This window comes from Periplaneta americana, chromosome 9, assembly GCF_040183065.1.
Source record: "Periplaneta americana isolate PAMFEO1 chromosome 9, P.americana_PAMFEO1_priV1, whole genome shotgun sequence".
Taxonomy (NCBI): domain Eukaryota; kingdom Metazoa; phylum Arthropoda; class Insecta; order Blattodea; family Blattidae; genus Periplaneta; species Periplaneta americana.
In genome coordinates, this window is record NC_091125.1 from 101,489,308 (window position 1) to 101,561,396 (window position 72,089).

The following is a 72,089-nucleotide window of genomic DNA, read 5'->3' on the forward strand; positions in this document are numbered from 1 at the left end:
AAATGGACAGCAATTATTCAAGCTATTCTTGAGTGAATTAATGTCTGTATTTATAAATTAATAAAGAAAATAATGTTTTTTCGTCTACAACTTCGAATTATCCTTATTTAATATTAATATGAATCTACTAGAGATTGTTCCAGCAGACTGAGAAGAATCAGTGCTCCAAATAAACTTAGGTGTGAATCCTGAAAATTGTGGTCATTGTGGAAGTTTCTAAATAGTGACATGAGATTTATGAAATCCCTACGATAGCATTATTTACAGTAATCTTGGTATGTAATTTTTAGTCACGTAAGGATGGATTTAAGGAGCAAATAAATAACTTACTACCATAGCCATGGTTATTGTACCCCATCAAATAATAAATTAGAGAAAATCGCAATGAAGCGAGATAGACGAGGCATATTAAATTCAGAATGGAGTGAAACGGACCGCGAGGAAAACCACGAGGCACAAAGTTCATCTTACACTTGTGTTTCCATGGTAACATGAGTGACATGAGAGTAAAGTTTTCATATCAAAACGGTTACAATTAACATTGCTTCAGTCTTTAGATCTGTACTGAAATGAAAACATCTGTAGTGACTGAAAGGCAATACTATAGCACTTAGGTACATGTTGCAAACTCTAGCTATGGGTAGGAATGCCACCTTTCCTTCAGCAGACGACATATAGATTAGGCCTACTTATAAGAACAAAGAAACATAAGAGTTATAGTTGGAGACTAGCCTTGACGTCCTTCTCTCCTGGAAATGGCAAAGAAATCTTCCCCTTCCAATCATTTACTTAAAGACACACTCTCAAAAGACAAAGGAGCAATAGTGACCAGACACTCAATAAGGAAAAATGCGGTGTTGACAAAACGTATTGAATGAAAGGTCTGTCGGACGACCCAGACAATTATATGATATCAACTCCTGGTCACAATGGTGACGATTGAATGTTTCAGAGCCATAGTGGGCCAAGCGCCATTTATTGAAAACGGAGAAAGTAAGGATTAAAGTTCAGAACAGCATGGATAAAGAAATTGATAGACGAATAGCATCGGCATGGAGAAAGTTTTGAAGCCTGTCCTTCATCCTAATGGACAAGAGCCAGAAATTGCAGAACAAGAGGCAGATCTACAACAGCTGCATTGCACTTGTACTTCTGTATGGGGCGCAATCCTGGTCACTCACCAAGAAACATGCATTAAAATTAGGAAGATGACAAAGAGGAATGGAAAGGAAAATACTCGGAATAAGCCTGAAGGACAGAATCAGAAACGAAGAAGTACGGCGACGGAGCGGCGTAGAGGACGTGGTCACACTCGCTAATAGGATGAAATGGCGCTGGGGAGGACACGTGGTACGAATGCATCCTATCAGATGGGAACACACGGCGACACTGTGGGATCCAAGAATTGGCTGGAGAAACCGTGGACGACCAAGAACCAGATGGGAGGACGAGTTCAAGTTGCAGCTAGGAGGACTGTGGACCAGAATAGGACGCCAAAGAACACGGTGGAAGGACGCAGTCAACCAACTTTGAGCGGGAGCAACAACCAATGCTAGCGAAATTGTGGACAAAGAACTAGGAATGTAAATAGACCATCAGGTCGGCTCTTCTGATGGTCAAGACTTAAGCCACCCCTGCCCAAGCAGGAGGCCTTGCCCCACTGGGGATTTACGGCTTTTATTATTATTATTATTATTATTATTATTATTATTATTATTATTATTATTATTATTAAAGTTAAGTGAATACTATAGTATGAAGATTGACATATCATTTAGTTTGAATGGGTATACTTTATATTACTTGCTATATTTTTATTTTAGTTGGTTATTTAACGAAGCTGTATCAACTACTAGATTATTTAGCGTCGATGAGATAGGTGATAGCGAGATGGTATTTGGCAAGATGAGGCCGAGGATTCGCCATAACTACCTTACATTCACATTACGGTTAGGTAAAACCTCGGAAAAAACCCAACCAGGTAATCAGCCCAAGCGGGGATCGAACCCGCGACCGCACGCAACTTCAGACCGGCAGACAAGCGCCTTAAACGACTGAGTCACGCCGGTGGCTACTTGCTATATATTTCCATTGAATTATGGTGATAACTTCATTTTAACCTTTTGTTTTCTACGGTTTTAGTAAATGGCGCTTGGCCCACTATGGTTCTGAATCCTTCAATTGTTGTCAAACGCTATGACGGATGATCAGGGTTAGTAGATGATTCTGTTTGTGTAACCCATAAGATGACCGATCATCCGTCTAATTATCATGGCACAGTGAATGCAGAAATTTTGGATGATTGATTTGGAAATAAAGTCTTTAAGCGTTTAGAAGAACCCTATGTAATTGTATTAGATAACACTTCCCACCATAGTCGAGTTCTCAATCCTATATCTTCATACTCCTGAAGAAAAGTTTCCATTCTAGGCTATAATACATTCCACAATGTCTAACAGGCAACGTAAACATTGACTGCAGACGAAGGGAGAGGGTAATTGCTATTCACTCAATGGCACATTCCAGACTTATGTTGAAGTTGGGCGGTTTGAAGCATTCTACCTCCGCCAAAGTTCAAGTTAAGCCTACAATGTGATCTCTGTCGTTGGTTGAATAGCAATTATCCCTCTTTCTCTACGTTAGCCAGAAATTTTTACTTATACTTTCCATACAAACACACAGAATTCCAGTTCTTTATCTATTTTCATATTATCTGCTAATTTATGTTTCATGTTTCCATTATTTTGCTATAAACCGTTCGTGACTAAGTATGTGTATTTATTTTTTAATATACACCTGTATTTTCTTATTTTTCTTCTAATAAATTTTAATTCCTAAATGGCATGGTCATTTCCATTTCATATTGAATTTAGCAAAGGACACGGCAACCCTGTAAAATCTGACGTGTGGTACTTGCTAAAGCTGCTTTCAGATAGGGGGATGGATCGAGGACGTTAAGGTTGGCCCCAGTATATTACAGTGCATTTATAATATATTTTTTCTATGTAAGGATGTAATGACACTATTGGTTTACACTTTTATGTATAGGCCTACACATTAAACATAACAATTGATACAATTCCACTCATTATTAATAAGAATGAGCAGTGTTGTGACCGGTGCCTCTCACAGCTCTTTCATCCGCACGTTTTTATAGTTATTTAAGGTATGTTCCGATTTCGTTTTATCAAGGTCACCTTCAGTTTTAGGAACAGGTTATGTGAAATGAAAACGGAAACGGTGCTGTAGCCATAAACTCATAAATAGCTACTGCATCATATGTCATGATGGGTGGTCTAATTGCATATCATGCCAAATTTCAGATATGTTACTACACAGTTACACAATCTGTCTAACAGCTCTGAATAACGACCTTACTTCACTGTTTGTACAGTGATTTTGAATTGGGAGAAACCAAACAATAATTTGCATCGAAATTTCAGATTAGGGGACTCGAATATGTTTTGTCTGTGAGGAAAATGGCAAGGAATTATTGTAATCTGTCTTCTGTAGTGGGTTGGTTCCCATCAAAATTCTGTCACTATTACACAGTTTCTCCTTTCATTCACGTGGCTTGATTCATTTCAAATGAAAACAATTGTCTATCAGGCAGATGTTTTTCACACGTTCGATGACTTTTTTTTCATTTGTTTATTATTCATAATTAAATCACAGTCTAGTATATACAGTCACGAAGCTCAATAAATAGGGAATATGCATCCATAGATAGTTTCTAATCACTAGGATCGCTACTATCGCCTCATCACAGATAATGCGAAATAGTACCGGCACAGACTATTGTTTCTAGTACCCTCAACAACTCAAGCTTCGTGACTGTATATACTAGACTGTGGCTGAACGTAGCTGATGAAGGTTTTGTCCATGCTCCAAGTTCAGTAATTCTGTGTTTAAGTTTACTTTTCGTAAAAAAAAAGATTTGTTCCAAATATATTTTGTGGAAGTTCAATTGGCAAAATCTAGTATACCTTTAATTAATAATTTAGTACTTAAATAGTAGGCTGTAATTTTATTAAATGAAAAGCTGGTATGAGGTAGAGTCGATGATTTCCTTTACTACGGCTACAGTGAACACGTAACAACATGTGGTTATCCATTTTCAAATTAATCTCCTCCAGGTATAAATGCACCTCTATCAGTGCTGATGCATTTATTGGAAATAGTCCAGAAATTTTAATATTTTTGAGTAGCAGAAAGGTTTATGCTGGAGCTCTTATAATTTCGTATGCTCCTAATTGGAACGTTTTCTTCACTTTAACACCGCATCACGGCCGGGAAGGTCTCAGTTGCGTCCCAGTAAACATGTTGACGAAAAATTAATACGTCAGTTGCGTCCGAGGTTTTAAAAATATATACTTCAGTTGCGTCGGGGTTTTTGAAATATATACTTCAGTTGCGTCCACAGCTACTTGCCAATTTAGGGTATGTTAACTTTTTAAAACTTAATATAGTCCAAGGACGCGTTCTGCGACAAGACGAGACAAAACCAAGCACTGTATAGAACGCGTTGGATTTCATCCGGAATCTGTTATTTAGGTTTCAACCAATACGGTTGTAGTTTTATGGTGAAAATGTAACTTATGAATTTTAATACATTTTATGATGAAAATTGGCACTACCAACATTGTATGGTGAAGATGTCACAAACAACATTTTTCACCTACCTGTAACGTTAAATTGGTGACGTTGCAGTCAGTCTTAAGTCTGTAAAATGGGAAGGGAAATGTTGTTTGTGTCAGGTACGCAATTGACGTATGACCCAAAAAATATAGGGACGCAACTGACGTATAAAACTGACCGTGGGCCGCAATCGCCTGTCCCCGTCACGGCCAATAGTTTCTTAACCAGGTACATTTTGGAGCATTTTCAGGATTGCAAAGAATTGATACTTTCATGCTAACAATATGTACGTAGTCTCTACCGATGGAACACACATCATGCGAGCTAATAGTCACTAAATGGCGTGCTAAAGCTTCGGTTTGTATAAGGAGCTGATCGCTCGACGAATATCGCTGGTAATCATTATAATTGTAAATTATATACATCGTAGTATAGCTTCTATAATTCGGCGATCATCATCCGTAACTTGATATTTTTGTATTTTTATTTGTTTTCACGCCATTTCCAAAAATGATATGCAATATGAAAAGTATTTTGAGATTATTTTCATTTGCAATTGTCAAACTCCTATTATTGGATAAACTAGTAGGCTACTCTCCGCAGCATGTAGTCCTACATATAAAAATGTGTTACAGTTTCATGATACAGTGTGCTTTAAATATTACTATAAATTCAAGCACGAAAAGCATTTTTACTTCATTTGACAGCATCTAGTCTTGATAAAAATTCTTTTGTGGAAGTGTTCTGTGCTAGTTAAAGCTCATGTCGTAAAAGGCACTGTGATTCCATACATAGGCCTATTCAATCGGCATTTCTTTTAATTAAAAAAGAGAACTTGTTTGTTTTTCTGCCTTAATCTTGGAGTGTTTTTTAACACAGTCGTCTTCGTATGAAAGGCCAATCGTTATGAAATTGCATAAGAATTAATGGCTTCTTTGATCTTTGAATGTAGTGATGTGGATCACGTTTTAAGGGTTTAAGTACAGCTTACAGCAGTAAAAGTTTTGGAAATATTCAACATTTTTTCCTCCATTACAATAATGAAAATTGGTATGTGTAAAACACTGTCCTTCTGCTATATGAAAAAAATATCTTTACGATTAAAGAAAATATTTATATCTTTTTTACAAATTCAAAATGATGGCAGTTCACTGTGCAGTGATGAAGATAAAGCGTTTCCCTCATAATTCATAAACTTAAATACTTTTTCATGTTCTCTCTCTTTTATTTTATTACTGAAGCTCATGTTTACAATATCATGCTCTTTCAACTACATTCCTTAATAAATAACATTTTTTTGTGTTAGAAGAAAGTAGGTACTGATACTTGAACATTTTTAAATGATTTTTTTTATCAGACAATCTATCAAAAGGTAGAGAAATGATCTTGCATCATATTGTAGACATAACATGCATAAATACAGACAAAAAATTCATCACAGAATGTTGGATAGTTTTTGAGTTGTGTGGAAAATGCTTCATCACTGCACAGTGAAATGAATTTTGAAAAAAAAAAAAAAAAAAAAATTAAATAATTTTTTTAATCATAAAATTATTTTTTTATAAAGCAGAAGAAAAGTGTTTTATATATACCAATTTTCATTATTGTACATGATACAATAGGCCTAATGGAGGAAAAAAATGTTAAATGTTTCCAAAATTTTACTGCTGTAAGCTGTACTTAACCCCTTAAATAAAACGTCATTAATTATAATGGTTACAAACCGTGTTATGATTTATACGCTAATCATCCAGAGATCAGTACCGTAAACATATCCGAAACTTTAGGCTTATCATTATTATTATTATGTCTTCGGCGAACAGCATGTAAATGATGTCAGAACCTGTGCGTACAGTGGACGCAAAATATCTCCGAGCCTGGCCTACGTAACAGAGAAAGCAGGGCGAGATAAGGAGAAAAACAAACAAATGATTCTGTAAAGCGGATTGTTATGCGTGTATGTAAAAACTAAAAACATCGGCTACTCACCGCTATCTATGCTGCTTGTCTATCCCGATGAAATAATTGAGTCAGAGAGTGACAGTGAGCGATGTTTTTAATTTCAGCAATGTGAAGGATTTGCTTTTATACAGTTAATGCCGCCACACCAGTCCCTTCCACCCGCAAGTCCGCTTCCAGAAATCGAAGAACGTTATCGTGATGGTCTTCAGGCTCGGAGATATCCTGTTGCCACTGTATAGTCAATTCTGGAATACAAAGCGCAGCAGCGCCACCGCTTCATGAAATTACCGACTGTACTACAATACAGTTCATATCATTGATGCTAATCCTAAATAAAATAAAATTGTGCATTATTCTTTACTTGTTAAGTAAAATTTCCTTTTGTTATTTTCACTTTCAGTGTACTAAATACAAACTTGTTAGTTATGATTTATAAAGTGGAAAATAGTAATACGAGAACGAGTATTTCACATTTTATTACACTCGCTGTATCCTGAGCTGTTGTTGATAGTCTTTGAGAAGTGTCAATGTAATTAGTACTGATATTTGAGAACGTAATTGAATTTTACATTAATTAAAGTTATGTAGTAGCTACACACTTTTGAACTCGCATATTCAGGTTATATTTGATCCTCTGGGTAACTATCGAGGCGAGAAAGTCTGCGATGTCCGTTGTGATGTACCGATGGCGGACAGTTCTTCAGGATAGAACCCGATCTGGGAGCAGGCGCACAGTTATTGGCGTGGTGCTGTGTTTTACGACGCATGCTTACGTATGTTGTGCAGGTGTTCACTCGATGAAGCACTGAAGATTCCGTGGGATCTACCCCTGAAACATACCAATGATAAATCTGAGGTGAAACGACATTCCAGTTGGAGATTAAAGTGATTCATTTTGAAGGTATGCACAGAATTCAGACAAAGAAAATCACCAACTAGACAAACCAACATACTATTGTATGTCGAAACGGATGTATTAAGGCAGCCGTGGCGAAAATATCATTGTGCGCCGAGCCACTGTGTAACCTGCAACGTGCATAGCACCTATGGAGGGAGGCGGACATCCGAAAGGGAAGTGAAGCAACTGTCTGACTTATTAGTCAAGCACTTAAATATAATTTTATACAGTACAAAGCTACAAACTAATTTTTAGTAAGTGTAACGAAGAAAGAAATGAAAAAAAAAAAAAAAAAAAAAAAAAAATAGGACATATTATCACAACCTATTAATTGTCTTCAGATTGTGTCTGCAACAGTTTCAAAATCAGGAATTATGTCACTTACTGTCGGCCGTAGTTTATCACGAAGGTATTTGTCTGTCAGTCGTGATCTAAATTTGGTTTTTACTATTTTCATTGTTGAAAATAATTTTTCACAAACGTAAGTTGTAGCGAACATGGCTTCAACAGAACAAGCGAAAAAACGAAGCTTCGGATATTTACATATTTTTTGGTAAAGATTTGAAAAGTTCAACATTTGTCAAGTCCTTACATATAGCTTTCATTTAACATCACATTGTAAATATGTGAGTTTAAATTGAAGATCTAACGACATTATTCGCACATCTGCTGAAAAAGGATCGACGTACAGAGATAATAATAATAATAATAATAATAATAATAATAATAATAATAATAATAATAATAATAATAATAATAATAATACTTCAAGTAGTATAATGCTGTTTTATGTTATAAAACCGTTTCCTAGTAATACTTGTGAACAAATCATACATTTCATATTCTCATCATATTGGCAACAAAAAAATGCGTCCTCCCATCTTCCTTGGAACTTTCGTTTTTGTAGAGGTACATGGTTTCGAGGGAGACATTGGACGATACGCCACTTGCAGGTGAGAGACAAATAAGCAAATGGAACGGAGTTTGATTCCAGTGAGTGAGAGGGTGGGGTTGGGGAACGCAGGAAGTAAGAGAAATGCACAGCTATCATTGCGAGCCACAATGTGCTCGTGAGTCACATTGTCGACACGGCTGTATCAAGGGGTTAGGTACAGCTTACAGCAGTAAAAGTTTTGGAAATGTTCAACGTTTTTTTTCCTCCATTACTGTATCTTATACAATAATGAAAATTGGTATGTCGATGGCCCAGAACCAGACTGTTCCAAGTCCATTTTACTATTTTTTTTTTCAGAAGAGGTATTTTAAGCTGCTGACATTCAAAGCTTCATGAAACAATTTGGAATAGCTTCATAGCAACCTTATGGAGAGGAATATTTACAATTTTGTTAGATTCATAAATTATGCAGGTAAGAACTGGAACACAATGAAACACACATTTTTTTCTTATAAAAAGTTGGACTTAGAACAGTCTGGTTCTCAGCCATCGATGTGTAAAACACTGTCTTTCTGCTAAATGAAAAAAAAAAATTACGATTAAAAAATTTATTTATATATATTTTTTTCAACATTCAAAATGGTGGCGTTTACTGTGCAGCGATGAAGCGTTTCCCTCATAACTCATAAACTTGTTAACTTTTTTCATGTTCTCTCTCTTTTATTTTATTGCTGAAACTCATGTTTACAATATCATGCTCTTTCAACTACATTCCTTAATAAATAATATATATATTTTTATTTTGTGTTAAAAGAAAATACTGATATTTGACCATTTTTTAAAATGAATTTATTTTTTATCAGACAATCTATCAAAGGTAGAGATGTGATCTTGGATCGTATTGTAGATATGATATTCATAAATACACACAAAAAATTCCATCACAGAATGTTGGATAGTTTTTGAGTTATGTGAGAAACGCTTCATCACTGCACAGTGAACTGAATTTTGAAAAAAAAAAAAGTAAATAATTTTTTTAATCTTAAAATTATTTTTTTCATATAGCAGAAGGACAGTGTTTTACACACACCAATATTCATTATTGTACAAGATACAGTAATGGAGGAAAAAAATTGGAATATTTCCAAAATTTTACTGCTGTAAGCTGTACTTAACCCCTTAAAGACACGGGTATGAAAATCCAATATGAAAAAATTACGTAGACACAAAAAGTAAAGAAAATTATACGGATGACAAATCAGAAATAATGATAAAGTTATTTTTAAGGGCAAGTTGAGGAAATTCCTATGAACTGCTATACAGGCATTAGGGAATATAATAATTAGGATAAATAAATACAATTTCATATAAGATTTAAGTGTGTCTACTAAACGAAATGGAATAAGCTATGGAAAACAGTAAATCGTCCAATAGCAATCATACAATAAAACTTAATGTACTACTAGATTAAGAGGAAAAATAAAGAACTATTTTTGAGACGCATATAACTAACATTTAACTGGTATGCTGTATATGATAATATCCCTCAAATATTGTTATTATGATTTATTTATCTGTATGTGACTAATGTCAAGCTTGTGTTAACTTTCTTCTTTAATTAAAGACTGAAATTCCAATCAGGATTAATATTTCTTATTTAGGATCCATTTGAAAGTATAAAGTCTATTCAGATACGAGGATATGATTGTACACAAACCATTAAATGTCACTGGAATAAAACTGAGTGAAGAAATCTAAGTTCCTGGATAGACGAACCCACTGCTGCTTTGTCCGTCACAAATTTCACGTAACATTGAAGTTATGTTTCCTTAGTCAGAAGTCATCATTACCTGAGGTGTAACTGAGTTTTCTTTAAGGGAAAATTCAATATTTTTTTCTCAGCCATGAATAATTCTGCCACCTTGAAATCTCATATATTCAACATATGCTATTTCTGAAATATTGTATGCTATTTTCAGATTTAATGAAACTATTGCCGTTACCAATACAAAATGGCACCGGTAACATGTGCCTATTAAAACGATTTGTCCGATAACTCAAACAGATTTTAAGATATTTCAGTGAAATTTTGGGCGCAACTGTGTTTCAAACTTGTGAGCAAACCTACCTAGAACTATTAGTTTAACACTTATAGTTAATTGTTTTTAAATATTTTGACCCAATAAAATTTAAAAAAATCTGATTTAAAATATAAATAAAAAAATAATTCTACTGAAAATATTTCAAAGATTGTAGTAAGTCAACGTATCTTCATTTTACATTCAGAATTAAATATAAAAAAATATTGATATTTGTAGAAATTGTCAAGGAAATAACATTTCAATGCACAAAATGCAGCTGCAATTTTGAATTGTTAATTACCCGTAATGGTGACAGGTTTTGCTAAATCTGAAAATAGTATAGACTTGCAGAAATAGCGTATATAGAGCATATAAAAGTTAAAAATTACAGAGTTATTCATTGCTGAGAGAGAAAAAAAACATATTGAATTTCACCAGTTTTTCAGTACTCAAATCTCCCTTCTCCTCCATAATATTAACGTAATGAATTCTTTTTTTGAATATCTTAATTCATATTTAACACAATAAAAAGGGATTAAGGAGTCATAAAATGAAACTACTTTCTTTCAATTTGCATTTTAACCAAAATTGTTGTTTCGAATGTGCGAGCTTGCTTATGGAATTACATGAAACAAGAGTCCATAGTGAAATATCGTCTATAACATATCAAAGAGCAGAAAATCAATTTCCTAGTGTCGGAAGTTGTCAATCTAGAAAGGAACTACTCTATACTTAACCTCTCTGAAACGATCAAGAATATAGTACCAATAAATCTAAGAGACGGTTTCTGGTTATACTGTTACGTGAGTCTGCATATTGCGAACAACGTCTAAAGCACGTGTATTGGACAGTTTAACAAACTCGCCATACAGCCCAAACTTATCACTTTGGCTATGTGTTCGAACTTTTCAAAAGAGCGTTCTAATAATGCGTATTTTTTTTTACATATGATGAAGAGGCTATGGATGTTATCACGTGCAAAATGTTCAACAAAATACAGAGTGCCGGGTAACGTATATTGCAATAATTGACATATAATTTCGTAACATAAAGCATAATCGATAGAAAATCTCTCCGACATTTGTTCTGTCACATTTTCAAGGTCATTGTTGGGTAACCTGCCGAGCAAGCTCAGAAACGAAATGAGAACAGGTTACGCATCAGTCGTTTCCTTGTTAGTCAAGATGTGGACGCCAGAGTATAAAGTGCAGTGCATGCTGATTTTCATCGATATGACGAATCATCTCATCACCGAAATCAGCTCTTTTGTGGCAATCGTCTGGTTTAAGATGATGGAGTTAGAGTTGTAAACTCGCAAACGGAGGCTCTTGTGAAGAATATCGTGAACTGTTAAATGAGGAACTTGCAATTCCCAGCTAGCCTGTGTAATTAACTTACGTGGGCTTCCAGCGAATGACTGATGCACCTGATCCACAGTCTGTTCGGTAACATGCTTTTAGGATGTGTTCCTGTTTTTATTCCAATCTCTCGTAGAGTTGTATCCCACACGTAAATGGATTTGCGTGTGGGAGGATCCACATTTCTTTCCCTTCGTGCACGTGTAACTGATTAAAATCTGCAAACCAGGGCACGCACTACAGCACTTTAAACTGGGCGCCCACATCTTGACTGACAAGGAAACGACTGATGCATAACCTGTCCTTATTCTGTCTCTGCTCTTAACAATGACTGCAAATGTGACAATAAATCTCCGAGAGATTTTCTATCGATTGTGCTTTATGTTACAAAATTATAATGTATAATTCACCAATTATATTATGTTATTTATGTTTGTCTTTAACCCAGACACTCTGTTATATAGGCTAATTATATAAATAAATAAATCTTCCTCAACCTGGTGAGGTTGCCAAAGAGAAAGAATGTTAAACAGTAACATTTAAAGTGTGACGTTAAAAATGTCTTACAAGAAGTTTGTTTGCAATAAACTGAAATTTACAATATATAATGTTTTACAATAATGAAAATTTACAGTAAAATAAAAAACAGATAAAAAATAAAATAGACTGAGAAAATTCAACTGTAACTTGAAGTACATAAAATCTGCAGAGAACCCTTCGAAGCTATCGTAGAAATTTCCTTAATATTGTTGTTGTTGGGACTCCAAATTTATGACGGAATGAGACGAATTGTTTGTTATGGTCCTTCTAGCGCCCACCATTAATTCTATGACGTCTATATCCCTGAGTTTATAAATGTTTTTGAGGAAGACACAGACATTTATTCTAACATAGAACATTGATATAATATGCATCTATCTAGGTATAGACAACACGCTAATAGATTGCAAGATTGCAACAATATTTTCGATTACACTACAAATAAGTTTATAAGTTTACTACTACTATTAATAATAATACTAATAATCACAATAATAATAGCTATAATATCACTGTTTCAGATCATATATAAGTTTTTATGTAATTTTTCTTTTTTTTTGTGTCTTGTCTGTATATTTTATATAATATCTATGTCTTATGTGTTGAACATGCATTTGTATGTCATGTGTCTATTTCATGTCATTTTTATGTCATATACGTCCTTAAAAGTAAATATGTATGTTTCTACGAAATGCTTAATTTTTTTTTCATGTAACAATTCTGTGTGATATATCCTGGGACTGTATTGCATGTAATATGTCTGTTTTTCATATATTGTGAACGGTATCTATTTCTATGTACTGTATTATATCTATTTCATCTCATATCTACGTATTTGTATATAATATAACTATGATTTTTATTATGTCATACACATGTAATATAATATGTGTATTTTATGACATAATTATGTATATATTTTATGTAAGTATTTGTACAGGGCTATAATATGTATGATTTAATTACAGGCCTAATATACCTTCGGGTAAAATAGGGTTCTGTAAACTTGGAGATAGATAGATAGATAGATAGATAGATAGATAGATAGATAGACAGACAGACAGACAGACAGACAGACAGACAGACAGACAGACAGACAGACAGACAGACAGATAGATAGACAGACAGATAGATACATAAATAAATAAATAAATAAATAAATAAATAAATAAATAAATAAATAAATAAATAAATAAATAAATAAATAAATAAATAAATAAATAAATAAATAAATAAATAAATAAATAAATAAATAAATAAATAAATAAATAAGTTTATACAAACAAAACAGGAAAGTAGCTTGACCGAATTCCATTTGATCACACCTCACATAATTTTGATACTCACGAGTCGCAAAACTAGGCTTTTGATTGCTGTCTGTTCATTGGTCTGTATAATCCTCTTGCGTGAGCTTCGTTTGTGTCTGGCATTTAAAAATATTTACATCCTAGAAAGGAGGCCAACAAGTACAAAATTAATAATATTCAACCTACGGTATTATGTAGCATAATAAAAATATGGAATATAATTTTTATCTTGAGATAAAAAAAAATGTGTATGAGAATTATATTAACCAACTATTTGCATATTTTGTATAACATATTCTTATGTACGATTATTTCACTGCTGATGGGAGTTAATTATGCACGTATGATAACATGATAGTTTAAAACTCAGGCCTAAATCAAACAAATCACCAGAAATATTAATACGTAGGTATATACAAATATACTGTATACAGGGTGTTTAAAATACGGGGCATAATTTCAGGTATGTATTTCCCACATGTAGACAATCAAAATAGTTCATTACAACATGTGTCCGGAAATCCTTCATTTCCGAGTTATGGCCTTCACAACATTGAAATTCACCGGAACGTTTTTCTTTCCGCAGGTCGTTGTCATTACAGAAGATGTTCAAAATGTCCACCTCCTGCTTGAATACAGACCTCACATCGATGTCGCATTGACCGGCGAACACGATCCCAAACTCCAGGAGTACTGCGTATGTCCTCAGAACATGCCACAATTCGATTCCGAAGGGATTCCAAATCAGGCACCGGAGACGAATAAACCAATGATTTTAAATGGCCCCACAAATAGAAATCGAGAGGGTTCAGATCAGGTGAGCGTGGAGGCCAAGCAATTGGGCCACCTCTACCTATCCATCGATCAGGAAACCTTCGATCCAAGTACCGGCGAGCCGTACGACTGAAGTGTGCAGGAGCGCCATCATGCAAGAAGTGAATGTGTTAACGATTGATCAGTGGAGTGTCTTCTAAAACGTGAGGTATGGTGTTTTCCAGGAAGTTTGTGTAAGTCTGTTTACAAGTACATGGGGTCCAACTAATCGATCACCAATGATACCGGCCCACATGTTGAGGGAGAACCGCACCTGGTGATGAGATGGAACAGTTGCACATGGGTTTTCATACGCCCATACATGCTGATTGTGGAAATTTGTTAAGCCATCTCGTGTGAACTGTGCTTCATCAGTAAATAATACTAAGGCAGGAAAGTTCGGATTTACACCACACTGCTGCGAGAACCACTGACAGAACCTAACTCGTGCAGGGTAATCTGCTGGTGACAGGGCCTGTACACGTTGCAAATGATAAGGATATAATTGATACTCTTTCAACAGTCTCCAGACAGTCGTATGAGGAACATTGACTTGCAACGCTACCCTTCGTGTGCTGATAGAAGGAGTCATGTTCACAGCCTCCAGAATCTCCTCATGTACTTCTGGAGTTGTATATCTTGGTCGTCCCCTTCCCAAACCAGGAGAGTTAAATTTTCCATACTCGCACAGACGGTAATGGAGACGTACAAATGTCTTCCGATCTGGACATTGTCGCTGTGGGTACCTCTCCTGGTACAAACGACGTGCCAGCGCAGCATTGCCGTCCGCCTTACCGTACATGAAGTGTATCTCTGCCAGCTCTTGATTTGAATACATGTCGCACAGTCTAACGCCTATACAACACTGGATGTAACCTTCGCCTCGGAATGAACTGTCAGAGTGCCCTCTTAATGTCTCCTGCAACAACCTGCGGAAAGAAAAACGTTCCGGTAAATTTCAATGTTGTGGAGGCCATAACTCGGAAATAAAGCATTTCCGGACACATGTTGTAATGAACTATTTTGATTGTCTACATGTGAGAAATACATACCTGAAATTATGCCCCGTATTTTTTAAACACCCTGTATACAAGGCGGGTCAAAAGTCACTACACATTTCAATAACAGTTGAGAACTTGAAAGCAGTTACTGAAAAATGCTTTCGAAGAAATTGATTTGATTGTGTGAGAAAAAGTGTGTTTAAAAGTGTTGCTTATTGTTCTCTTCTTTAAGTTGCATTTTCTTTTATTCATATTATAGAGTAGTTCAGGTTCTATTTTGTTTTTGATTTTGAGATTATTAGCATGAGCGTCTTAAGGCTGATATATATTTATTACTTTTATACTTTGTTGGCTTCACTTCCGTTCTTGGTTGGTATTCTTCATGTATAGGTTTATATTGTATAGTCCTCCTTTCTTTACTTAAGGGTAACTAATATATTAGAACAAAAACTATTGCAGTTTTTATCAAATGCTATTGCATACGACTCTGCAAGAGATGAAAATGACGTAGTGCACAAGTCGCCGTTAGATGTCTCCTAAGTCTCTGTTCGTCTACAGTGACAGTCAGTCACTGTGAGTTCGTCCTGTATTCGTCGTCCCAGTTTCATACGTGAACCCACTCGGATAAAGTTAAACTATTTTGTTTTAAAAATGATAAAGTGAGATTAATATTTTGAACATTTCATTTTACAAGAAGTAACATCTGGATTACTGTAGGGAGTAACTACATGATCTACATGATATAATATGCTTTAAATTGAAGACGAACTGAAGTATGTTAAATTTTATCTAAAAACCACGGGAAACAAATTGTTTATACTAAACCGAAATGTCTATGTTTATCTTTTGAGACCAATGTTATCTTCCTATATTACGCTGTGTAAGGTATCCTGAGAGAAACTTAATTCGTTGTTGTTCCTGCAATAACTCCTATGTGATATATTTATCGATTATCAGATTTTTGCTCTATCAAATAACTTAAATTGTGATACACCAAATAATAAAATCTCCTATATGTAATTATATTTCATTCTTTCGATAATGTAAGAATTCACAATATCCTATGTAACACTGCCATAGAATGAATAAATGTGTTTTTTCTTCCTACTGAAAAATTTTATATTTTGCACATAGGAGCTATTTCAGGAACAACGACGGTATGCTATATGTAAAGTCAAATTTTAACTACCACTACTATGCCACTATTGTGCTGGCTACACCAGTTCTTCAAATCACAACCTTTAGTATTTGGACAAAGAGAAAACGTTTTACATTATGTCTATTAGATAAAAATTCTATAAACTTCTTTATCTTGTGCATACTGTATATCCACAAAATTATTGTCATTATTATATTATTAGGAGCACAAAGAGAAGTTTTAAGAATCAATACCGGTATTGGTTCACACTACAGAAAGTCAAGTTATTTCCATCGTGAAACAATCAACATTGATTGAATTGTATGCAAACAGCAGCAGATATTTTTCATCCAGACCCACTACTATGAGTTCTAAATCCTTTGTGAAGAAGCCGAAATTATTCCAGCCACATTCGTAACAATCAGCGATCACTTACAATTTCTCTGTGAAATAACATACCTTCTACTAATGTGGACTTGGTGCTCAGTGATAAATTAATGGGCTATAACATTTTCAATATAAAAAAAAACTGAAGTGAAAGAACAACACAAACATGCAGGGGACTAACGCAAAAGCTTGATCTCCATGGTATAAAACTCTCAAAAGATTTTAGAATAGTCAGGACCGTCTATATTTTTCCAATATGATTATAAATATAGCTTAAAATAGAATACGAGAATAATATGGGTCAGTATTAGAATAAAATGTCAATGCAATATTAACCTAGAACTCCGAAAAATGATGAATTTTAAAACATAAATCGTAATACAAATACGCTAATTAATTTTAAACCCTTAAATTGCTTTAATAATATGGGCACAAAAGTCTGCATTCAGAATGGAAATTATTTATGCATGGTTTGTTTGAATATAAGTCTACGAGTATTCACGCCTGTTAAGTTTGAAAATATATTAGAATGTTTTTGAATAATGTTTTACAACTATTAATCACATTAAAATCGATTGCAGTGAAGTGAATAATAATAATGATAATAATAATAATAATAATAATAATAATAATAATAATAATAATAATAATAATAATAATAATAATAATAATAATGGAACTGGCCACCTTAGCTCTCGACTTAGTTGTGTCATGAGTGATGCCTTTTTGATGTCACTTATGAGGTTGAAACCTGTCTTTAATAGTAATAATAATGCCAATTCGAGATTCAAATCTGAAATGAAGTTTCTTAACAGCTGTGCAACATGTCATTTTATTATGATTTTGACTTATATTTTATCCTATAAATTGCTGAAACTTATTTTATGAAGTATATAAAAATATGTGCACAAAGTATAGCTGGTACACCCTAGAAGAAATGATTTTGTCCAATTACGAGCCGTACCTGTGAGAGCGATGCCAGTGACGGAGGACGTGTTACTGTGTCGATGACGGGCGTTGAGCGGAAGAAGTCTTCTGACGCACGGCACGTGGTCCAGCGCTGTGCAGAATCCTGCCCTAAACCGAGCGTTCATCCAGCAGTAAATAACAGGATTGTAGCAAGAATGTGACATCGCGAGCCAATGGAACGCGAACCACAAGTAAGGAATTCCTGGCCAACTTGAGATGCTGTCATCGTTGTCTAACGCCACCTGTTTTAAAGAGAAACAAAGTTTACAAATACACATAGGATTGAAAAAATTAATAACTCTTAAATAACAAAACACGTTATATTTAGAAGCCGAATTTATACAGGGTGAGTCAGAAGGAAAGGTACATAGTGTGAGGGGTGATAATATTGGTGATTCCGAACAAAAAAGTTTATATGAACATATGTCCTGTTCTTAACAATATCTGACATACAGCTGTTTAAAAGTCACGGGCATCAGTCTCATGTCATTCGTCAGCACTCACATGCGGACACAACCAGTTGTTTCAGATAACCATCTTAACGTAGTAAGGTATCTTGATTTCCTTCAAAACGTGTTACCAGAATATTACACTATAGCCTATTGGTCAGGAGTAACAACACTATTTCCTAAACATAATTACAGTACTGTAATTTTGTTAATTCGGCCACAGAAGACGATGATACTATGTTAGTCATACAGAGAATGAAATTCATGACCGTAACAAATGCTGCTTGAAAGCAACATCATATAAGTATCAAAATTTGATTTGTTATAAGGTACACGTACCAAACAACTCCACCTTAACACTTAAGTCGCTGTTGTTCTGGAAATAAGTTACGTACAAAGACAAAAATTACGACAAAGAAACTTTAATCTTATCTTTAGAAAATACCACAATAAAAATGGTGATATTGTATACTGGAGAAGAATTAGAACTCAAATACGAAAACGTTGTACACTGACGTTATTAGGAACAACTTGTCTAATTAACGCCACCTATTTTCTAGTAACCTATACACTTATAATTATTAATGAATTATTTTTCCTAAGTGACACAAATTGAACTAAGCAACTACATTTGAGTTTCTGTTAATATAATAAAGAGTACAAAATCACTAATGAAATATTCTTGATCTGAAGCTGAAACACCAGATGGATGAGGAAAACATGTTTTCCGGTAACTCCTTACTTTCAAAAAAGGAGACAACGAGAGACAGTAGAAAGTTATAAACGCAAAAGCATTAACCTTAGTTAAATATGAATGTTTTCCACAAGTAAAACAAAAAAATTAAGAGTTTGATAAACAGTTTAACCAATATCATCACACTGTACATTCTGGACATTTTTAAGTTGAAAGGTTAGTGTTTTTCCTTATGTTTCCACATTTACCATGTAAATACTTCATAAGATATGAACATAAAAGCAATGAAAGTACTATTAAAAAACTGAGGACTATCGTTAAACAAATGAGTACCGTATTAACATGTCTTAAAATTTTAACGCCATGTGGCGTTAAAGTGCTACTGAGTAATTGATAACATTAAACGCCTGTTTCTCTAACATTTTCAAATTTTATAGATAGAAAATATTTTCTCTGCATAGAAGAATGTTTAAGGACCTTGAAAATATATAGTTTAGTGTATTTATCATTTGCTTAACACACAAAATAAAATATTGTCTCTTATCTTGAGATAAGAACAGCCTTTCACTATCAACACACAACAGCAAAATGGTGGAATATCATGTCACTGGTAAATGTCAGCGGACAGCTAGTAACTCATTTCATCACTACATGGCAAGCGAATGCAGGCTACAGTAGTGCACTACCAAAATCAAGTGTCGTTAACAAGAATTAATAGGGTGGCGTTAAAGATATAGCCTACATGGCGTTATTTGTCTCAGGGGCCTTATTGAATTATTTCAACGTTACAATTGCTTGTTTGTTAAAATATGTATATGATAACGTTATGCAATTAGTGTGTTTTTGGAAAATATAATTTCAATTAATGCTCCGCCATAAATGTTGTAACTAAAACCTTGTGCATCCCTCGTGTTTATCGTACGGCTCGTCCTCCCCCCCACACTTTACCTGCACTTAGTTTACGTTTTCACTGTGCCTAAACGAGACGCTCTACTGTATTATTCAGGCGCTTCTTGACTTTTCGCTAGATATTTCACGTATTCCTGCAACTTCTCTTGATTATGTCATGCCTATTTCCTTCAACCCGTGCATAATCCACATGACGAAGAGCAAGAAGAACATTACTATGACAGACAGCAAGGAGAATATGACGGTGACAAAGAGCAAAAAGAACTTGAATTTGATAAAGAGTAAACATTACGAGAATTAAACAAAGAGCAAATACAACTTGCATGTAACAAAGGGTAAAAGCATGACGGTGACAAAGAGTAAAAAGAACTTGAATTTGATAAAGAGTAAAAATTACAAGAATTAAACAATGAGCAAATACAACTTGCATGTAACAAAGGGTAAAAGCATGACTGTGACAAAGAGAAAAAAGAACTTGAATTTGATAAAGAGTAAAAATTACAAGAATTAAACGAAGAGCAAATACAACTTGCATGTAACAAAGGGTAAAAGCATGACGGTGACAAAGAGCAAAAAGAACTTGAATTTGATAAAGAGTAAACATTACGAGAATTAAACAAAGAGCAAATACAACTTGCATGTAACAAAGGGTAAAAGCATGACGGTGACAAAGAGCAAAAAGAACTTGAATTTGATAAAGTGTAAAAATTACAAGAATTAAACAAAGAGCAAATACAACTTACATGTAACAAAGGGTAAAAGCATGACTGTGACAAAGAGCAAAAAGAACTTGAATTTGATAAAGAGTAAACATTACGAGAATTAAACAAAGAGCAAATACAACTTGCATGTAACAAAGGGTAAAAGCATTACGGTGACAAAGAGCAAAAAGAACTTGAATTTGATAAACAGTAAAAATTACAAGAATTAAACAAAGAGCAAATACAACTTGCATGTAACAACGGATAAAAGCATTACGGTGACAAAGAGCAAAAAGAACTTGAATTTGATAAAGAGTAAAAATTTCAAGAATTAAACGAAGAGCAAATACAACTTGCATGTAACAAAGGGTAAAAGCATGACTGTGACAAAGAGCAAAAGGAACATGACTGTTGGTAATAAAGAGTAAGAAATACATGTTGCTAATAATGTAGAAGAGAAACATGATGGTGGTAAAATTAAGGACCACATGTTGGTGAAAAAGTAAAAAAAGAAAAAGGCTGTCACAAATAGTAAGAACAACATGATAATGACTAAGAGTAAAATTAATATTATGGTGAGTAGGAATAAGAGGAACATGATGGTGATAAAGAGAAAGAGAAACAAGACTGTGACAAACACTAAGAATATGTTAGTGATAAAAAAGAAGAAGAACCTGACTCCGATATAGAGTATCAAATATATAATGTTAGTAAAGAGGAAGAACAAGATGGTGATAGTAAGAACATTATAATGATAAAGATTACAAGAAACATAACATTAACAGAGAAGAAGAGGAATGTGATAATAAAGAATAAGAGGAATATGATGGTGGTAAAAAATAAGAAGAATTTGATAATGATAAAAAGGAAGAATATGAAGATAACAGAAAATAAGAGAAACGTGTTGGTGTTAAAGATGACGAGCATGATACTGATAAAAACGAAGTACATGATAGTGTCAAGAACGAAGAAGAAATGACTATGTTTGATTATGATAATGATACTAATACTAATAATAAAATTATTGTCTGACGAAAAGGAAGAAGTCGATCATTATGTAAATAATTAATTAAATGGCGATCTTACTCGTGTTAATTATGTAAGCATGTAAGCATCATAAGGAAGACAAAACAAAAACTCAACAAACACAAAAACACACAAAACACAACACAAACACAAGAACACAAGAAATACATCACACTAACATACGAAAACAAAAACACACACAAGATCGTATCCTCATTCAGAAAACAGAAATACAACATAGCATACAGAACAGAAAACACACTACAAAGACAACTCAACACACAAACAAATAAATACAACCACACAAGCGTATACAAACTCACATGCAATAGTTGCGACAGTTTCTACTTTGGACAGACAGGCAGATCATTCCAAACTCGATACAAAGAACACATTAAAACAATAACCAGAGGACACAATATATCTACATATGCCGAACACATAACTAATGCCAACCACACATACAATAACATAAACACAGACATGGAAATCCTACACATACAACCCAAAAACCAAAAACTCAACACACTAGAACAATATGAAATATACAGACACACTAAAACACACTCTAATCAAATTCTCAACACACAGATCAATTTCAGAACACACACTATTTGACACAACTCTTCATCACACGAACGCACCCACACAACAGGCAGCGAAGTAGATCTAGTAGGCTCTGAGGATGTGTCAAGTAACACCGAAACAGCTGTAAGCCACACATGCTTACATAATTAACACGAGTAAGATCGCCATTTAATCAATTATTTATATTCAAGTGTTAAAAGTAGTGTACGAAAGATTCAACATGGATCATTTTGTATCGTGTCAGTCTTCATCTCTATTGCGTAGATATATTAGTCACATATCTGACATATCTATGACAGGAGAAAGAAAATACAGTTAAGAGAAGTAAAAGATAAATTTAAACAAAGTTACAATTGGAGCTACTCGTGTTAACCTGTTGTCATCTCCGTGTTTGAACTGGCGGTGTTTGGGTTTCGGATTGTCACGACGTGTCTGTAAACCGAGATATAAATGTGCAAGCTGTCAGTGTTTGGAATTCAAGTAATGTTTAATTTTACTTTCAACACAAGTGTACACCGAGTCTGGAGGTTGCCTCGAGGCATTTTAAGTTCCAGTGGCTTGCGGTGTGACTCCTGCTTCAACAACAACCCCTTGCAAACGAACAGCTGCTGTATTTTTAATGAAAACGTGTTCATGTGAAATGCATGAGTCTAAAACCATAATATGCAAGCTGGAATTTTAGTCCACCGCTGTGGATTAATGGTTAGCACATCTGGCCATGAAACGTGCAGGCCCCGGGTTCAAATCCTGATTTGGGACAAGTCATCTGGATCTGGTTGGGGTTTTTCCGGGGTTGTCCCTCAACCAATTGAAGCCGAATTAATTCATATATCATCATCCATATATTAGCTCGGATTAAGTTCACGGTGCGGCGTGTTGTACTTGTACAAGAGCAAGGCCTTTCGGTTACTCCAGCGGTCATCAGCACAGTGCACCCTCGGGCTAGCGTCTTTTACCCGCTAATAAAACATTGCATTATCACGCGTCCGTGGCCGCTGGGGGGTATTCTTCCTCTCTCTCTCCCTTCTGCACGACGGTACATATTCCGAAACTCTTCTTACCCTTTATCCATTTCAGCGCATGCTGACGACCACTGGGCTACCCAGTCATTCAGAAAACAGGAGTGGTAAGTACAATAAGCCTCAAGCTGCAGTGCAAGCCTTCGGGTCCCTCCTACGTATAAGAGGGAGGGAGGGAGGGAGAGAGAGAGAGAGAGAGAGAGAGAGAGAAAGAGAGAGAGAAGCTGACATGACATGACGCAGTTATACCAAAGTTTCTATAACCTATACGATTAAAAAAAAACTAGGGTACTCAGTGAATTAGAAACGAAAACATTTGAAAGGAATTAAATTGAAGTACTAAGCTACGTTGATTTGTATGACCTACAAAATGAGATGAAATCAGTAATCTCACTACTAACCAAAATAGAAACAATTCTAAAGATTACACGATATAGTATTAAAAAACCGTAAAACAACATCCAGGAAAAGAATATCATATTTCTAAAAGCGTGTTGAGGCGTATGTATCATAATAATTTAATGGAGGATTTTCATTATTGTAATAGATTTGAGTCGACTTTCATAAATTATAGAATTATAGATCTTTTCAAATTACGACAGAAGGACATGGACCTCCATAATATTGTCTGTTTACAAGCGAAACATTATACATCTTGATTACACAACTTTTAACATTATATCACTGAGGAATATATATAATTTATTATATATTAATTTATTATTGATTTATTTAACCTGGTAGAGATAAGGCCATCAGGCCTTCTCTTCCCCTCTACCAGGGAATTACAACTACAATATTAAGAATAAAATTTACAAATACAATAAAAATCAAAGTAGGCTAATAAAGATTTGCTGATTAATAAAGGCTAGACACTTTAATAATAATAATAATAATAATAATAATAATAATAATAATAATAATAATAATAATAATAATAATTTAACCTGGCAGAGTTAAGGCCATACGGCCTTCTCTAACAATCAACCAGGAGTAAAACTGCCTTACAAAAACACTACAAATTTAGAAGGTACACTACAATTTTACACACAAAACTGAATAAGATAATAATAATATAATGTAAACAATTGTAGAAGTTAAGAAGAAAGAAAATAGCTATTTTATTAAAAATTAAACCTACTCTACGCAGTAAGAAAATGCTTAATAAGTTTGTTTTTGAACACTGCTAAATTCCGACAGTCTCTGATATCATTGGGTAGAGTATTCCACAAGCGCGATAGCGAGATTGTGTATGATGATGAATACGATGATGTCTTATATGTTGGTATGCTATATAACGTACTGGTGATAGTGAACTAGGTTTAATGTTATCCTTGTTGATTAGTTCATTAACACGAGAAAGTTATATATATATATATATATATATATATATATATATATATTCCTCAGTGATATAGTGTTAAAATTGTGTAATCAAGATGAGACAAGTCGTACAATACACAAACACAGGTCTCCGCGAATTAAAGCCATAAAGAACATCGCCCCACATAAGCTTAAATCATGAAACACATCAAGTAAAAAATATTACTTCAGAGAAAAAGACGTATATAATGCACATAATGTGTGGGGCATAAACTTGGAATTTGAAAATGAAATACATATAAAGATAAACAACTTACTAAAAAATTAAAATTTGGGGATTCAGTTTTGTCAAGAATTTTAAACGCCCTTTTCTCAGAAGTAATATTTTTGACATAATGTGTTCCGCTTGTAAACCGACGGTATAACAGAATACAGATAATGAATAATTCGTGCCATGTTAAATTTAACGGAAACATGACTAGAGTTTCCACTAAACGCAAAACCTGCAACTTTTATCCATTACATGTACAGTGACAAAACAGCAGCAACACAAGTAATAATAATAATAATAATAATAATAATAATAATAATAATAATAATAATAATAATAATAATAATAATAATAATAATAATAATGACAGTAAGAGTGTTATTTCATTGTTTCTGAATGAATTGTTGCGCTTAAAATCTGTCAACAAACTCGTCCTTAATATTTAATTTCTGACAGATTCACTTCTTTTCTTTTATCGGGCGCTACAACATCATCTAGATAATGTGGCTTTCCTTTTTGACCAACATCAGAATTCTCGTCCATAGTGAGCCTCCCTGAGTGTGTGGACAGCACAACGCAGGGCCACCGCGTAGACGTCGCAGGACAAGTAAAAGAAAAGGTACGGACATTCAGTACCGTGGAACGGAGGTAAATCTCTGTCCACGCCTGGAATCGAACTACCGATCGTAGATTCGTAATCTACTCAGCCATAGCAGTTTAGACGTACTTACCATTAAAATATTGAACGGCAACCAGCACGCTGTGAAAATTATGACGACAATCACCATCATTTTGATCATCTGCAACAAAAGAAAGTACGCGTTAAATCACTAAATATTTATGCTTATTCGTTATATCGTTGGCTTACAACCAAAACACATTTAGTCAAAATTATGACTTCTGAGAAAAAGGCGTTTTTCTTCTAAGAAATTGAATCCTCAAAATACTATTATTTTTAGTTAATTCTTTCTATTTAAATGTATTTTATTTTCCAATCCTAACTTTACACACATTAATTATGTGTATTACATACCTACGCCTTTTTCTCAAAAGTATTATTTTTGACTTAATGTGTTTTGTTTGTAAGCCGACGATATTGTACAAAGAAAGTTTTGTTATTTATGAAGTAGGATATTTTTTCAGGATTTGTATGGAAATTTAATGTCATCGATATCTCTCATATCTAGAAACTAGTTTTTTTATATCGAATACGAATTTATAAAACGTGTCTTCGTCCTCACTAATTACGTATGAGTCCATTTTTGTCGTTATGAGTAACATAACAAACCCTACGGACTTATTCGAGGTGAGATCTAATGAAACAAAATCGTGTAAGATAATACAGCGAACAAGTCTTATTATTTATGTAGAACGTGAAAATGGAAATAGTGATTGTTTATTTCAAGAATGTAAATATATAAAATATATTTAACGAGAAACGTATAATTATAAATAATCGATTAAATGGCGATCTTACTCGTGTTAATTATGTAAGCATGTGTGGCTTACAGCTGTTTCGGTGCTATTCGACACCATCCTCAGAGCCTACTAGATCTCGGCGCTATCTCAACTTCGCTGCCTGTTGTGTGGGTGCGTTCGTGTGATGAAGAGTTGTGTCAAATAGTGTGTGTGTTCTGAAATTGATCTGTGTGTTGAGAATTTGACTGGGGTGTGTTTTAGTGTGTCTGTATATTTCATATTGTTCTAGTGTGTTGAGTTTTTGGTTTTTGGGTTGAATGTGTAGGATTTCCATGTCTGTATTTATGTTATTGTATGTGTGGTTAGCATGAGTTATGTGTTCAGCATATGTAGATGTATTGTGCCCTCTGGTTATTGCTTTAATGTGTTCTTTGTATCGAGTTTGGAATGAAATAGCGCCGAGATCTAGTAGGCTCTGAGGATGGTGTCGAATAGCACCGAAACAGCTGTAAGCCGCACATGCTTACATAATTAACACGAGTAAGATCGCCATTTAATCAATTATTTATATTCAAGTGTTAAAAGTAGTGTACGAAAAATTCAACATGGTATAATTATACTTAAGGTTGTAATGGAGACATTATTACGGGAATTTAAACACCTGATATCACTTTCTTTCGTAAGATGAAGTTCCTGCATTTCATTATAGAGACAGCACTATCACGTTTATTACGATATTGCACCGACCGATAGATGACTGTGTCAAAATGAAATGTGTAAAAAATAAAATAATGACGTCATACACTGATAAGATAAGTTATAAATTTCGACCATCACATATAGACAGTCTATAAAATGGAATCTTTCACTTTTACTTCGTATTTACTAACAACTTGCTTGGGAACGGTTTTGTTATAAATTAAACAGAATTCTCGTTTAATCTTAGGCCATAATCAACCTGAGAAAAGCAGAGTTTAATATGTAGAAAATAAATAATTTTTTATTTTTCTCTTTGGAGTGACTGTGTTAGGACTAGGGTTTACTTATTGTATGGGAGAAAACTATATGCCCATATGCCTTCCGGTGCAGTAAAATACACAACATTAAACACATGGCAAATGAAATGAAGCTCTTGTGCACAGATCCTACGGAAATTAGATGATATAAGAATCATATATATAATGATACTTCTGATTGAGGTTCTGGCTGATATGTAGGCTATATCTATTATCAGGCAGTAGGCCTACATCTCACTTGATGATATGTGTCAGAAGAACAATAAATTAGTTTGTATGCATCTGAAGTGTGATTAGTGGAATATGTAGCTAATCGGCGATGTATGCATTGCAGGGGGAAAGGAACTGGCCATCCTACTCCATTATCTCTTGGTCTAGTTGCCTCATGAGTGATGCCTTATTGGTGTTACTTATGAGGTTCAAATCTGCCTTCGGACAGTTGACTAAATGGCTAAACAACATATACAATGAAAACTCTTAAATATTGAATTCAATCTACCTACCCATCTCCCACGTGCTACCTCAACAATTTAAAAACTAAACCAATTAGTTTAATATAAATGTATTCTACAGAACCGTTATTTGGACAAATGTAAATTGATATAAACTATCAATACATAATATATGAAGAATTATGATGTGTATACAGATGATGATAATGGTGGTTGGAGAGATTACATGATGGTATTCTACCTCCAAAATTGAATTTAGACGAGGGAGAGAATTGGTACGCAATTTTTTTTTTTTTTGGAGACCTCTGACTCGGAAAGGGAGCTCTTTCACATGCTCTAAATGTATAACTGGTTTCTAACTTCATTTCCTTCTTAAGGAAGTCATATTAATGAGTTTTATAGCCCTTTAAAATCCATCGCTCTCGTTCGGGTTTGAAGCTATGAACCATGAAACCAACAACAAACATGACTAGACAATTAAGGAAGACGACGACGATGACAACGATGATGATAGGTATGTTTGCTAAGATGTGTAATATAATACTGTCTGTCTACACATGGAATTAAGGTTTTCTTCTCTCATGTTTCGAATAAAAGCAGAATTAATCACATTTTTAGTACATTTCAGATGAATTTTGCTTCCTGAATCTATCACTGATGTGTAACTGGAAACTCTGTCCTGTTTCCACGTATGTAACTCTTACGGTCTGTGAGTTCCTGTGTCGAGTGCACGCTGGATGAACGCAGGTGCCATCTCAAAACTCTGTGATAACGATAAGTAACCGACATGTTTGTCACGAGCAAACGCTCCACACTCTGCACGGGGATAAGAGCAAAATAAATGGGAATATTGCGAGGGGCGAGGATTACGATTATGATAGCAAGGATTTTGAACTCTGTTAAGTAGGTTTATGCGAGAAAACATTTCTGAAGGAGACAGCTATACCAACACAGTCCAGTATATACAGTCACGAAGCTTGAGTTGTGAGGGTGCTAGGAACAATAGACTGTGCCGCTACTATTTGCCATTGTCTGTAATGAGGCGATTATAGCGATCCTAGTGGTTAGCAACTATCTATGGATGCATATTTACTACGTATTGAGCTTCGTGACTGTATATACTAGACTGTGAAAGACACGAATGGACAAGCAAGTAAATAAGGAAAGTGAATGAATTGGTGAGCGAACTAGTAAATAAAAAAAAAATAATAATTAAAGGAATCGATACAATCATACAGTATGTACATTAATGAAATACTGACAAAGAATGACAAATACAGAAAAAAAAAGAACAACAAGGAAATTAAGTAAGGAGGAACACAACAAGAAGGAAAAGGACGAACACAAATAAAGAACGAGGAAATGGATATTAAAGGAAGGAAGATACAGAAGAAAATCGTGTAACACAAAAGGAAAAGGAAGGAGCACAACAAAATAAAAACAATAGAGGATGAATGATAAACGAAGTGAGAAGAAAATGAAAAGAATGACACGAAAAAGGAAGAGATGAATAAAGATAAAGAAGTTAAAAAGTAAAGTAAGAGAGAAAAGAACAAAAAGTAAATAAAAATCCAATTAAAGAAGGGGGAAAAGAAAGAAAGGAAGAGGAGCAGGAATTAAGCGACAAGAAAGAAGAAAATTAAATTTATGAACAAGAAAAAGGATAAGGGAAAGAAATAAAGGAACAAATAGATTAATAACATAGGGGAAAGTTAGAAACAAAGAAAGACAAAAGAGAGAGTGAAAGATAAAATAAAGGAGGATGAAAGAGAATACGCAAAAAGAAGAATTAAAGAGAAATTATAAGAACCAGGAGAAAAACAAAGAACGTGAAGAAGAAAGGAGAGAGAAAATGGAGCAGGGAGGAAGGATAAAGGAGAAAGAAAGAAAGAAAGAAAGAAAGAAAGAAAGAAAGAAAGAAAGAAAGAAGGAAAGAAAGAAAGTTACTTACTTATTGGCTTTTAAGGAACCCGGAGGTTCACTGCCGCCCTCACATAAGCCCGCCATCGGTCCCTATCCTGAGCAAGATTAATCCATTCTCTATCGTCATATCCCACCTCCCTGAACTCCATTTTAATATTATGAAAGAAAGAAAGAAAGAAAGAAAGAAAGAAAGAAAAAAGAAAGTGAAATAAAAAGAAATGTTTAAGTTCACAAATGAAGAAAGAATAAAAAAGAAAGAAAAACGTAATTAGAGAAATAATAAAAAAAATACAAGGTCGTCAATAACAACAGAATATCTGTCATTCAATTGAGTTAGGGTACTTTAGTCGAAAGATGAGAGCATAAAAAAATATAATATATTTTTATGCTCTTATGCTATTATGTGATATGATAATACAACACATGTATTCCATAAAGGAAAACTTACAAAATACTCCAAACTGAATCATTTAATATTCACAGAAAATCCAAAGAAACTGTACACATTGTCATAGTTAAACTAGATCTTTGAGAAATTTGGTTGCCACTCATCAGATACAGAGTTGGTATGCTTCTTGCGAAACCTGTATTTGAATACCCGATTTTCTTATTGAGAATTAATTATTTCTCAAGACGATAGATTACATGTAGTGTTTTTATATAATTTTTCGTCTCTTCTGTTTCATTCTTTTACATTTCATTGTTAACATACTCGCATTCATAGATACATTACATACATACAAACAAGGCGCCATAGAAGATGAAGGGGGAAATAGCTTATAATAAAGTACCGAGAGATACCATATTGAAAGAAGAGAAAGAAAAGAGCTTAAGAAAATGGCAAGAACAGTGGACTATCTCAACTAAAGGCGCAATAACGAAGTCATTCTTCCCATCAATTAAAGACAGATTGAAGATAAATTTACCTATCGGAGCCGAATTTACTTCTATTGTGAAAGGTCATAGCTTCGCAAGATCTTACCTTCACAGGTTCAAGATTATACCAACAATAACGTGCCCTTGCAGACTACAAGAAGAACAGACAGTCGACCATATAATACTAAGATGTGCCACACTGGAAAATGAAAGAAGAATTCTAAGAGCTAATATAATACGCACAGGTCAAACCTGGCCTCTACCATTTGATCAGTTCACAAAAACATACCTAAAAAGCTTCAGAAAATTTGTAAAATCCATAGAATTTGGCAAAATGTAACAGTAATTGAAATTAGAAATAATACTAACAATGATGGTAACCTAAAATAGAGAAAGTACAATTAGGCAACACCTGTGTCCATAAGAATTTCAAGATTTCAATCAAAATTGTAAATATCTTGTTCTCATGTCATAAATTGTATAACTAATTATTGTAATACTTTATGTAAAGCATGTAGTATTACCCCAATGTAACGAAGCATGCTGAAATACACAAAAAATACACACATGCATACATACATGCATGCATACATACATACATAGGCCTACATACATACATACATACATACATACATACATACATACATACATACATACATACATACAGAGGCCTGTAGACCTCCTACATACTTACGTATCGTACATGCAGGATGTATTTAGATAATAGATTAACATGGCGAGAAAATGGCTTGATGGAATCATTCTCACAGTAAAATCTCTTCAAGTTGAAGAGTTTAAAGTCCCTGGCTGACACTGAAGTAAGTTGACTGCCAGTCACCCAGTTACAGCAGTGGTCTATGCTGAAGCCTACTTATTGGTCGATAGAGTGGTTCATGCGATTAAACTGACGAACGGTATGGGAACGCGCTCTGCTAGGCTATACGAGGGAATGGAAATGAGGTTCGGAATCAGGAGGGCCGCGCGTCCAGGGAGAGCTTCGTAATAATATACACGACATCAGAGGGATGTCTCTGTGTGGTCGAGTCCACCGAATCGAATGATGTGCTGAATAATGTCCACATAACATGCAGCACACCGTCTGTTGTGGTTGCCTTGTTTAAAATAAATAGGCGATTGTATCCAGCATAGAGAAAACAAATAAAGAGAAAAGATAGAAACACGGGGAGAATTAATGGAAGAAAGGAAAGGCGCAAATACGAGAAAGAAAGGAAACAAAAAATAAATAAAAAGGAATAAAAAGAAATGGTGATACTTAGACTGAAAATAAAAATATAAGAAGGAAGATGAGTAGATATAATATAAGCAGAATGAAAGACAGGAAGAAAGAAAGTAAGATGGGAAATATACATATAGAGAACAAAAAAAGATATTTATATAAATACACAAAAGAAATAGATTGATAGGGAGGTTGATAGGCTACAGACAGATGCAACTATAGTGTTTAAGGAGAAATAGTAAATATTTTGGTACATCATAGTACCGGTAATTCTCAGTAAAAAGCTTCCATAAACACCTGCCTTATTATCAATGGATGCGGAGTTACAGCTCTTTCAATCTGTACACGAGATGCATCTCGCGTACATCTCCTATGTGCGCGCAGCTCACTGTAAAAAGTTGACCAGTATGCAGGTGTGCGGTTGTTATAACCTGACGCAAATTTATGTTAGTATTGTTATAAAGTAATATCAATATTCTGAACATTACATTGATAATTATGTGAATGCAACATAAAATTAAATGCCTAGTCTATGGTTCTTGTTTAAGCCTTGGTTTTCTGAACAGACTGACGCATGCGAACTGCGTGGCCCACCGCGCATAAATCCGGACTAAAACGAGAGATAGTGAATGGTTTCTATGAGCGTATTCCGAATCTCACCGGTGAGCAATCCGATGGCATCACGGTGTTCCGAATTCCACCGATGACGTCACTGATGCTCCACCGGTGTCGCACCGGTGCCATCAACTTGCAGAGGTGGTGGCAGTCTCCATCAGCCGCCATCAGTGAATCTGATTGGTTCTTGTAGAGGACGGGAATTAGCAGACGAATGACTTCGTGCACTGTTGTGTCATGGCGGTGTGTTCTGCTTTAGTTCTGCTGTATTGTTTGTAATGAGCACAACGTAAAACCAATATGTCAATGGCTTATGAGCGAACATGTCAACGGACCCGTTATTACTACCGGTTCAAGAAATAAATTGTTTATGCTATCTTTTCTTTGAACGAGATGGGAGTACGAAAATTTCGCAAAATTTTGCTAGCGTAGCACAGACAACAACTTGTACAGTCGCCATGACAGCCATCGATCCTTCCAGCAGTTTTGTTCCTTATTTCACTGCAACGTGACGTCATTGATGCCACCGGACCGGTGAGATTCGGAATACGCTGTATAGTTGCGAGGTGTGAGGTATGCGCACCTCGCAGCTATAGAAACCATTCACTATCTCTCGTGTTGTCGGATTTGGTCGGTTCAGAAAATCAAGGCTTTACGTTCCACGCCGCGTCGTTCTTTCCCAGACAGTTTGTCCTGAGGCAATGACAAATTAGAAGTGTAGCCTACTTCGCTACGCAAGAGACCGGAAAACATACTCGCTCGTATTGTGGTCTGAGAGAAATCAAAAGAACAGAGTAGAGTGATGTGGTTATACATTTAGTCCTTTCAGACACTCTCGACAGTAATGTATTACTGCATGTGAAATTTAGTGTTCATGAAATTATCAGCCTTATTTCTTATTCACTATGTGACCACACCGGAAAACTAGATGATTTCATTCTCCTCTTACCATTGTTCTGCCTGGCAGTTTATAGGTATTAAAATTGAAGTAGTTCCAATTCGTCACTGTCAACAGAAATTTGATCTATGTTATAATGATATAATGCCCTGTATATTACATATTTTGCCTCAATTCTTACATATTTACATTGATTTATTCATAGTATTATATTATATTTTTAATTTACACTGAATCTTAAAATGAACTTTAAATAAAAACTTAAAATTACCAATAATATTACTAGTTTGTGAAGCGCTGTATTTACCATAATAAAATGTCTGGTAAAAATCAAGATACTTCGTTTCGCCTAACCAGAATATATTCATATTGGTCATGTAGTCTGGTATTGACACATGCAAATTGTATGTGGTCGCAGTAATCGTATTTTAGTGTCAGTTACATGTGGTATTATATAATATCGTATTTTTATTGCCTGCAACAAATAAAGAGACAACATGCAGCGCCGGAAGCAGCACTGCGCTTCATATCGGTACAGAATACCCTGAAAAAATATCATTTATAACATGTGATCTCTAACAAAATTATCCCAGGAAAACATTGCTTCTAGTCCAATCCGAAGCAGGGATCAATAAATATGAAGAAACATGTTAATAAATTACGCAGGTAAGATCAATAATGAACATCATGAAAACTGCAGTTGAACCTAACACCATGAACGTAAACAAACATTTTCACAACACTATTACGTTTCACATTAAAGTGGTAGGGTAGAGTTTGCGTTTAATTGTACTTCATGTATATTTTTATTAGTTTAGGATGTTACGAGATCGATTCGTAAATGTGATTTTCAATTGTATTACACTGTTCTCTCGATTTAGTGGAATGCATTTGAGTTTAAAGGAAGCAGAAAACAGTAAAACGTGCCGCGATCCAAGCACCCACATATCGGTAAGGCATCATGTAACAAACACATTCACGTCTGAGTATTTCTGAAAAAGTAAATATTATTCAAAACTTTGAAATCGGCACAAATATGAAGGATATTGCTGAAGAGAATAAGATAATATCTATTTTGATTTTTTCTTTTATTTATTCTTTCATTCAGTAATTCGTTCGTTCATACCTTCTTTCCTTTCTTCACTCACTCACTCACTCACTCACTCACTCACTCACTCACTCACTCACTCACTCACTCACTCACTCACTCACTCCTTCCTTTCTTTTTTTACTTGTTTACTTATTTATTAGTTTATTTACATTTATTCATATATTCACTCATTAATTAATTAATTAATTCAGTCATTCGTTCAGTCATTCATTTTCTTGATACCATTTTTTTTCTAGGAAATAAAATTAATTTGCTTTAACGTTGTATCAGATTCGCTTTTAATAATGAATATTCATTCTCGTATGACCGATTTTTTACTGTCCATAATATTCCTTAACTTTTTTGTTCTATCTCAGTGGTATTCAATCTTTTTCCTAGCTTACCCCCAAAATATATCAATTTGTACCACCAAACTGCATTGCAATTATGTAAGAATTAACAAAAAACTATGATTGATGTTGTACGAAAAATAACATTATTATTATTATTATTATTATTATTATTATTATTATTATTATTATTATTGTTTATTCAACTGTCCGAAGACAGGTCTGAACCTCACAAGTGATACAAGAAAACACCACTTACGAGGCAACTAGGGCAGGAGATAATGAGGTAGGGTTGTCAGTTCCTTTCCCTCCCTCTATTGCATACATCGGCGATAGCTACATATTACACTAGTCAGACTTCAGATGCACACAAACAATTGTTCTTCCACTGACGCATACCGTCAAGTGAGATATACTGCCTGATAATAGATGTACATATCAGCCAGAACCTTAATCAGAAAATTTATTATTATTATTATTATTATTATTATTATTATTATTATTATTATACAGTAGTTACTGATGCAATAATAATGGTAACGATTTACGTAAAATGGTATTTAACCAAGGAGAAACAAGGCTGATAATTTTATGAACACTAAATTTCACACGCATTAATACATTACTGTCGAGAGAGTCTGAAAGAACTAAATGTATAACCACATCAATCAACTCTGTTCTTTTAATTTCTCACAGACCACAATATGAGCGAGTATTTTTTCCGGTCTCTTGCGCAGCGAAGTAAGCTACACTTTAATTTGCCATTGTCTCAGGACAAACTGTCTGGGAAAGAACGACGCGGCGTGGAACGTAAAGCCTTGGTTTTCTGAACCGATACAAATCCGGACTACACGAGAGATAGTGAATGGTTTCTATAGCTGCGAGGTGCGAGTTGTGCACACCTCTCAGCTATAGAAACCATTCACTATCTCTCGTGCAGTCCGGATTTGTGCGAGGCGGGCCTCGCACCTCGTATGCATCAGTCTATTCAGAAAAACCAAGGCTTAAACAAGAACCATAGACTAGGCATTTGATTATGTTGCATTCACATAATTATCAATGTGATGAGCAGAATATTAATGTTACTTTGTAACAATGCAAGAGAAAAAAATTCTTATACACATGAATAGGTGGCTTTTGTAGATACAATTCGAATTAAGACATAGTGCAACTGGACTATTTGACTTCATTTTGAAGTACCTAAGCAAATTCCGAAATGTAAAATTGTAATTAAGTACGATAACATGAAACCTAACATTATACAAGTTGAACCGTAAGTAATGTCATAAATTTCATGGGATTATTCTTTGAGATATTTCAACCAAAAAGTTAAATACAATTTTGCTCGTTTTTGCTGCCTTTTCGAGATAAAAATTGTTTTATATGAAACATTTCATAGCGTGTTTTGGGAAAGCCATTGGTTGATTTCCCAATATCCTCAGTCAATTTAAGAGAGAACTATATTATGATAATTTAAGGGGTTAGGTACAGCTCACAACAGTACAATTTTGGAAATATTTAACTTTTTTTCCCTCCATTACTGTATCTTGTACAATAATGAAAATTAGTATGTGTAAAACACTGTCCTTCTGCTATATGATAAAAATATTTTTACGATTTAAAAAACATGATTTATATTATTTCAAATATTCAAAATGGTGGTAGTTCACTGTGCAGTGATGAAGCATTTCCCTCATAACTAAAAAACTAGCCAACATTGTGTGATGAAATTTTTTGCGTGTATGTATGCATGTCATATCTACATTATGATGCAAAATCACTTCTCTTTCTTTGATAGATTGTCTGATAAAAAATAAATTCATTTTAAAAAAGGTCAAATATCAGTATTTTCTTCTAACACAAAATAAAAAAAATATTATTTATTAAGGAATGTAGTTGAAAGATAGTTGATATTGTAAGCATGAATTCCAACAATAAAATAAAAGAGAAAGAATATCAAAAAGTTATCAAATTTATGAGTTATGAGGGAAACGCTTCATCACTGCACAGTGAATGCCACCGTTTTTTATTTTGAAAAAATATATATATATATAATTTTTTTTAATCGTAAAAATATTTTTTTTTCATATAGCACAATGACAGTGTTTTATACATATAAATTTTCATTATTGTATAAGATACAGTAATGAAGGAAAAAATGTTGAATATTTCCAAAAATTTTACTGTTGTAAGCTATACCTAACCTCTTAATGATTCAAAGAATTTTAGTTTTGTCTTTAAATGTGCAGAGACTTGACCCAAACAAAAGTAACTTTTCGATATCTAAAGGAATTTTACTATATTTGTTGGGATCAAATTTCTGCACATTTAAAATTGAACACTAATATTCTTTCAATCATTTTTTATCATAATGCATTGCTCTCTTAAATTGACTGAGCGTATTGGGAATTAAATCAATAGCTTTCCCAAAACACGCTACGAAATATTTCATAAAGAAAATTTTTAGCCCGAAAAGGAAGCAAAAACGAGCAAAATTGTGTTAAACTTTTTGTTTGAAATATTTCGAAGAATAACTACCTGAAATTAATGACATTACTTACGGTTCAGTCTGTAACTCAACAGACATGCAATGCGGTCCACTGGAGTAATATGGAGTAGTGAGTGGATCTCGTGATCTTAGATTTAGAAGCTCTTGGACTCGGATTGAAATCCAATTTTAGATGATTAATTAGGTTCCTTCCGAGGTTTTCTCCAACCATAAAGCGAACTTAATATAAAGGCATGGCGAATCATTGGACTTGTTCAATCAAATAACATCTCCTTACCTCCACTTACAGCAAAGTTAATTAACCACACGGTTTATATAGCGTTATTAAATAACGGAATGAGTAATTAACAAAACACAATATAATAGAATATCATTACAAATATAATAATGCAACACAACGTAACGCAAAATAAAATAAAATGTAATGGCATGACTGATATACAACAGAAGCTGGAAAATCCATAAATAGAACATAATCAGAAATGAACCACACCCCAATGAATGTCCTCAAAAAATATTGTTCGCACCTACACTATGCTCTCAAACCATTTCATTGAGTTTTTATTTTAAGTAGATTTTAATATGTTTGATTTTCTGATTCAATAAAAGTTTTCTTTAATAGCGATTTATTCACCTAAATTATGTCAAATTGGATAAAAGAATTAGAAAATAATGTAAGCAGTTTAGGACTAAATTGGTTATGGTAAGAAATTGGGGAAAATAATATAAATTTGATAGGTAAAATTATAGTAAGGAGAAGTAACGAGATTGTGAGACAGGAAATGTTTAGTAATTTAAATAATTTAAAATCATTAATAAATTACACAGAAATGAAAATCATATGGGGACAGAAAGAATATACAAAAATTAACAATAGGGAAGAAAGGATGGAACTAGCGTGGTGGAGATTGGGAATTTGGAAGCTAAAAAATAGAAGAGGAGACATAGGGAAAGATGTATGTCCTTTATGTAATAGAAAAGAAGACACATTACATATTCTGCTATCTTGTCCAGAAAATTAAAGAACAAGAAAAATTTTTATTCGGGAAGCATTACTAAAACTAAATATAGAAATAGCGCATAGGAAATTGTATAGAACAGTAAACGAAAGAAAATTGAGGGAACTCGGAAATTTTTTGTGTATAGTAAAGATAAAAATGGGGAGAGAAAACAAAAATATGAACATACGTATGTAAGAAATATTAACCAAATGGAAAGAGTTTTTGTTAATAAATAACTATAATGATTACATGTAGTATAGCATATATAGTAATTGTCATGAAAAATAAAATGTAGTTAAGGGTGGTTTCCTGGAAAACAGAAATGTAACAGGATCACCATTAACAAATGATACACAAATTGTATATGATTTTGGTGACAACAAATACATATTCACCTAAATATTTTTATCTGCCCTTCATTGAAAGGGACCTCTAGGATCCAGAATACATTCCAATATTTTAATAGATATTATGTAGACTAATGTATGGTGCTTTCATAATTTCTTTACTATAGCCTACAGCAAAGATAGGGAAAGCTTTTAGTTCATTAATTATTTACATTGATTTTAGCTGTCCGGTTCTCAATCTTGATAATTTATTTAGAACATTGGGTATCTAAACTAGCATTGAAATATATCTGACCTACAATTATCTGATCATGTAAGCGAACTTTCTAACTACGGGATAAGTCAGAACCAAAGATATAACAAATTGATAAACTTTGACATAGTTACGCTGGTTCTGAATAAGTGACCCTATTATTGAGATGAGTAAAAAAGTATTTAGGAAAAAGTTAATGTAGATTAAGTATAAATTATTTTCATAATTGACAATATCAGTATAAATTACTTTTCCTTCCATTCCTCTTTTTTTGTTCTCTTGATCACCAGATGATACCCTTTTTATTGTGGATTTTATTTAAATTTCGTATCTTTCTTCTTCTTTTTTATTATTTTATTACGTTCCATTTGTTGTATTCTTCCTTACGTTTTCCCTGTTAACTATTTGCACTAACTGAGTTGCTTTTATTATATTCCAATCTTTAGATCTGCATTTTACATTTTTTCTATTATGGTATTATTTTCATGTTGTTTAATGTCGATTTTGTTATGTTATTATTTTTTTGTAATATGTTAGTATTCTGTTCTTTAAGTTTTTGTTAAGTTTTCATTGCTTGTATACTTTATGACTTGGTAGAGTGTAAGAGAAGGACTTATGACCTTAACTCTGCCAGTATAAACAAATAAAATTATTATTATTATTATTATTATTATTAATTTATTATCAGCGTTTCCCGCTAAATCTAGTGTTTTTTCACAATCATTAGAGAGGAATGAAATTTCGAATTCTATGAATTCTATAATGTGGGTATATTTATAGTACTGGTGACACTAACTGTCATCTTCGCCATCTATTCATAGAAGTAATAACTGAAGAAGCAACGCTTACAAGAACAAATTATAGATCACTATCGATTAGTATGGGTCAGGTATCTTTGAACACGAGTATACAAGCAATGGGAATCCATAGAGATGTGGTCAACGTAGAGAAAGACCAGCATGTACTGTAGTCCTAATATAATATGGGATACATCTAAATATTAAAGACAATGAAAGCTGTAAGGAATAATTAGATAGAATTATATGTTTTCACTCTAATTACTCTGACTTAACGGTCACTGACTATATGGTAACTTCTTTCTTTAGACATGCATCCTGATAGCGCTGTATTTTCAAAATTGTCTCTCAATAATCTCTTCCTATTATCCAATATTATTTGAAATATATTAACATTCCATGTATTTTAGTTTAATTCTGCTACACAGTTTGTATTTCACGGTTTAATTAATAGTTCATAGTATTTTACTCTTTAATTCATAAGTAACGCTTGTATACACGTAACTTTTATCCAAATCAAATTGTTATATTCTTTGTAGCTTGTAAGTTCATTCATATGTATGTATACCTTTTGCTGGTTGAGTGGAAGAGGAGGCTCTACGGCCTTATCTCTGCCAGCTAAAATAAATTATTATTATTATTATTATTATTATTATTATTATTATTATTATTATTAATAAGTGTTCATTTCCCTAGCTTGAATCAAACCCGGATCATCTAAAATTTCATTCGGAAATGAGTCACTGAGTCACAACACAGACCTTCTGTTGTATTAATAACCCATTTAAAATGAACTTGAGTTTGTTTGTATAAAAATAAAGTCAAGGCGTAATATCTCTTTGACGTACTTAAAATTCTGTTGACAACTTTTAGAAGGACGAAGAAAATAAATACATCTGTGTTTACCTCAACTAACAATAATGACTGCTTCGTATTAAACAAATACAAATATACGGTTGTACTGTCTGAGAGTAAAGAAAGCGAATGTTGAAGTTAAGTCTTATAAGTTGAAGAGTTCTCTTTTTCTATCAAGATGAAAGACTTTCCACGCCGCGACACGGTCTGTTGGCTAGAGATAAGCTATCAAGCTAAACCAACTACTGACGTCGGAAACATAAGATTGAAAAATCAGAAAGAGAGACTCTAGAAAGCCGTCTTTTGAAGAAACAAATATCACTTTTACTTCTACTAGCTTCTGAGTAAAATCAATTTAAATCAATGCTAAATATAACATTAGATAAGAAATATAAAGGGCTATGAAGTAATGAAAAAGTATGCCTATATTATATTTCACAGTTGTAGATAAAAAGAGAGAGAAAATTAATAATTAAATTACTCAAGCTTCCTCAATATACATGTTAATCAGCAACTATGAAAAATAATCACTGCTTTTAGTATAGTTTATATACTTTTAAAGTACAGTAGAGCATCGATTATCAGAACATTTGGGAACAGGGGTGTTCGGATAACTGATTTTTCCGGTGTCATAGGAGCAGTATGAAACAAAGAAACTCTGATATTAATAAGAAACTGTATATACAGTATAGCTTATACTGCATGCTCAGTTCAAAGTGTGTCATGTCTCGCTGTATGTCGTCATGTGGCTAGTCGATGAGCCTAGAGAATTCAATCTTCCTACACTTCCGCAGTGTCGTATTACCTATGTGTCAGAGAAGTTGCCTAGCAAGTACGGCGTTCACTCTGAAGAGTACTTACCGATACGTACGGTAACGCCTATAGTGGCAGGAATGTAAAATGTTTGGAAACACGTACTGAGGTAAGTTTTTTTTTCTTACTGTCGGGATATGGGGAGAGGGTTAAGACGATTACTTACGTATTTGTTGACATTAACATCGACGGTCAACATGGACATGGAGCATTTGATTTGTACTGTGGAATGTTGCCGTACGCAACCGATGATAACAAATACCCTGCGTACGACTTGCCCGCGCAAAACACAGTTCGAAAGAGGTTATGGTAACACACAGACTTTACAGACAGCCATCTGTTGCTACGACGTTCAAGTTATACCATACACGTTCTCAAATTCAGATTGAACGCCTTGATTAATAGGCAACTTCTCTGACATAAAAGCTGAAACTCGCTTCAAAACGCTGACTCACAACAGTGACGTCATGACACACTTTGAAATGAACACCCAGTATACAGTATTTTGTATCACACGTCTTACAAATAACACACAAAACTGACTAGCCTAGTTTGACAAGTTCAAAACGGCCATTAAAGTAGGCCTACAGTTTAGGAAAAGAAGTCCCAACTTTTCTATTTTTGCTTCAGAGCTGAGAGCGTATTCCGAATCTCAGCGCTGAGCAATCTGATGGCATCACGGTGTTCCGAATTTCAACGATGACGTCACTGATGCTCCACCGGTCTCACACCGGTGCCATCAGCTTGCAGAGGTGGTGGCAGTCTCCATCAGCCGCCATCAGTGAATCTGATTGGTTCTTGTATAGGGCAGGAATTAGCAGACGAATGACATCGTGCACTGTTGTGTCATGGCGGTGTGTTCTGCTTTGGTTCTGCTGTATTGTTTGTAATGAGCACAATGTAAAAACAATATGTTAATGGCTTATGAGCGAACATGTCAACGGACCAGTTATTACTACCGGTTCAAGAAATTTGTTTATGCTCTCTTTTCTTTGAACGAGAAATTTCGCAAAATCTTGCTAGTGTATCGAAGACAGCATCTTGTACAGCAGCCATGACAGCCATCGAACCATCCAGCAGTTTTGTTCCTATTTCGCTGCAGTGTGACGTCAGTGTTGTCAACCTGTCCGGTGAGATTCAAAATACGCTGTGAGATTCTTTTTTTTGCCGCTAAAACTCGCAAACAGCGCTAGCGAAACTTCTACATGACGAGCGCGCAAATTCAAATTTGCCGACAGGAACACTTTCGGTTAACCGATGTTTCGATTGATCGGTATTCGGATAATCGATGCTCTACTGTAGTTATCATATCCTTCTAGATAACTCTACTTGCATAGTTACAACTCTTCTATTACCGAGGTTCTGTGCGTGTTCTTATCTTACTATAGTGATATACAGGAAGATCCAACGAAAAGTGGAGTGTGTCGTTAGCATATAATATATAAACAATAATTGTTTATAATTAAAGAAACAATAATCCATGTCGTAGATTAAAGGCCCTAAGGTACCCTGTCACTTATTCAAGACTCTATGCAAAATTTGTATGCCATTTCTCACTTATTTTGAAATTTTGACGCTGAATAATCTCTACAGTCGTCAAATAAATAACAACTACAGCATGTAAGTCATCTCATTAGGAAGAAAACTAATGTAATAGTTCAAAGATTATTAGAATATAATATGTAACAACTAGCATGTGGTATTAGTTCAGATGTAATGAAACGTGCTGCAAATAAGTTTAAAACACAAATATTCACATGCACGAATATGCACTTGTAAGTCTACATTTATTGTTTTTTTTAAGTAGGTTATTTTACGACGCTTTATCAACATCTTAGGTTATTTAGCTTCTAAATGAGATGATGATAATGCCGGTGAAATGAGTACGGCGTCCAGCACCGATAGTTACCCAGCATTTGCTCATATTGGGTTGAGAGAAAATCTCGGAAAAAACCCCAACCAGGTAACTTGTCCCGACCGGAAATCGAACCCGGGCTACCAGTTTCGCGGCCAGACGCGCAAACCGTTACTCCATAGGTGTTGACTATTTATTCGTACATAGTGAATATTTCAGTAATTATCTCACAAAACGTGTAGGGATATTAGAGTGGTCATAACAAGTAATTTTATAATTATAACCAAGCCCACTAACATTCCAGTTCCTAGTTAAGAGTATAACTCGTAATTACAATCTCTGAACTATCAGAAAGCGGAGGAAAACTCTCTGAAACAAACCCCTGATCACATGATCTGGGTACAAACATATTGGGATGTATGCCATTGGAGAAAGGACAGTAAGAAAGTGGTTCTGTCATTTCAATTCACAACACTCCGTACAAAAGTTAGTGTCCATCCACAGAAGATGACGTTATACGTCTGGTGGGATAGAGAAGCCGTCGTGTACTACGAATTGATCCACAGGAATGTACTCATAACTACTGACAGCAATTGCAAAAAAGAAAAAAAAAAAACGACCGGGGAGTCTACTTCAAGTCCTGCTGCAACACGATAATGCATGCCCGCACGCCGCTAACATGACGAAAGCATCTATAGAGGAGTTCGGTTGCGAGGTGACTCCACATCCTCCATACTCTCCCGATCTTGCGCCCTCAGATTTCTACATTTTCAGTTCTTTATCCAACAATTTTCAAGAAAACTTCTTTATTAATAAAACAAACTTGGCTTGACGACTTCTTTAACTCCAAACCAGGAGATTTCTTCAGCGTTGACACACAGTTATAGATAATGTAGGAAAATATATTAGTCCTAGTGATTAATTTCTGTTTTCTATTCATCTGAAATAGAAACATCTATCACAACGAAAAAATGCTACTAACTTTTACATCAACTCAATTGCAGTTTGTGTGCAGAATTTTCGACTAGTAGATATTCAGTTTGAACAAAATTCATTAAATATTTTAGGAGAAAATGCACAGACTGGCAGCCCTCATGTCAGAAACTACTTTCTCCGTTTTATAGATGATGAAAGCTCAGTTCCTTTAGATGAAATCCATTCTTCTGTGAAGTAACGAAAAAGAAATAAATTTACATTAAAAAACTAATTCTCACGAAGAACTGGAAGGTTTTGCCATATACAAGTTATTGATTCTAGTGAAGGTCTTTTATTAATTTAATTTTTTATTTTATCGCATTACCATTAAAGTGCTGTAGAGGAAAGAAGTTTAGAGGTTATTAATTCAAGAGAGTACTAGAACCAGGAGTCTTTGTACCCGATATTCGTCTATAAATGGAAAATTCATTGCAATGCTTATAGCTGTATTTTATAACCATAAAACTTGTTAGACTTCAGAGAAGCAGTATCCTTTGAACTCTATCAGACTAATTTGAAGCTTTGTATTGCGACTAGAGTCTAATTCGTTCGTTCAGTTCATCACTGAGTGAAAAGGGAATGGCGAAGCAAAAAAGAAAGAAAAATAAAAAATAAAGGAGGCAGTAAACAAATCATTATTTCATTTCCATTTTAACCGATACGAAATATTTTGGGCTTTTGTGCCTATCCAAAATGGAATAATGGATTAAATAAATGCATATACGCATTGTGTCATACAGAATTCCATTTTCCGCTAAGTGAATGGGTTTAAAATCATGATTTTATTGGGTTCTAGATGTGACATTTCAACCTGTGTAAAATAAAGTTTCTTAACCAAAGCAGACTATTTAATGGTATTAATAAATGCAGAGTATATATTCTACATAAATATAATGTTGTGGAAAGACAAACAGAATTCCATTAAATTCTGAGAGAATTCGCATTAACATATCATTCTACAATACTTTAGACAAGAGACCGTAAGGCTTATGAAATAAATTGGAAATATACAACATTAATATCAGTGACTAACCTAAACTCACTAGGCTGACTGGACTATATAGACTGATTGATTGGACGGGACTGGACTTAACGACTAAACTAACTGCAGTATCAAACTAGATTGATGATCTGACTGTTTACAGTAAGTGATATGTTATTCGGCTTCAATGGTTTCTGGTTTTTCAAGAAATGAATTTAATTCATATATTATTATTATTATTATTATTATTATTATTATTATTATTATTATTATTATTATTTATACAGGGTGTTTCCGAGGTGGTGTTACAAACTTTCAAGGATGATGGCGAAGGGTACATATATCAATCTGAGATAAGGAACCCTGGTCTGGAAATGACCAAGTCGAAAGTTATAAGCAAAAATTGTTCTGTGGAAATGAAATAATTTTATTCCTCTGCACACCTTATTTATGTGTATTTATCTGTACATCTTACACATACTGTATTCATCTGACGATGTTTACGTTGTCTACTTACAGTATTCCATTCAATGCGCTGTCTGAGGGATGGGGACAGGAAACTGCACTAAAGCAATGCAGATAGCGTAATGTGTAACGGACATGGTCGGTCCTGATATGCACGTCTGTAGACAGCAGTGTATGTGTACAAGTTGCAGTGTCCAGTCGATCAGTCCTAGTGAAATGGAGGAGTACACGAGAGCGGAATAAGCAGATCTGATTTTCGAATACGGATGAGCCAATGGGAACAGTAGACAAGCTCACAGATTGTATCGGGCTAAGTACCCACGTAGGAGACATCCGGCCCATACCATTTTTTCACGACTGTTCCAAAAGTTAAGGGAAGGAGGGCACGTGGTACCAAATTACAATTCCATTAACACACAGCTATTTTTGCTTATAACTTTCGACTCAGTCATTTCCGGACCATGCACCGACGACGAAAGATATAAAACTCAGCGCTTTACTGGAAATACAATTACTACGAAAATAAACTACACTCTTAACAACCTTTGAGTAAGCCGTGTATGCCGGCTCACATTCATCAGTGCCACCTTTTTCATCAGCATGGTTACAGGCATAGCTTCTTTCCATTACGTCACAGCAGCACGGGTACGTAGGTAAGCGAGGAGAGGGGAAAACCTAGTCTTTCTGGATGGATAAATTCTAAGTTACAAGTACTCGGAAGGGGGGACAACAAGGGAGAAAGTACTCCGAAGGGAGCTGGTCGGTTCGAACGTTTCGGAGTACCTTGGGACTCGTGCAGTGGTAAAGTATAGATATCTGTATTATAACTTGGTAGAAAGATTCCTCCTCTCGTTTACCGATTCAACATCACTATAATTGTAATACTATACAGGGTTATATCTTTCATTATTAGAAGCCGATAGTAATACTTCTATTATTGTATTTAAGCATGATTATATGTATGTTCAGGAAAGTTCCGTGCAGATCGGCTGTCATTACAGTCTTGTCACTTCTATTGATTTTGTTTATTCATTGTTAATTTCATTATTATTATATTATCATGTATTATCATTTACATTTTTTTGTATTTTTGATTTAATTATTTTATTATACATTAATTCATATCCAGCCTTGGTTTATTTATGGTTGTTTCCACTGCGCCATATTGATGAAATTCTTATTCACCTTTAAGGGGAATTGGACGTTATCACATGCAAAGTAATGGTAAGAATAGCCTATCTTCAAGCAGTCATAAATGTAATACTATATATCACATCTCTTTCATTTTTTTTGTTGTATATATGTATATACATTAAGCTTTAAAATGAAAAAAGAATGGTTAATCTAGTGTAAATCTTACCCTTAAATTAATTTTTGAATTTAAACATATTTTTTATGTAAATTCACTAAATACCTGTGATTAGGTACACTCTATTCACTTATCCTAGCACACATTGAATTAAAATTTTGGCCACTTACTGCTAACAGATACTGAAACATACCCTACTAAAATTATTAAAATATCTGTAATATTAGGCCTATGGGCATAGGCTTATACTAATCTTCGTCATTTTTTTTTAATTTATTGACGGTGATGATTGCTATAAGCCCTATACTCATAATATTACAGATACATGAATAATTTTAGTAGGGTATGTTTTAGTATCTATTAGCAATAAGTGGTCAAATTTTCAATTCAATATGTGCTATAATAAGTGAATAGAGTGTACCTAATCACAGACATGTAGTGAATTTATAAAAAAAATTGTGCTTAATTTAAAAAATTAATTTAAGGATAAAGATTTACTCTAGAGTAAGCATTCTTTTTCACTTTAAAGCTTAATATGCATACACACATAGCTAACAAAAATGAAAGACCTCTGATTAATAGTATTATATTTATGACTGTTTGAAGATAGGCTATTTTTACCATTATTTTGCATGCGATAATGACCAACTCCCCTTAACATCTGACGTTGTAGACGTACCCAATAATTATGCTTGTGAGACGATGTAACGTTTCACAACCATAGAACTTCTCAACGAGTTTAAAGCATCTCTATCTCATAAATAAAACTAATGATTTATCGCCTTGCAATAATTTTCCTCATTTATTTGGAAAGAAGATATTTCACAGAAAGGATGAAATCCACAAATTTTCATATTGGATCTCTAAATTATTTATCGTTAAAACATATGCACTGCTAGTACATTCAGCTAATTCGTGTACCTCGTCTAAATATTTCCACTCTTTATATTTAAGGCTAATTTGGTTTTCTGGTCTTTGAGCTGGACAAAAACCCTGATATTTAACCATAGTGGTGAGGGCCTAATTAGTCAAATCCACTCTTCTTATCTCCAAGTTGTGCCCCTTGGTATCTTTTAAGTAGTGAAAGAGAGAGTCGTGTGCGGAAAGCAACGGGAAGCTATCGCATTTATCTTTCCAAAGTGCAAACATGATAGACAACATTAAAGGTACATAGATCCTGTTCGGAGTCTAACAAGCAAATTTTCTGATGGGGCATATAAAAAAGTTATTTTTTTTTCTTTCACCATGTTAATAATGTCAAAAGAAGTGTTTATACAAATTTTGGCCACTCGACCGCAATTACGAGGGCCGTAAAAAATAAGTTTGCCAGGGGTCGTTAACAGAAAAAAAAACACAATTTCATTTGACAAATTTATTGGAACAGACATAGCAATTGTTGAGTTATTTTTCAACATATTTGTCACCGGAATTGAGGCATTTCTCATACTATGGAATGGACAGAGAGAGGGCAGATGCAGTCGAACGCTGGTTCCGCTCTCAGGCGGCTGACTTTTACGACACAAAAATTGATCCCATGGTATGACAAATGTCTCAATTCCAGTGGTGGATATGTTGACAAATAGCGCAACAATTGTTGTATCTGTTTCAATAAATATTTCCATGCAATTGTGCTTTTTTTTCTATAAACGGCCCCAGGGAAGATCACTTTCTGGATGGCCTCGTAATTGTGGTCGAGTGGACAAAATTTATATAAGTACTTCTTTTGACAGTATTAATATGGTGGAAGGAAAAAAATTAACATTTTTATCTGATCCATCAGGACTTTTGCTTGTAAGAGGAAGGCGCGCAATAGGAACGATTGGAGAATGCTGGGTTTGCAGTGAAAGACCTTCCCCTGGATAGAACATTATGAATGAATGAATAGTATATTTGAGATTTTACGTGAATTTCATTAACCAATAAAATAATCATTTTATCACGTTCATTCTCTAGAATCAGCACACGGAGTCAGATCTGGAAAATGACAGCCGAGTACAAATGATAGGTCTTGTGCCTTCAGATACAAGCAATTAGAGGTTGGAGGATTAGTCCATGTGCAAATGGAAAATTAGCCTCACAGTCCCTTTGTCCGCCATATAGCTGATCTCATAGGATTTCTCCGAGAAAGAACTCTATTTCGTTCGGTAGGAAAACACTGGCTGACTTAACTACTGCTATGTCTCATTATTCGGCTGTACGCCACTCAATTAGTAATGGTTAGAGAGACTAATCGCACTTCAAAGGAGCTGAGAGAAATGCTTCTCCGAAGCACTGGCATGAAACCAAGGGGCAATTACAGCTACAAGCAGATCAAGTGATGCTCGTGTTGAACCCCAAGAGTGATGAGCTACTGATTGGTTTTTCTTTCCTCTGTCTGATTAAACCTAGGCCTATATCGATCTAGAGAAGCTGGAGTCTGATGAACTCTGTTTCGCTCTATTGAACCCTGAAATTGTTACCACCACTGGGTTCTTGCTTCAACTGACCTTACGCAACCATTTAAGGTAACGTTTCATTTCCTAACGACCAATGCATATCACAGGTAAACGTAGGGGAGAAGTGGGTACAGTAAGACAGGGAGAACACTGAGACATATTTTATTAGATGGTAAATTTTGATGTTGAGATGTTGGTAACAGTGGAGTTGTATGTTGCATGAGTAAAGTAACAGTATTTTCATACTCGATTTGATTCTAGTTATAAAGGTGAGTGATGAAAAAATAATTCGTAATTTTTCACTCTATAAGTAAAATTTTAGCTTGTGTTTAATGAAGGTTATATTGGATATACAAGTAAGATATAAATATGGATGTTTTGTTACCTAATACTATGGTATTTGAGATTATGTTTGGCAAAGTTTCGTCTTTCTTGTTTTAATTTTAAAGTGATGGCGTCATTTTTAAATGAACTATGCGTAACGGGAACAGCGAGACATGCCATTGAAGGGTACACTGAGACATCTCACTGTTCCCATGTACCAATGATTTGCAAAATCAAACTGTAATTATATTACATTTACCAATAACTAACATTAGAAATGAACATACTAGTAACCAATTTAGGAAGTGTAGCTTAAAATAATGGACACATTACGTTTTAATGGTTTCATAAATAAAAAAATTATTCACAAAATTTAAGAAAATGTTAAAAAATAATAAAGAATTACATTAAATTCTTATAATTATAAGCTTTGTTGTCACCAAAAATTCATTTCATTTTTTCGCAAAAGTTTGAAATGTCATGGAAAATTCACTTTTCTAAATGTTCCAGATGTTTCAATGGTTTCGAAGTCAGAGATCAAGATGATTCTAAATATGCCTACAGGACATGTCAAGATAAAGAAACAGTAAGCTTTCCTTTCTTTTGAAATAAATGTAAATCATTTCAATGTCCGTTAATAGACACTGTGGTGTCTCACTGTACCCTCCTGAATGGGAACAGTGAGATATTTGAATTTTTTTGACAAACACGTATTGTATATTATGTCCTTTATCTATAAACATTTTTGTTTATGTATTATTATACTCCATGTTTTAATGTCTATTTCTATTGCACTTGATTTTAAAAATACTTGAATTATCACTTGCATACATATGTCTAAATATTTTGTGTCTCACTGTACCCACTACTCCCCTATTTCATAAATGAGATTGTTACATATCGTGTAAATTTGTTGGTTTATACAGGGAGATTCACGAGGATTTACCGTCACTTATGGAGCTTATTTCCGAAGACATTCTGAGCAAAAATGCCAATAAACATGTGTCCAATCTCAATATTTTCAGAGTTACATTAATTTGAAATTGTTAGTAAAATTTTTTGTTTAGTTTTAAGAGTAAAAAAAAAAAATATTACAGGAAAGGAATGGACTATTGAGGAGTATCATTTCTTCAGTTAGCTATTATTCTGAAGCTAAAATTGTATTCTGAATTCCATAGTTGCTTCGTACAGGATTTTCTTACGAATTTACCACACAATTGTTACAAATCACGCCACTCTTGTAAATTCTCGGAAAAACCTTTACATGTAACCAGACGAAGCGGGAGTCGAACTCACGCCCTAGCACATATCCGGATAAATATGTAAACGCGCTTATCGCCTAAGCTACGCCGATGGCTTCTGTGCCCTTATACACGCACCGCCCCCCCCCCCTGCAAGTCGTTTGTACGCCATTCGTAACACAACATGACGCGAAAAACGTTTTGGGTGAATACTATTGAAATATTGTTAAATAATTTTGAAATTGAGAGTGAAATGATAGAAAGACAGAGGAGAATACTGAGGAAATCCATAAGGAACCTTTGCTTTGCCCACCATAAATAAAACTCTACCATCACCACGATTCGAACACAGGTTCGCTGTCATCTTAAGACACCACTATGCCAATTGATATACCAAGGCGATTTTTCAGTTAAATTGAACGTTTAATGTCATTCTCAAAGAACTACTCTAAGTGTTTAAAAATTCCTAAAAAATGAGATTTTCCGTCTTCAAAGCTATCCTAGATTAATCTTGTCAGTACATACCACGTCTTTCTCTGTTAATGAATTTTATTGCTCTATGAAGGTAAGTCCTGCACCGTGGTCTGGCATCATGCCTAGGACTCGCCTTACGGAATGCGTGCTGGTTCGAGTCGTCAGTTGGGTGGCCAGTTCCTTTCCCCCTCCGTTGCATACATCACTGACTAGCTACATATTACAGACTTCAGATGCATACAAACAATTGTTCTTCCTCTGACATATATCGTCAATTGAGGTGTACATATCAGTCCAGAACCTCAATCAGAGGTATAATATTACTTATAATATAAAAATTGGAATGACAGTATAATAGAAAAAGACGTCAAAGATATCCGGAAATTTAAGATAAAATTGCGATGAAAATGTAATAGACGAAAGCGTTAAAGATATCCGGAAATTTAAGATAAAATTGGAATGAAGGTATATTAGAAAAAAAGTTGAAGATAACAGGAAATTTAAGATAAAATTGGAAGAAAAGTACAATAGAAAAAGACCTTAAAGTTATCCGAAAATTTAAGATAAAATTGGAATGAAAACACAATAGAAAAAGGCGTTAAAGATATCCGGAAATTTAAGATAAAATTGGAATGAAGATGTATAGAAAGAGACGTTGAAGGTACTCGGAAATTTAAGATAAAATTGGAATAAAGGTACAATAGAAAAAGCCGTTAAAGTTATCCGGAAATTTAAGATAAAATTGGAATGAAAAATAATAGAAAAAGACGTTAGATAAATCAGGAAATTTAAGATAAAATTGGAATGAAAGTATATTAGAAAAAGACGTTGAAGGTACCCAGAATTTAAGTTAAAATTGGAATGAAGATACAATAGAAAAATACATTAAATTTATCCGGAAATTTAATATAAAATTGGAATGGAAATATAATAGGAAAAAGGCGTTAAAGACATCCGGAAATTTAAGATAAAATTGGAATGAAAGTATAATAGAAAAAGTTGTTAAAGATATCCAGAAATTTTAGATAAAATTGGAATGAAGGTATAATAGAAAAACACGTTAAAGTTATCCGGAAATTTAAGATAAAATCTTATATTTGAAGTCTCCTGGTCACTTGACGTTCAATAAAGCATTTCAAGCATAGACATCTTGGTCTTACAGTTAAGATTATATGCATTGAAGTGAATAAACGATGTACGATGTCAAGTGATATAGGAAGAACTTGCTGTATGTATACAGAAACAAGAAAAATACAGAGCTTGTAGTACAGCGAAAGTAAACGAAGTAGCCTATATGAAGTGGAAGTTCATAACTTGTTTAACTTCCGGACTTTTAGTAAAGACGTTCATAAATTAAATGAAGTTAAATTTAAAACATGGAGTGTTGATTGCAGCAGAGGATTTAGTTTAATGATAATTTAATTACACATAAATTCAGAAGAAGATTAGAACGTTATAACTTCAACAACTTCACAGGAGTTCGGTTTCAAACCGCTGAATAAAGAATGAAGCCTATTAAAGGAAACCTCGAGGTTAAACTAGCATTAGCTACTGACTCATACTAGATGTCTCCTATGCGTTCTCACTAATTTAGCAGTTCGTGTGAGAGACTGTGAAATTGTATTCTAAAATGATGGCTATGATATAAAGTCCAGTAATTCAGATTTGGAGTGCCGCATGTTGCCAACATTAGGAAATTCATAGGCGAAACCCTTCTCAAATTTTATGGACTGTGATCACAAAAAATGAGAAAAGCTAACAATAGTATATTTTGTTTTGTTGTATAGTATTATAATGTGGGGATAATACATACAGGATATTTTCGAAACTCTACCGATAATCTTCGCAGAGATGTTCAGGAAAGTATCAATGTTTTTTATATGAGGGAACGTACGAGTGGTAAAGTTTTCTTTCTGAAGAATCGAAAACAATTGATGTTCAGAATCACAAAGGTATTTCATTATAGTACATTTAATATTATGAGGAGTCTTTACAGGTGATTTTAAATTGTCGATCACTAACAACGCGACAAAATGTGTAATCGCCGATACATGAACTGACCTATAAGTTCTTTCATCTCAAGGTTTCATATAATTGTATTAATGAATTTTTATTTCACTTTCTGTGTTATAAATATTTTCATGGATTATAGTTTTTATATTGCTGATTATTGGAATTAAATTAATAATCAATATTAGTAGTATAAGTATGATTATATTTATCCGTATTCTTCTGGCTACAGTAATACCAGCAGTAAAATCTTTCTTAGTCTGAATAGAAGTTTAGTAGGCCTACGCCAGATTTTTGGTATTCTCTCACAAAATATCACATGTTGTTAGGTTAGGTGACCTTGCTAGACAAGCGACAGGACCACCATGACCAGGTCTATCCCTACTGGAAGTTGAAACACAATGCGAAAATTTTATTAAGTTTTATGGGTTTCCAAGAAAACTTCCACCTTGTTGTAAGCTCGTCTTCGTAGCATATAAAATACATACTTTTTTCGCAGGTGAGAGAATAACTATTTTCTTCTCTTTCTAAAATTTTGTAACCCGATTGCAATAGGGGCCCGTCTGCTGTTTTGGTCGCTGCACTGGTGCAGTTTCTTTACTGAGTCTGTGGGTGAAGATTGTGTGTTTAGTTTGGTAAAGAAAAAACAGATTTCTTTGGTCTGTGAAAAGTGAAAATTTCATTATGCCATATGAGAAGTTGAGAGGTAAACTCGGTGAAACGTTTGGATTTAAATTGAACGATCGTGGAGAAGTGCTTGACAGAAAAAAGGTTTTATCATGTTTAATGATGCAGGAAACATTGTTACTGAACGTAGAGCAGACCTTAATTCGGTATTAACTAGATGAGTCTTCATACTTTTTTTATTTGTGTTTGTCTCAAAAATCTCCGGAGAAATGGACACAATAAATTATAGAAGAGACTGTTGTACCTTTAGCATAGTGTCCCTTTGAACATTTTTTGTTTTTTTTTTTTTTGTTTGTTTGTTTTTTTTTTTAATTTCTGCTGCTACCCAGAGGACTCAAACTGAGGTAGATTGTAGAAAAATCCGCTAAGTAGCTCTGGTCATAGTTTCAGTTTGATTCATTACAAAGTGTGAGTTCTGTAGACAAAAGAATTTTTTTTGTACCAAAAGTGAATATTTCGTTCATTGATACACGTTTTCTAACACAGATTGTATTTGTTACTATTAATCAAGTACAGTGTGTTCTCTGTCATCTCGTGGGTAATAACATATTTTAATTTCCGTGATTTATTCGAATCTCTAGTTTTGGGAGCCATATTTGTTTAAACGTGCACTCTCTTGTACCTTTGAATACAAAACATTTTGTGCTATGGAACATGTTTAAAGGTATTGTCGGTTTTTGTTTTTCTTTTATTTTAAGATCATGTCACAAAGTAAGTCTGGAGTTAAAGAGACCCCCAATTGATCCGGTGCCTTGAAGAAAGCTGCTGAAGCAGTTATTGCTCCTCCAGGAAATAAAATCTCAATCAGAGAAGCCTGCTCTGGTTTATGATTGTAAATACATTTTAAATATGATTGTCAGTTTTTACAGCTATATTCCCACCTATATTCCATGTGTTCCAACTTACAATAGAGTATGTTCCAAGGTACATGAAGCTGTTGTATCTTTGAACACATTACATATCCCTTCATTTTATTTTTTCCATCCTTAATAGATCTGTAAAACAGGAAAATACATACAGGAAGTTGTAAAGGAATCTTCAATAATTATTTCAAGCATTTTTTTCATAAAAAAAATCATTTCCCAAAATAAAAAAAAATAAATAAATAAAATGTGACAAGTGTTTAAGGTACAACAGTCTCCCCTAAGCCTACATAATAAATATGTTAATAAATAACTAAACTATTATTGTTTCGGAATATGTATGGTAAGACTCTCCTGTGTTAAATTTCAACGTACCTCGTTTACATGTTTCGACCTATTTATGGGTCATCTTCAGAACTGGTCGGTTTTGGTCTTGGCGCTACTTATTCAGTTTCCTGTGAGGATGTGTTCCCGTGGTATAGTGTAGAGTCAAAGAGTGTGTGTTTGTTTTGAAGTTGAGTTGTGTGTTGAGAATTTCGTTGGGGTGTGGTTTTGTGTGTCTGTATATTTCATATTGTTCTAGTGTGTTTAGTTTCTGGCTTTTTGGTTGGATGTGTAGTATTTCTATGTCTGTGTTGATGTCTCTGTGGGTGTGGTTAGCATTTGTGATGTGCTCTGCATATGTGGAGGTGTTTTGTAATTTTGTTATGGCAGTGATGTGTTCTTTGTAACGTGTTTGAAACAATCTGCCTGTCTGTCCTATGTAGAAGTTGTTGCAGGTATTACATTTGAGTTTGTATACGCCTGTATGGTTGTATTTGTTTGTTTGTTTGTGTTGTTTGTGTGTTGAGATGTTTTTGTAGAGTGTTATTTGTTCTGTATGCGATGTTGTAATTTAATTTCTTGAATGAAGTTGCAATTTTGTGTGTGTTTTTGTTTTCGTATGTTAGTGTGATGTATTTTTTGTGTTCTTGTGTTTGTGTTGTATACTTATGTTTTTTGTGATTATGTTTTGTCTTGCGTACTATGTTGTCTATTATATTAGGGTTGTATTTGTTTTCTTGTGCTATGTATTTGATTGTGTTTACCTCTTCGTTGTAATCTTGTTGGTTCATTGGTATGTTGAGTAGTCTGTGTACCATTGTTCGGAATGCAGCTTGTTTGTGTTGTGTGGGGTGGTTGGATGTGTTGTGTATGTGTGTTGTTGTTGTGGATTTTCTGTATACTTTGAATGTGTGTTTGTTGTCTACTTTTGTTATTGTGATGTCTAGAAAATTTATGGATTTGTTGTTTTGAATTTCTAATGTGTAGTGTAGCTTTGGGTGTATTTTGTTTATGTGTTGATGTAGGTTTTGGATCTGTCTTTTATTTCCTTTGTATAGTATTAGTATGTCATCTACGTATCTGTGCCAATATATGATGCCAAGACCAACAACGACCAGTTCTGAAGATGACCCATAAATAGGTCGAAACATGTAAACGAGGTACGTTGAAATTTAACGCAGGAAAGTTTTACCATACGTATTCCGAAGTGATACATTGTTAAAAGTTGTGTAATCAAGATGTATATTATTGTTTTGTAACATAACGATACATAGTACACAGGTATACAACATTTTATACTTATGCTTAGCACCGAACACATATCAAATTTAACAATAATTGTGTATTACAGTACATTAAATTTTTTTTTCAAATCGATCAAAACACGGTTAATCTATCGATTAAATTCAAATAGTTAATCGATTAAATATTTTAGATCGATCAACAGCACTACTTAAAATGTACAATATTAACAAACTGCGGCTTAGTGTATCGGCTGAACACAATTAACTTTTTGAACAAATTTCGTAAGAGTCGTAAGACGCTACATACATCTATACTAATAATAAATCTGTAGCCGAAATTTTACTGGTAATTTTCGATTTTCCAAAAATAATTGGTCCTAACATATATAATTAATCACCCTGAAACCGAAAATCGTTTTTTTGACATTTCTGTATGTCTGTCTGTCTGTCTGTATGTTTGTTACCTTTTCACGCGATAATGGATGAACGGATTTCGATGAAAATTGGAATATAAATTAAGTTCGTTGTAACTTAGATTTTAGGTTATATGACATTCAAAATACATTATTTAAAAGGGGGGTTATAAGGGGGTCTGAATTAAATAAATCGAAATATCTCGCTTATTATTGATTTTTGTGAAAAATGGTACATAACAAAAGTTTCTTTAAAAATAATTTGCGATAAGTTTTATTCCTTGAAAAATTTTTGATAGGACTGATATTTAATGAGATAAATGAGTTTTAAAATTAAAATAACTGCCATCTAAGGCCGTATAATGAAATGAAAAACAAATGACTTCGTATATAAGGGGCCTTGGACAGCAACAATCAAAAGCTATGAAAGATAGCCTACAGAGAATGTTTATGTGTTTGTATGAAGTAATATCGGAAGCAAAATTAACCGATTTGTATAATTAATTATTATTTCACCATTGGAAAGTGTAGTTCCTCTTTATGGACATAATGCTATAATGTTATTACAGTAACTTCTGATATAATATAATATAATATAATATAATATAATATAATATAATATAATATAATATAATATAATATAATATAATATAATATAATATAATATAATATAATATAATATAATATAATATAACATAATATAATATATATATATATAATATATTCCAAGAAATAGTCTGCCCCGGCATCCTGGGTTGCCAAAAACACAGAATAACACACATATAAGAATAGTAATGATTACAGTAAGATAGATGAGCCAAATTTAAATGTGAACTAGGAGCTTAAGTTTAAGAAATAATAAATTTGTACATATATTTGTAACAATCACACACTAACGAATAGAAAAGGGGGGGGGTATTATGATATTCCGTATAAATGATTTTTCAGAATTGCCACAGACCCTTTAATGGTTGAAGTAATTATTTTTGGAATGATGTCATGGATTCCAAATGTTTTGATAGTGTTTACAGTTGATCGTGGGATGGTGCCCCTCGCTCCGATCATTAAACCATGTACTTCCCAGGTGCCTTCCATCTGATATTTTTCTCGAAAATACGGAATAGTAGGCTCATAAATTTGTTGTTTTTCTTTGTTGACCTCGGATGGTTGGGTCTGGCTCATCTCAAATCTAACAGTTGGGTCCAGTATAAAGCCTTTACTATTAGTCTTGTCTAGAGCCACGATGTTCGCTCTTCTAATTCCGCCGCCTTCAGACGCAACGCAGTGCACCTCTTCATGGACCTCGAAGGATTTGTTTCTAAGGGCTTGTGCTATTAGTTTTCGGATGTTATGATGGCGTGAATTTCTCAGGAGTTCTCCATGCTGACAGGATCCTAGGACGTGTGCTAAGGTTTCAATCTCGTTGCAGTATCTGCAACGGAAACCGTCCAAGGATCTCCCATGAAGACTTCTCACTGGTGCTACGTTAGCATTCATCTTAATTGCGTCCCGCCATTCAGAGGAAGATAGACCCTCCTTAGAAAAAATCCATTTATTTCCGGGAGTATATTCTTGAAATAAAATAACACCTTTTCCTTTATGTGGAAGCGCACACCATTTGTCGTACTCTTGTTTCCTAAGATTTTGTCGTAGTTTATGGACATTGATGTTACTTATATCCAGATCTTCAGGTGGAATTTTTAACTTCCTGGAACATACTTTCTTTTCTGCTGCTATGTTCCTTGTAGAAACGACAAGAGGATTCGAGGTTCTCAATAATGTGTTGCAAATATTGAGATGCTGTAAATATGCTTCCCATTGAGCTTTGAAAAGGCTGAGACCCTTATATTTACGTTCGGTGTACAACATCGCGTCGGGCGTGTCTCCTGGCAAACATAAAATTTCCTTCACCGAACTTTTAATTAACTTATCCACATCTTCGAGAAACCGGTCAGAAAGCTGGTGAAGGGGAGCATTTTGAAGAGGATAAACAAGTATAGGCCAAATATACATATTTAAAACATTGAGTTTTTGTTCTGGTTTCAGAAGATAAGTAGATGTTAAAGCTTGGATCTTATTATTTAAATTATTGATTACTTTGGCAATGTCAAACTTAATTTCATCAGAAAAATTAATCCCAAGGTATTTGATTCGTTCATCTCCATCAATACTATTAACAATTGATCCTCCAAGATTCAATGTCGTACTACTTAATTTTCCTTTCTCGATAACGATGGTTTGAGTTTTAGATTCATTTAGACTTAATCCGATCTGCTGTAATGACCGTTTTGTCATGGTAAATATTTCAGATGCAGCAATTGTACTTTTAGCAACAAGTGCAATATCATCCGCAAATCCTAATGTTACTACATTATTTAGATCCGATACAAGGTCATATCCAAATTCTTCAGCCACACTAGGCTCGGATAATTCATCAAAAATGTGGTCTATGCTGAGATTAAAAAGCACTGGGGAAAGAGGAGCGCCTTGCATAACCCCTTGTTTAAACGGTATGGGTTTTGTTTTATGGATTCCAACCTCTATCTGGGTTTCATTTCCACACTGTAAATTTATAATTAAATCCTGTAATTTTTGGGGAAGGGCAGAATTGTGAATGACAGATTCCAAATGCCGATGTCCAACAGTATCATAAGCTTTATGCACATCAAGAAACAAGATGGTGACATCTTCTTTTTCGATTTTGGCCTTACGAAGAACTGAATTTAATATAGAGGCATTAATCTGTGCACCAGCAGTAGATAAAAATCCTCGTTGGTTTTCATTAAATTCTACGTATTGTTGCATTCTTGAACAAAGACACCTCTCCAAAACTCTTCGAATTACTGAACAAATGGTTATAGGTTGATAATTATTTGGGTCCTTTTTTTTCTCCACCTTTATATATAAGAACAGTTCTAGCTTTCCGAAAAAAATTAGGTACCCAATTGTGTGATAACATTTTAGTCCTATTAATGCTAAAATTACTGCAACTTTTTCACATTTAATAGTTCGCATCAATATTTTATCTGGTCCTGCAGAAGTGTCAATCGAAATACCTTGCATAGCTTTAAGAATTTCTTCCTTACTAACAGTATCCAGAAATTTGTTGTTAATATCATCTTTGTCAACTTCAGTAATATGGTTCGGATAATTATCCAAGTGATGGTGGTTTACATTATTAAATTTATTATTAAACGTAGTTTCAATCTCATTTACCGGAATACTTAAAGGACATTTCTTTGGTTCAAATATTCGACGAACTGCTTTCTTTCTTTGGTTATAATGTAGGAATTGTGTCACCTGGTAATTGTATAATATAATATAATATAATATATAACATATAACATAATATAATATAATATATAATATAATATAATATAATATAATATAATATAATATAATATAATATAATATAATATAATATAATTTAAGTTATATGAAGGGTTCAGAACCATAGTGGGCCAAACGCCATTTACTGAATACGTAGAAAAGAAGGGTTAAAATTAAGTTATTACCATAATTCAATGGAAACATATAGCAAGTAAAATAAAGTATATACATTAAATCTAAATGATGTCAATGTTCATTAAACTATGATTGCATGTAATAACAATTAAGAAACATGTTAAAGGAATTGTCATTGCACCAAATGAGTGCTGTCTGGACCGAAATGATCGCATTTTAATTATTTAAACACAATTTAAATTAAGTAACATATTAAACGATTTATCCTTCTATCAAACACGAATGTTCCCTGGATCAAATTTCCTATTTTAATTATGTAATTACTTTACATTTATTTCTAACAGGTGCAGCGGAGCGCACGGGTACGGCTAGTTTAAAACAATATAAGGGGAAATATTTAAAAATTTTCATAAACTACGGGCCCAATAAGAATCGTGTACAATTCACCAAGGCAAAACACAGTTGTTTAAAGGAGCATTATGCAACTTAATGGTTAGATTTTTTTACGTTCTGTGTAATAAGAGCCTATAGCTCAACTGTAAAATTTAAGTTCGTTTATTTAATTGTAAACAAATAAGCCACAAGAACTTGCGTAAAACTTCGTTATAACAACTTCTGTTTCAGTTACTCAAAGAGGAAAGCAAACAAACCAAAATAAACGTTAGGTAGTCCTATTAAGGTAGATCTATAATTCCTCTCAGTCCCTATTTTCAGCTACATCCATTACAGCTAAACCGACTTTAAGCGCTAACAGCAGAAACAGGTTCAAATTTAATGAGGCATGTTATCTTCACGGCAAACAGAGCAGAGCCAGGCATCCAGGATGATTCTTCTTTTGTGTAAAATTGCGAGTGCAACGTAGTGGCCAAAATACTGTAATATCAATATTCTTTTGTTCAGGAGAGTCTTCCTGTTCTCTTTGTGGTAGCGATATTCATGTATTGAATATGAGAGTCCGCGTCTTTTAAGCTCAATTTCATTTTTCTACATGCTCTCATCCTGAGAAAAAAAAAATTAGGAGACCTTAGAACTTGAAAGCAACTCGTATAATGCGTATGGAATAAGCATTTAATTTATGACATTTAGTTTTATCACAAATTCTATATAAAATGCTGTTGGAAATTAAAAAGTAATATGATGTTAATGTTAAAATATTCAGATGTAAAATTTATTTATTTATTTATTTATTTATTTATTTATTTATTTATTCATTCATTTAATCTAGTGCAGTTAAGACAATCACGCCATGTCACACTACCAGAAATAAAAATAGAAACAAAAAAAAAAAAAACAAATGCGAAGGCAACAAATACGTAAGAAAAAGTTACAGAATAGAAGCGCTGAGTGCAGTAACAGCTAAACTCTATTTAAGTCGTTATTCCGGCGATAATAATCTTCATAATCTTCCATGTTTTCTCTGCCGACTGTAAAAGTTGTTTTTAATTTCGTCGATCCTAAATGGCAGGAGAGTTCATCATGTGAAGTGATATATTAAGTCAAAAGGTGCAAAATACGTAAACAAAAATGTTACACGTTTGATATATCAAAGTCTTTGGCAGTATCGTGTACTAAATCATGTATTTACAATACCGTTTACCAGCCATTCAGTTTTTCAAGACATAACATATCTACTACCAAGGGAAAAAAAACAACCTAAAAGATCTCCCTTGTTCTGGCTTGAAGATTATCAAAGAAAAATGATGTTATTTCATTATTGAAAATCTTTAAACCAGAAAATGCAAAACTTCTAGAACTAAGTAATTTGAGACTCATTTGATATATTTTTACCGATGGAAGTTTCTGAAGCTAACTCATCGCTGTGTATGACGCCATTTGGTTGACACAAAAACTTAATAGTGGCGTCCTCCTCAGGAAACTGCACTTGTATATCAAATGGATAATACTGACTGCACAGTTTTGAAGAGAAATAAAAGAGTAACAGTTTCGAAACTTTGAGAATAAAGTTAAAGTTTTCAATAGGCAGTAACGTATTCTAACTAGTACAAAGTTTGTTCTCCAATACTATTAAATTCCGACTGCCCCTGATATCGCTGGCAAGAATCTTCCGTGAACGCGATAGCGAGATGGTGAATAATGATGAATACATTGATGTTTTGTGTGTTGTTATGCGTGTGTGTGTAGAAATTATTATGATACGATGGTATGTAATGATTAGAGACGAGAATTCCTTGCAAATGCATGTTTTTATAGGAACATAGGACATAGCTCGAACTTAGTACTCATCCATTTCATTATTTTCCGATTCCAAATATGTATACTTTTTCTGTGCATATTTGCATGTTTTGACCTTTTTGGAGATAAAAACATGTATAATGCATAGGGTAAATTAGGGTCTGTTGGACAATCGGGTATGTTGTACAGTTTGTACTTTAACGTGTTACCTCGCCACTTGTGGGCACCACATTCTGCTAGAAGTCAATGACGGAAATAGCCACGAGTGGGGCTACTTCCGTCATTGACTTCTAGCAGAATGTGGTGCCCACAAGTGGCGAGGTAACACGTTAAAGTACAAAGTTGTCCAACATGCCCGACTGTCCAATAGACACTAATTTACCCTATTTAAGCAATTTTTAGCTTAATAATGAATATACATTATATTCAGTTTAAGGGGAAAGGATGGTATTTTTTTTAAACTTTTTTCCTATTTGGTGTAAAATATTAATTTGTTGTATGTAGAGAGCTCATAGCTGTAGCAACTCAACCAAATATAAATATTTTGAAAAAAAAAATATATATATATATATATTTGGGGGCCCAGATTTGAAAAAAAATATACCCAATGCAGGATAGGCCTAGTACTAAAACCGATATATCTAAACCGTTTTTAAAGATAGATTCAAACAGTTTTTTTGCAATGTCTTTGCAAAAGCATGTTCTATAAACTGTCTGTACCAGAATTTTGATATTAGTCCCTATGTTTGTAAAATAAACAATTAAAATTTAATAACAATTTTCTGATTTCCTGTCTTGCAAACAAACGGACGTACTTTTAAAATGAAATCAATTAAGAAAATTCTGTCACAGAGAAAAGTTTCCTAAATAGTCTAAAGAATGTGTGTTCTAAATTTCATGCATGTATCTTTAATAGTTCAGAAATTATATCCATTTTTGTCTGGCAATGTAGCAAAAAAATGAAGATACCGGAAACCGAGAAAAAAGGTGGCGTGTGATTTAAAAATCCATAGCGCAGAAAATTAAAAAATGACGTGTCAACATCCGATAAGGACACAAATACCCACAAAATATTATGCAATGCATTCCACATATATCAAAGAGTATTTTAAAGATTTGTTTTTTTTGAAAATTTAATTTACCGGAAACAACAATAAAAGGGGGCGAGTGATTTAAAAATCCATAACGCTGGAAGTTTAAAAATGGCGACTCAACATCCGATAAGGGAACAAATACCCACAAAATGTTATGCTATGCATTCCACACATATCACAGAGTACTTTAAGAATTTTTTTTTAATTTACTCATTTTTCATCAAGAAATACCATCCTCTCCCCTTAAATGCATGTTTTAATGGTTTTGAGTGGACATCTCAGTTTCTCGATTTTTATGTCCCTTACTTTAGCTTAAGGAATCAGGATTGAAGAAGGAAAAGAAAAAAAAACTAAATAACAGAAAAAGGTTAATTTCAAGTTTGCACCCATAACTTCTTGCGATGTAGAGAGGTCATTCTCTACCTACAAAAAACATACTGACAGACAAACGCAGGAAACCAATTTAGAAATGTTGTCAGTTGTTAACTGTGCAAAAAAAAAGTGAAGTGAAGTGAAATAAGAAATTTGGAACAAAAATGAAAGTGCATATTATTTTAATGTATTTTTCGCTTGATCGTGCATGTTTCATAGTTTGATAGTGCATAAATGCATGCATATTTTGGGATTTTATAGTGCATGAAATTCTCGTCTCTAGTAATGATAATGTTGCACTATAGGCCTAAAAATTGTTACATACGTCATCAAATATCCTTAAAAGATCTTGAAGCTTTATATCTAATAAGTAGGTATATTCACGTAGAGTAAGTAGGCCATGAAACTGTACAAAATAGTAATAACATGAACAGAAAAAACTGCTAAAGTAAACATTAAAAATATTTCATCCCTGAGTAGAAAATGGTTTGCCATGGTTCTCCTCATTAAAAGAGGAAGTCCTATGGATAGTTAGCTATGAGAACAGAATGATAAATCAACAAAAGCTATGCACTTTGTTTAATGAAGTTTAATACAGAAGGATATAAAAATAAACAACCGAAAGTCTCGAAAGTAGTTCAGAATTTCAGTGAAACGAGGAGCTAATATCTGGAAGATCAAAGGCAATTACAATTGGAACAAAATGCCCTTTATATCATATTATCTATACTATAGGCTAAGACCTATATATATCTACAAGTCTCTTGAATAAAAGTCTTTCTTACATTAATATGGGAGTTGTTGAAATAGAAAAAATGGTTTCCATACTTATTCTAGTTTTTTTTTTAATTAGGTGAATATGGTTTTAGCAGAAGGAATGACTTCTGTGAGACATTAATCTGCATCTTGTGAGGAACATCATATTTTCAGATGAGGTAATTTTCTTTTGAAATGGCAACGTCAATCATCGAAACTGTCGACACTCGTCTCCTGACAACCCTCACCGGATGTCACAAGCACACAGCATCCTCAGAAAGTCAGGCGGGTTTAGCAGGAATTAAAAAAGTTAGTGTATTTTTCATAGAGAGGAATTTAAATTATGATAACTACAGTTTTGAGTGATTATAATGATCTTCTATTGCACACAGTTTTTTTTTCGGTGTCTTTGAGGAGAACATTATTTTGGTTTCAGCAAGTTGGTGCTTGTACATATTTTCGAAAGGAAGTAAAGTGTTTCCTAAACGAAAAGTTTCCTGAAGATTGAATTGGAAGAAGAGGATACAACAATGAAAATTAGACATTCTTAATTTATTTCAGTTATTTTATTTTCACATTTAATTAATAATTTTATTTAGTTTCAGGTATTTATTTACTTCGTATCTGAATTATTTAAGATGGTTAAAGAAATCATTAATATTTAAAGAATATTTAATAACACGCATTAAACTTTAGGGGAGAGTCGGGTAGTATCGGACATCGGGTAATATCGGACAGTGAGTTTCTTTCATCTACCACACGATGATAGTACCTGATTGACATGGTTACGTTTCTGTTATGTCGCATAGAGAAACGTAACCATGTCATTCAGGTACTACCATATGGTGGTAGATGAAAGAAACGCATTGTCCGATACTACCCGATGTCCGATACTACTCGACTCTCCCCTACACTTAAAACTAATAGAGAATACAAAGGTTAAAACAGATTGCCATTTAAATATACATTTTTTTTTTCATACTTTCAATACTACCTGAACATTTTTAACACTGATTCAGCATTACTTGATTTATTTTCAAAAACTTTTATATTATGTGACATTTTATGGTAATACCTTGCTGCAATATCTCGTGGCGTGAAAATGAATGTTGTTTATCAAGAGTCCACTGTCCAGATATATTTGTTTTGGTATTCCCTAAAGCTGTATGAAATTGGGAAGTTTTATTCAGTTACACTGTCTATGCGATATATATTTTTATCCATTTTTATGTAGCTTTCAAGACGAGAAAATCATAGTAAATAGTATTTTTAATTAGGCTTACTTTAAATTACATTTGCCACTACATTTCATAGGCTATCTGAGGAGCTTGGTATCAAAGTTGGACAACTCCACTTTTGCTAGATCCTTGGAAACCAATGACACTGTTATGCGTACATTTTTTAAACATTCTCATGGGTCACAGAAACATTTTTTCAGTCTCAAAATGCGATTAAAATTAATATTCATGTCGCAATTTAAGTATAAAAGTGTAGTTGTCCATCTCTGAAATTAAGTTATGAAGTTGTCCGTTTTTGAAACCAAATGAACTTCTTTGACATGAACTTCCATATTCTTATTGAAATAACGATGTAATATAATTTTACAAAGAAAATTTACGTAAAACAGTATGTCTTATTACCCACAAGACGATTACATAAACAACCAGTCGTCTTGGACTCGCGATGTGTGATAGGAAAAGGTGGTACGAATGTGGGCTTCTCATTGGCTGCTGAAGGAATTGTCCTAATTTGAAACCAAGGCACTGTGGAGTTGTCTACATTTTGATTCTAAAGCGCAAAATTAAGTGCTATTTTCGCTTTGTTCTGTCCCTTTTTTACCCTAAACAGTTCCAGAATCGCATTCAGCATATAAAATTCTGTGAGAAAATCGATATCTCGAAATCGAAAAAGATGGAGTTGTCTAATTTCGATACTATGCTCCTCATGTATTCTTGCCTGACGTAGTAATTATTAAGCTGTGAATATGAACAAGTTCGACTTAATATTTCGTAGCTATAATGAGAGAAGAATATATGTTTATTATTTAAGTGTAAATCGTCTTAGTGAATACCAAATAGGCTAAATTGTCATTTTATTTTTTTCACATTTAATTACAATTTAATAAACAATTATGAATGAAATAAAACCGATATACTGAAGAGGAACAAAATTCGTCCATTATTTAGTGGATAAAATCGATTAACTCTTTAGAATATATAATATTAATAATGTTGGAAATACATATGCCTGAAGTCCACCACTGTGAAGTAACAGTTAGCCTGCCTGACTGTGAAACGAGCGGGCCCGGGTTCAAATAACGGTTGGGACATAAAGAGAAGCAAATATATCGGGAATAAGTTAAAATAAGATTATACAGAGACAAATCCAAATAACAAAGGAAAGAGCAACTGAAGAAAGTATACCTAAACTATAATCATTTACGAATCTATGAGAAATATAAATCCAGAGAGGACAAGAAAAAAATGGTTAGAACAATTTTAAAATACGCCTACATCATGAGATCGTAAGAAGCCTAAAGGCTTAATCCTTTACGGTGATGATGACATGTTTTGTTTCAGTTGTGATAGGCTTTAAATGCAATTGTTTGAAATACAAATGATTTCTACAAGCACAGTGAAGGGGTAACCTGAAGTAACACCCAATGAATATTCAGATCCTCAGCAGAAGCTCGTCAATCATTGGGATAATGGCGATAGGTGACCACATCTGGAGATGAGTTGTAGTCCATCAACTGGATTGCGTCAGTTGACATGCAGTTTGTTACAATTGGTTACCTGACAGCTTTGTTGCAAGTTCAAAGGCACTTGCTTTATACCACAGGGACTGTTAGTTCACACAATCCAGTACATATACGTATAGGAGAATCATTCTACTGATTGACCAACACGGGAACTATTCGAACATTTTGGAAGCTATAGTCAATGTTTGAAAATCTTCTGAAATTACTGGAGATAGTATAGTCTTATAATTTTATACACTATATAAAATTAAATTACTACTTATATGGGCAGCGGAGAAGCTATGTGAAGAAATTAAATTCGTTCAAAAGACAAGCCAATACTAGGAAAAATACCAATTGATGCATACGTATTTAATTAGCATTTTAATAAGCGAAAAATATAACAGTAATTTAAACTTAAAAGGGAATACTTTGTAATACTATACTAGGTTGGAAGTTTGTGTACGGTTAAATAGTAAGAAGAAAGTAGCTGCTAATACAAGTTGTAAGATAGGAAAAAATAGTTTAAGAAAAAAATTTATATTTTTATTTCTACAGAAGTCTAGTAACATTTAAACTTACAGCGAATTCCGCATTATAGCGGCCTCCAGTTCAGAAATGTAATTCTTCACTTCTACTAGAAGTCGAATATACTAGGTTGTAATAGATAAATTAGATTGCTATTTTTAATTATTTTGGGTTTTGTTAAACCTTAAAAAATGGATGTCGTTGAATAAAGCATGTTATGATAGCAGATATTAATAAAATATAGTTGAATTGAGCAAGTATGTAGAATATAACAAGCCTACCTATCGTGCAAGACAATAAGAAGTGATGCGATTTCCCCTAATGGCCTTATCTAGAAACATTATCAACAATCTATCTATAGAATATATGCTGCATAGTTGATCATGATTCCAGATATAGTGCACTGTCAGAATAAGATATGTGGTACACGATTTATAATGCTTCAAGATATGACATATTTAAAAAAATAAAATATGTGGTACTTGGTTGATTACGCTTCCAGATAATATAGCATATTGTAAACAAATATCTTGTGTGGTTGATAACGCTATGAGATATTGTATATTGTAAAAATGAACTATTTGGTACGTGGTTGATTACGCTTCCAGATAACACAGCATATTGTAAAAAAATATCTTGTGTGGTCGATAACACTATCAGATATTGTATATTGTAAAAATGAAATGTTTGGTACGTGGTTGATTACGCTTCCAGATAATATAGCATATAGTAAAAAATATCTTGTGTTGTTGATAACGCTATCAGATATTGTATATTGTAAAAATGAAATGTTTGGTACGTGGTTGATTACGCTTCCAGATAATATAGCATATAGTAAAAAATATCTTGTGTGGTTGATAACGCTATCAGATATTGTATATTGTAAAAATGAAATGTTTGGTACGTGGTTGATTATGCTTCCAGATAATACAGCATATTGTAAAAAATATCTTGTGTGGTTGATAACGCTATCAGATATTGTATATTGTAAAATTGAAATGTTTGGTACGTGGTTGATTACGCTTCCAGATAATATAGCATACAGTAAGAAAATATCTTGTGTGGTTGATAACGCTATCAGATATTGTATATTGTAAAAATGAAATGTATGGTACGTGGTGGTTGATTACGCTTTCAGAATGGCATATTATAAAAATGAAATATTTGGTACATGGTTGATTACGCTTTCAAATGTCATATTGTAAAATTAAATATTTAGCATGTCGTTGATTATGATTCCAAATACAGTATATTCCAATTCAAAAAATGTAATATTTAGTGCGTGAATGAAAACGCTTTCAGATATGGCAAATTGTAAAAGTAAAATATAGTAACTTGTGATTGATTACGCTTCCAGATACGACATATTCCAAAGATGGAATATGTGGTGCGTGACTGATAACGCTTTCAGATAAGGTATATTGTAAAAATACATGGGTTGTAAATTAAGCAGTGGCAATGCTTCTGAAAATATGCATTCGCATGTGATACGACACAACTAATGATCGTAGTTGGAGATATGTTGATGAATTGAATGATAAAACCGGTTGCTATGACAACAAAAATGTTATTGTGTGTGGTTAAATATAGAGCACTATTTTTACCTGCTCTAAAGCATGTTTACTAAACTTGATCAGCGATGGTAGATAAAAATCGTAGCCTGTGGTAGAAATGCACGCCAATGCCACAATAGCAACTATTGCTACACTCATAAAAGCAACTACTACAACCACAACAGCAACTACTACACTATATCTACAACAGCAAAAACGCTACAACCATAAAACAACTACTGCAACCACAACAAGACCCACTACTACACCAACAACAGCAACTATGACACTTACAGCAGCAACTACTCCGACCACAACAGCAACTATTACAACCAGAACAACTAATGCTACACCTACAACAGCAACTACTGCTACATCCATAAAAGCAACTACTACAACCATAACATAACATGCTGCTACACTCATAGAAGCAACTACTACAACCGTAACAGCTACTATTACACCCAAAACAGCAACTACTAAAACCACAACAGCAACTACTACACCCACAACACTCATAACGGGAACTACTACTACACCCACAACAGCAACTACTAACTTCAGAAAAAATCCTTTCTGCAGTATCAATGAATTTCTTCAAATATCTCTAGGTATTATATTTTAATATTTTGTATGTATTACTAGGCACTTATTGTATTATATTAATTATTATGTATATATGTATAACGTGTAGAGCCTTTGTCTACATATAGAATTTTTTCAAATGCTCATGACAGTAATAAACTAACTTATTATTATTATTATTATTATTATTATTATTATTATTATTAATATTACTGCTATTATTATTATTATTATTATTATTATTATTATTCCTGAGATTTGACTTAAACTTAATGTTCCCAGATATTACGTTTATATTCTTACCATATCTGCTTTGTAATGCGGTGAAAATTGTGCAAAGCCATAGCTTAAGACAATACAGTATAAACACGTACAAGATAAAAAGTTCTCATACCGTCTCTATGGAAGAAAACCTACCTCAACTTCGAATTTGAATCGAATCCCCGAATTTATAGTAGAATACCCCTTGTTTTGGAGAAACAATAATGTTTATTCATCACTTCTGTCCGGATATTTAGAGAAATTTATTATTTCTTAACCATTTGTTAAATTTCATTTTTTAGTCAATCATCTAACACAGTGAACTGCAAGTTATATTTCTGACTTCATAAATTTTCTGAATTCATTTGCCATTTGAGAGACATCATTAACAAGTGAAACGTTAGCACAATGGGTATAAGAATAAAAATGAGTATATAGTATACATTAGACTTTTTTTTAGGAAATACTCTTGTTGGTAAGAATAAAAACATTTGAGTACTTGCTCATTTTGATTACATACAGTACTCATAACATGGAAGCATAGTAGAATATGCTCAAGTGTCCATCGTGCACTGAATACATGTATAATCATGATTGGTAAGAATAAAAGCTAGCATACTCTCATTTTTATAAGTTTTTTCTCGTGTTGTTTTGAGTATCGTTTGTAGCAGGCTCAGTTCTGAGTATTATTTGTTGATTTGTGTTCAGTTTAAAGTTAAGTAAAAAGGAGGCAGAATTTTATGAACTAGATAGTGCCTCATTGAAATATATAAAAAAGACGTGAACATGTGGATTAAAATAACTTCAAAGATCTTTAACGCTTCACAAAAGTGAATTCAGAATGGTTAAACATGTATTTGTTCTTCAAAAAAAAAAAAAATAATAATAATAATAAAAATAAAAAAAAACATGACGTATCAAAATATGAATGATTATGAAATTATAATGTTCGATTGTATTGTTAATTATAACTAATAATTACAGTTTATTTTGTAAAATATGTATTATAAAATGCAATTTGTAACACTTTAAAATCAAATACATAAGGATATATCAGTACAATACATATACCTGTATATAAATAACTGCACCATAATAAAAAATATTAACATACCTGGAATTCTAGAAATGGATTGTAATCTCCATCCAACATCTCGTTAATGACGGTTTTCCAGTATTATTTTCTTCTTTCCCGTTTCATTAACATCACTTTTTATTCACTCTCTCTTTCATATTATTGATTGATCAATTTATTTATTTGATTTATTTGATTTATTGTATTTATTTATTTATTTATTGATAGACAGACAGATCTATCCGTCCGTCCGTCCGTCCATCCGTCCATCCATCCATCCATCCGTCCATCCATCCGTCCGTCCATCCATCCATCCATCCATCCATCCATCCATCCATCCATCCATCCATCCATCCATCCATCCATCCATCCATCCATCCATCCATCCATCCATCCATCCATCCATCCATCCATCCATCCATCCATCCATCCATCCATCTATCTATCT

At 33.7% G+C, this 72,089-nt stretch overlaps 1 protein-coding gene across 1 annotated transcript; it reads right to left on the reverse strand.

Moving 5' to 3' along the window:
* Nucleotides 1-6,266: 6,266 nt before the first annotated feature.
* LOC138705684 (RYamide receptor-like) lies at nucleotides 6,267-25,763 on the reverse strand. The gene is made up of 3 exons (XM_069834265.1): nucleotides 25,699-25,763; nucleotides 17,983-18,229; nucleotides 6,267-7,429 (listed from the first exon to the last, which is right to left on the reverse strand). The coding sequence occupies exons 1-3, from the start codon at nucleotides 25,756-25,758 to the stop codon at nucleotides 7,221-7,223; spliced, it is 516 nt and encodes a 171-aa protein (XP_069690366.1). The 5' UTR covers nucleotides 25,759-25,763; the 3' UTR covers nucleotides 6,267-7,220.
* Nucleotides 25,764-72,089: the final 46,326 nt, after the last annotated feature.

Bases quoted from the DNA above. Each gene is read 5' to 3' on its own strand.
- LOC138705684 (XM_069834265.1), bottom strand. From the start codon at position 25,758: ATGATGGTGATTGTCGTCATAATTTTCACAGCGTGCTGGTTGCCGTTC. The intron at 18,230-25,698 runs GTAAGTACGTCT...TCTTTAAAACAG, and splicing joins TGCCGTTCAATATTTTAATG to GTGGCGTTAGACAACGATGA. The intron at 7,430-17,982 runs GTACGGCTCGTA...GGTATGTTTCAG, and splicing joins CACTGGCATCGCTCTCACAG to GGGTAGATCCCACGGAATCT.